Below are 72,089 nucleotides of genomic sequence, written 5' to 3'. Positions count from 1 at the left end.
CAAATAGAATTACCATATGACCCAGCAATCCCACTACTGGGCATATACCCTGAGAAAACCAAAATTCAAAAAGAGTCATGTACCAAAATGTTCATTGCAGCTCTATTTACAATAGCCCGGAGATGGAAAGAACCTAAGCGCCCATCATCGGACGAATGGATAAAGAAGATGTGGCACATATACACAATGGAATATTACTCAGCCTTAAAAAGAAATGAAATTGAGTTATTTGTAATGAGATGGATAGACCTAGAGTCTGTCATACAGAGTGAAGTAAGTCAGAAAGACAAAGACAAATACCGTATGCTAACACATATATATGGAATTTAAGGGGAAAAAATGTCATAAAGAACCTAGGGATAAGACAGGAATAGAGGCGCAGACCTACTGGAGAACGGACTTGAGGATATGGGGAGGGGGAAGGGTGAGTTTTGACAGGGCGAGAGAGAGTCATGGACATATACACACTAACAAACGTAGTAAGGTAGATAGCTGGGGGAAGCAGCCGCAGGCACAGGGATATTAGCTCGGGGCTTTGGGACAGCCTGGAGGGGTGGGGGGGGGGGGGAGAGTGGGAGGGAGGGAGATGCAAGAGGGAAGACACATGGGAGCACATGTATATGTATGGCTGATTCACTTTGTTATAAATCAGAAACTAACACACCATTGTAAAGCAATTATACCCCAATAAAGATGTTAAAAAAAAAAAAAAAACCCACAGGATGTGAAGAACATAGCTGAATTTTCTAATATCCCATTGGTCACAGAGTGTGAAAGGTCTGTGAAGAAGAAAGAGGAGAGGGGAGGGATAGGAGGAGAAGAGAAACAGAGGAAAAGGGAAAAAAGATGGAGGAGTTCTGAAAGAGGAAGTGGAGGAGAAGGAAGAAAGAAGGGCAGAAGCGTTGCTTTGTTATGACAGGTAGCATGACACTCTTCTTGAGCAATGGCTCATGGAAAACAGCCTGATTACTCAATTTGTTGGCTACTTCTCTGTCAACAGCCTACTTGATCCCCCCTTCCTGAATCTCTTTCCTCTGCCCCTATGACATCTCCAGTCCTGACTTGTCTCATGATTCTCAGTCTTCTTTGTGGAGTCCACAGCCCTTAGGCTTGTTCCTCAAGGTTCTCTTCTACATCAACCCTTGGCTTCAGCCACCTGTGGGATGAGGCTGACGATTTCAAAGCCTACATCTTCAGCCTCGATCTCTGCTCATGTATCCGTGATTCATGTATCCATTAGCATTTTGGACATCTTAACTCGTATGTCCCACAGGCACTTGGAAATCAGCAGACCTAGCACTGAACTCATCATTTACACCACCCTCAATCCTGTTCTTCTTGTGTAATTTATAACTGAGATTGGTATCACTAGCCACCCTGGATCAAATCAAATCCCCCCTTCCTCTCATACATACACACTTACCTAATCAACTCCTATTAATTTCACTCCGTAAATTTCTCTTGAATTCTTTCAACTATTGTGTCTATTTCCTCCCCTAAGCTCCTGCACCACCTCATACTTGATATTGATGTACCCAGTCTGGGCCCCTCCAATCCATCTCCACAAGGCAGCTGTGATCTTTCTAAAATAGAAATATCTGTTGTGTTCATGTCTTACTCAAAGCATGTCAGTGTTTCCCCATTATACATTGTATAATGTCTAATTTCTCTAATGCAGTCTAAAAGGACCCTATCATCTGGTCCTTGCTTATCTGCAACCCTTTATGCTTTCTATTCTCCAACAACTGCTTTCCGTTGCCCAAATGTACCATGCTTTTTTCATGTTCCAGCCCTTGCCATGCTTGTCCTGTGCCTGGAAAAGAGAGTTTCTGAAAAAAACTGTGTTGAATGAACAAACGCTTGAATATGAAAGACATCTATAGTTGTTGGTGATTGTGATTGAAAAAAAAAACCTCTGTAATTTAATATTTTTTCCTTTTTCCTAGGAATGTATAAATTAATATTATACAAAAAAGATAAACAGTGCCTTCATAAGTATGGCTTCTGTCATTTCAGCAGCAAGAGACTATCTTAATTCTTTTAGCAGAATTTAATTTTGCCTTTTTGAAAAACTGCATTTATTTATACAGAAGGGTTTTATGGTCCCTTAAATGTATGCTTGTTGTTCTCTGTGCAAATTGTATTTTCTAAATGCCTGTTCTTCCTGGAACTATTTTCCTATTAGAAGCCAGTTATTATTTTTCCAGGAAGAGCAGCATAGACCTCGATTATTTGTTTGTAGTAGAGTGGTCCTGAAGAATTTGAATTCATTTATGTTTCCCCAGATCCCTGTTCCATTATAACGCAGCATTCTGATTTTGACCAAACCTCAGGACTTTTGCCTGTGGCCCAATAAATGGGTGTGCACACACTGCTTAAATCAGTAAAATATGCTAGTAGTGTCTAACCCTGGCCTCCTGGCTAGCCGGTGAACACCAAAGTGCCTGAAGAAGCTCTCAGCTATTTTATCATAGGAGCTAGTTTTCTCTGCTTAAAATGTTGTTACTTTCCTTTCATACTTATATCAACTAACATGACCATAGCTTCTTTTTTTCTTATTTGTAGGTTTAGTTATGTAATTCATTGGGAAGGTAATCATATATGGCTGTATCAGGGCACTTCCAATGGAACTGGCTCCAGCTGATTTAAGCAGAACAACTTTTGTAAGGATACTGGGCAGCTTAAGAATTGTCAGGAAGGCTAGAGAACGAAGTAAACGTACACAATTTTCCCACAGGTGCAATATCCTTCTTGATTTACAATTTTTGCATGGAGGAGAAGTTCCAGAGGTTTCTACTGTAGTGGTTCTTACCATAGGTCAGGGAGCCGATGGGGGAATTCTGCCAGATGCTGACTACATCTATTCCAATTATACCCTAAGGAACTGGATGCTGCCCTGCCCCGCCCCTCTGGGCATACTAGGGGGTGGACCTGGCTGAAAATTCAATTTATTACATAACCAAATAAACTCCTACCCCTTGACTAGGAGGTCACAGGGGCATTTTAGGTCCCCAGGAATCATCAGTTAGCTCAGAGCCAGAATCTTGGGGATTCTGATACCCCACTGAAAGCAAGGAGCCATTTCAAATGCAGTGTCTTTCATTGGCATCACTAGCCTCTAGAAAGCAACCATCAAGGGGACTAAGAAGGAATAGTCAGAAAACCAGGAGATAATTCTAGGACACTAGTGTCTTTTCACTGCCTTCAGCCCCAACCAGGCCCCAATAGCTATCTTTTATCCCCCACTGCTTTTCAAAGGTGCTAGGACTGCCCTTAGCACTTAGGTAAAGGGAGTGTCTTGCAGGCTACCTCAGGGGCCATAGCTGATGGGGGATGGCAGAATAGGCTGCCATGATAAATCTTCTGCAACATTTCTATCTCCCTAGTGTTTGGGTTCCTTCACCTACATTAAATAATATAATTTCTGTCATCTCAAATACAATTAGTTTGGGTTATCCACCATACCTGGGCAGGTAGAAAGCCAAACTTATTCTCAGAAACACTGCTGCCCACAGACAGTTCTCATGCCAATGTCTGGTCCAGTCAGTGTTCACTGTTACAAGTAACAGAAAACTGACTCTCATGAACTAAAGAAGATTGAGAAGTTGTTAAGGGGTATTGAGCAGGTCACAGAATTTCCAAAGTAGCTAAAAGGTTGACTCAGGAGCTACACACCTCAGAGGACCCAGGCCATCAAATCAGGCCACAAAACTGATGCTGCTACCAATGTTCCACCCTAGGTGTTTGCCCAGGACACACCCATCAGTGCCCCTGCCCCAGTCATGGCCACTGTGAGGACTCCATTTTACAACAGCCAGTGCCACCATCAGACTGGACCCCTGCAGATACTTCCCTGAGGCACTGGCCTCCAATTTAAAGTATAGAGCAGTATGTCATATACCTGAGTCCCAGCTTCAAAGGAGACTGGGGAAAAAACTGTCATGTTTAGCTGCTATAGTGGAAAAGCAGCTCAATGTTCTATTAGATACCAGAGATAGGAAATTCCCCAAATGCAGGAATCAGATTTCAGATGCTGGGCAGGAAAAATAATGACAAATGCCTACCGCAAAGTGTTTCTGGATTAAAGCTTCATGAAAATATTTTGAGATAGGCATGCCACCAACACTTGTGAATTGGTCTCGCTAATTTCTTTTAACTGGCTCACTGCTAAGATGTAAGTTGATGCTATAGTGATACCATAATTCATCAGATCTAATATGCCATCAATCATGAGTCATCAACTGTGAATGCCATTATTTTATGTACCACTAAAGAAATGCTGCCAAATAGCCTATGACTTGTTAAAGGATAGTTTTCAAAAGTTTAAAGAACCATACTCACATGCAAATTTAAAATAAGTACATGTCAAAAATGTTATTTAACTCATTAGTTATTGAGGGAAACAGTAAGATGTTAAAACCACTCCAAAGAGAATTTGACAAGCTAGGTATACAGAGGCGATTTAATAGGTTTCTGGGTTAGATTTTTTTTTTTAGTTAATGTCAGACAAGGCTATAGCCATAATCATTGGGCTTATCTGTTCTTCTGTACAAAATTATTTGCATTCCTACTGGACATAAATCTACAAACTAACCTCTGCCCCTATAGAGTTATAAAATAGCCAAGTAAATAGGAAATCAAACCCAGCACTGTATTGAAAGAACATCTAGTAATCTCTTTTGTCTGTTTCCAAGTTTTGGATAATATTTTTGACAGTCTCAATGATTTCATATTAGAGCTCTTCCTGACTTATTTAGAATAGTGTTTTATACTATCAGTCTGGTACATACACAAAAAGGAATATGTTACTTAAATAGAGAACTCTATGCATTCACATCTGAAGTCAAAATTTTATCATTTGTTTTTCAAATGAAAGTCATCAAAGTTTGTATTTTTCCACTCATGATTGTTCCCCATGTTCCTCAAGAGCACTGGCGGTGCAGCATTTCTTTTGAGCCTTCCACTCTTTTTTCTGAAATTTCCTTCCAAGAAGTGACATACCAGTTTGCAATTTTTTTACTTTCTTTTTAAAAAAATTTTATTGTGGTAAGAACACTTAGCATGAGATCTATCTTATTAGCAGATTTTTAAGTATACAGTACAGTATTGCTATTCATACCATTCTGCAATCTTTGATGCTGAAGCATTCTTGATTTTTCCTGGTGTCAGTAGAAGACTATAATCAAAACCAATACTCGTATTCCTTCCACACATATTCATAGTGCAAATGATATGACTGATAAGGGGCTAATATCCAAAATATATAGACAGCTCATATAGCTCAACATCAAAAAAACAACACAATTTTAAAAATGGGGTGAACACCTGAATAGACATTTTTCCAAAGAGGAAAAGCAGATGGCCAACAGGAACATGAAAAAATGCTCAACATCACTAATCATCAGGGAAATGCAAATCAAAACCACAATGAGATATCATCTCACACCTGTCAGAATGGCTATCAAAAAGAACACAACAAATGTTGACGAGGGTGTGGAGAAAAGGGAAGCCTCCTACACTGTTGGTAGGAATGTAATTTGGTACAACCACTGTGGAAACAGTATGGAGGTTTCTCAAAAAACTAAAAACTGAACTACCATATGCCCCAGCAATTCCACTCCTGGGTATATATTCAAAAAAACCCCAAGAACACTAATTTTGGTTTTAAATTTGCATGTGAGTATGGTTTACATTTTAAATTTGCATGTGAGTATGGTTCTTTAAACTTTTGAAAACTATCCTTTAACAAGTCATAGGTTATTTGGCAGCATTTCTTTAGTGGTACATAAAATAATGGCATTCACAATTGATGGCTCATGATTGATGGCATATTAGATCTGATGAATTACGGTATCACTATAGATCGAAAAGATACATGCACCCCAATATTCATAGCAGCATTATTTATAATTGCCAAGATATGGAAGCAACCTAAGTGTCCATCAACAAATGAACGGATAAAGAAGATGTGGCATATGTATACAATGGAATACTACTAAGCCATAAGAAAAGAATGAAATTTTGCCATGTGCAACAACATGGATGGACTTGGAGGGTACTATGCTAAGTGAAATAAGTCAGATAAAGAAAGACAAATACTGTACGCTGTCACTTATATGTGGAATCTAAAAAATAAAACAAACTAGTGAATATAACACAAAGGAAGCAGACTCATAGATATTCAGAACAAACTAGAGGTTACCAATAGGAGAGGGAAGGGGGGAGGGGCAGTATAGAGGTAGGGGTTTGAGAAGTACAAACCATTATACATAAAATAAGCTATAAGGATATATTGTACAACACAAGGAATATAACCAACATTTTATAATAACTATAAATGGAGTATATAACCTTTTAAAATTGTGAATCACTGTGCTGTACATCTGTAACTTATATAATATTGTAATCAACCATATTTTAATTTAAAAAAAATTTTAAGGTTAAAAAAAGAAGCTAACTTAGATTTCTATGTCAAATTGGACCCTAAAATAAATTTCAAATGGAGTTCTAATACTACAAAAGTATTAAAAGAATGATAATTATTTTAAGTGATTTCCTGATAAAGAAAAGTTTCTGTATCCCCAAATAAAGCCAAGAGACAAAAGATTGAAATATTTGATGATTCAGAAATTCAAAGTTTCTTTATGGCAAAATGTAACACGTGCAAGTTAAAAAAGAGGCATCAGCGTATCTACCTATATCTATAGCGATATCTTAGATTAAAAAATTTTATACATAGCATGAAGAAGAGTTCTGACGAATCAGTAAGAAATAGACAAAGGTATTTGTGAAGGAAGAAATACAAATGGTCAAAAAAGACATGAAAAGACTCTCAATCTCACTAGTAATGAGGGGAATGCCAATTAAAATAATAATGACATATTTTTGCTCATCAAATGGACAAAGTTGAAAGGTTGATATTATGATGTTGTCTAGGTCAGAGCTTCTCACCCATGGTTGTGCTGGAATGGGTTACAGGTGCTAAGATAGTTCTCCCTTCATTCTTGGGGTGAGGCCTGAGGCACACATAGCTCCCAACCAATCGTATCCCACAGAGTTCCCAACCAGTTGCATCCCCGAAGATGCAGAAGCATCTTCTCTTTACACCAGGGTGTGGAACAAATACTATCACAACATATGACTATTACTTTGTGATAAAATCCAGGTGGGACTGGTCTAGGCTTTGGGGAGACAAAACCCACTTGGTGCAGCGCTCTTGAAGGACAATTTAGTAGTCTCTTAAATTTTAAAGTAGTCATGGCCTTTGTATCAGAAGTTTCACTCTGGAGAATGTACACTGCAAAAATGTTTACATGTGTTTGGAAAAAAATATATATGTACAAAAATGCATATTTATTATAGCATAGTTATTCATTGTGAAATATTAGAAACAACCTAAATGTCAACTAATAATGCAATGGTTAAATAAATTATGTTACATGAGTATCAAGGAATACTATGTAAGAAACAAAGGAAAGAGAGAGAAGGAAGAAAGGAAGATGTGCCGAATGAATGTATTTTTAAGATATATTATTATAATAAATTGTATAACTATATGTATAACAATTCCATTTACCTTAAGACAGATATATATGTGTATAGATATACACACACGCACAATACGCTCACGTGTGTGTGTGTGCATAAATATATGGACAAAGATCTAGAAAGACGGACTCCAAAATCTTAAAAATGGTTATGTTAAATTTCTGGCCAAAATAACTCTGTAAGCTACCAACTCTGCACCCGCCCCCCAAAAATTCACAAAGCATTAATAAATATTTTTAATGCACTAAAAAGACATAGCTGTGCTCATAAACAGAAGAAGCATTCCTGTGGTCCAGAAAAGAAACAGAAGTACACAGCGGTGAGAAGGCTCAGACTTACTGGGCTTCCCAACAGGAAATTGCAGAAGCTATCAGGAATTCAAGTCAGGCAGGGTAATGGGACCTTGGAAAGAGAAAGGAGCCAGGGTCACTGTGTGAAACAGGAGGTGAGAAGGACTCCCCTGGTGGTGAAAAGAGAGCAGAATAGAGCTGCAACCCCTGCTCTGAACTCCCCCAGCACCCAGCGGCTGTCCAGGTGGCAGGAGGAAGCATGGGCAGTCAGATGACCATGCACTGAGCTAGGATGCCCACTGGCTCACAATTAGAAGTTGCAGGAGATCCTGAAGTCACTAATGGGAGACCTTATTTACAACAGGGGACCCAGGTGGGTCACATAAAGGCTATCACATCACCCAACAGGGAGACATGAGATCTGGGAAACAGGACGGACACACACACACACACACACACACCTCCAACTCAAGAAGAGCTTGCACACTCAAATTTAGAATGCAATGTGGCCACAGATAGTAACTTTGAAAATGTGATCCAACAGTTTCACTTCAAGCCATACGCCCTAGAGAAAATTCTGCACACGCGCACGAGGAGACACAGATAAATATGCTCACTGTACCTTCGTTTATAAAAATAACAATTGCAAATGACCTAAATATCCATCAATAGGGAATGACTAAACAAAATATGGTATATTAATACAACAGATTACCACATAGAGGTTAACATGATTAAATATTTTTCTATATTAACAGAGATCTCAAAAGCATAGTAAGAAGTATATGAGTAAAAAGAAAAGTAGTTTTCATAACAATACATATAGCATATAATTTATGTACATTAATGATATATATTGTCTGCTGATTCATTAATGTATTGTTAAAAAAAACCATGAAAGATACACACCCATTTCATGACAAAAATTGCCATTGGGAAGAGGCGTTTGATGTGCTTGGAAGTGAACAAAGAGATTTCAACTGTATAATGTTCCATTACTTTTCTTTTAAAAATTGGGAGAAAATGTGAAAATATGCTACATTTGGCAATTTTGAGGAGCAGGTAGTTGGTACACAGGTGCTTTCTATATTTGTATTTTTTAGTTCTTTCAAAACTTTTCAGAAAAAATTAAGTGGAGGGGGTAACATTGGGAAGTGAGAAAGGAATTCCAGCTTTTCCTGTCATTTCTATAACAGGATGTTGAATGAATGTAACTGCTACTTTAGAATCCATAGTTTAGGCCTCAAGCTGAGCACTGAGAGGAGCTAACCACTTTCTAAAGCGAACACTCAACTTTGAAGAGCAAGAGAACTCCTGTAGGACACACAGGAGCGGCAGAACCAGCCCCCCCTCAATCTGCTGCTCATCTCCATCCAGCGGATGAGCAGAGAAGCTTGGGGAAGTAACGGAAAGCCTAGAAGAAGTGCTATGGCTGTCCCTTCTCTTTTCCTTCAAACTTCCTCACCCAGGCAAATGGATGGTGGCTTCAAAAGAATCACCTTAAGGACTGGGAGAATCTATACAAAGTGGCAACTAGCATCTAAATCCAGTCTTATCACTGAACGTGCAGATTGACACTGGGCCAATCTCAAGTGTGGCTCCCCAAGGCTCAGTCATACCTCCACGAAGTCTTCTTTACAGCAAAGTAGCGTCTGTCTACAATGCAGTGTTTGGCTATGTGCAAATCACTAGACTAGGTGACACGTTTTTGTGAACAAAAGTCAATTTGGTCACAACTCTTAAGTTCTTTTTGGTAAGTCACAGAAGCCATCAAAGAAGTCTGGGGTGGAGAGGGCTAACTAGTTACCACCTCACTACTAGGCTGTAATGAAACAAAGGCTCAGACCCAGTTATGCCAGATGGAGAGGGATTGGACAAACATCCAGGAGCATAGCAGGTACAAACTAATCACAGGATCTACTCTGTAACTCAGGGAAGTCTCAGCATCCTTTAGGTTCCCATCTCCATGTGATATTCCCTGAGGCACAGCACAGACCTTAAGCAGGATTTTATTTCCTCTCATCAGATTGATGCAGCACAGTGAATGTAGTCAATAATATTATAATAACTTTGTATGGTATGTAATCTATAAAAATATCAAATCACTGTGGTGTACACCTGAAACTAATATAATATTGTAAGTCAATTATACTTTGATCAAAAAAAAAAAAAAAAAAGAATCATGCCATCAGAAATCCTCCTAACCAAGTGGTTCTCATCTGGGGCGATTTTGCCCCCTAGGGGACATTGGCAGTGTCTGGAGGCAGTTTTCTTTGTTACAAGGAGGGGAGTGCACTACTGACACCTAGTACACAGAGGCCAGAGATGATGTTAAATATCCTACAATACACAGGACAGCCCACAAAACAAGGAATTATCCAGCCCAAAACATTAGTAATGCTGAGGTTGAGGAACCCTGTCCCAAGTCAATGGCTGGACACAGAAACAATTAGGGATGAAGTCTCTGGTACCATCTCAAAGGGAACAAGGTATGAACCTTGCCAGATTCTGAAACTCTATTCATGCAAGAATGGAGACAGTGTCTTTAAAGTATTTTAGCCAACCTACATATATAGAATACTTTGAATTTCACCAACAGCCTCCCTCTTCCAGCATTTATCATGCTAATTAACAAGTCATTAGTTTTACCAATTAATAAAATTTTGACATCCAGTATGCTAATTAGCTATGATTAAGCTATAGATAGCAGAAGGCACAGGATAGACTTAGGAAGTAGCAAATATTTCAATTCAGCCAAGATGGCAGGCCCTAGTAGGGAGTTCTCAGTATATAAGGCTGGCAAAGCAGGCTAGAACAAGAAAAGAGACCTTTAAATGTCCTCTGGGTCACTTTTATACAAATTCTCCACGGAGGTAATGAGTGTACAGTAAGCATTAAGCATGAAGCACTGCTAACTCGCCCTTTGCTGCTCATATGGATGGATTAGAAATGCCAGCAGTCAACAGGCACATTTTGCCCCACGCTGTCCTCCTGACTGGAAGCTGGAGATACCTCACCTACTTTTATAGAGCTGAGTGATTCATTTCCTAAGTACTTATGAGATATTCTGCTCTTCACTTACCAAATCCTGCCCAAAGGATTTCAGGGAACAGTACATTTTCTAAATCACTAAAAATTCTATACATTCTCTTACAGAGCTTCTCTACTACTGCTCAAAAGTGGGGGGAAAAAAACCTTACAAACTTCAGCAAACATTCAGTCTTACCTATCCCCCAAAGGAAAAAGAGACAAAATACATATTTATGCATTTAGACATGTGGGATTTGCATCATAGATATGTGTGTTAAATATAATACATTTCAGCTTCTTTTCCTGAGCTGATAAAAAGGGACCAAAGCTGGTTATGAAATAAGGTTATTTAATCAGAGTGGGAAACTCAAGATAGAAGCCATGGAAGTGTGGGATGGAGAAATTTACCTAAGTATACGGTTGTCGAAGTTGGAAAAGAAATACGCTCCATGTAAAAGTTGAAAAAATTGATTTATATTTAGTAATCATAAGAATTATCAGAACTTTCTAGCACATAAATCTGCTAATCACTGTGTAGACAAGGGTTATAAATCATATTTAATAACTTGGTAGATGAGATTTAAATCATTTTGTCTTCATTCAAACATACATCAGTGGGGGGAAAAAAAAACCTTGTACTATATTATTATTCTCTGTAAGAATGAGAAATGGTATCAGTTCTTTGTTTTTAAAAAATATATCAAAACCCAGAACACACAGAGGTCATAAAAGCCTTTTCGAAAGTCATTATTCATAAACAGTATGAAAAGTTTAGTCAGCTACCATCAAAATGATTAAGCAATTCAAAGAGTTTACTAATGAATAATACACCAAATGATCAAATACATATTATGTGCTTTATAAATATTAATCGATGAGGCTACTTTATAGTATCCACTAATGAAGAAATAAATTCTGATCATTCAATTATGATAATCTCAATGACCGAACAAAATGGATGGCATCTAAAAAAAGGGGGGAGTTTCTTCAGAGAGCACAATTTTGTTTTAAAGAATATTTATTTAACATATAGGTAGCACTGACATCCTGGCACCTTCACAAATACTGACTCATCCAGTCTTCATAATAATTTGATGACATAAATCACCATTATGATTCCCTTTTTACAGATGAAGAGACCAGGTTTAAATAATTTGCCTCAGGTCACAGCAAAAGGCTGTCACAAATCTCCAAGAAGCACTAAGTAGCTGAGATTTATAGAAAATGTTTAAGTCAACTGTGTTTACAGTAAGAACACAATAGGTCTTGAATCTATTGGAGAAGATGGTTTACAGATTACATAGAAAAACTATTACTTCATTCCAGTGTGGCTTTATCTTTGCCACCTGAAAAGGATAGAACTAACATCAGTCATCAGTAGGGAATCAAAGACCTACATGTAAAGTAAGCTGGAAAGGAAGCACCTAATGCTATATGAATTTAGGTCTCTGCACACAAAGTAACTACACTTCAGCAGACTAAAGTAGCATGCAGTTATGATTATGATAAACTTTGAGCAATCACGAAGAGCAAGACATGAAGAATAAAACTGGACGTAAGTAGATTTCCCGGTTTTCAAAAATGAAGAAAAAGTTCTATTGCATGTAACCCTGGCAAAATGTTAGCAGGGATTAGTAAACAGAAGTTCGTGAGCACTTGGAAAGGACACAGTGATTGCCAGAAGTCAGCATGAGTTTACTAAGGAAAAGACATGGCAAACTAACCTCATTCCTGTTAGGATCAGGGAAAAGAGGTAGCAGGTCTTCGGCATCCATGATTACTATTCATGTCTCTTTGACAGAGACAGGAATGGCTCAACAAAGAAGAGTGATTAATTTAAGGGCATGTCTTGAGCGAACAACAAGGAAACTTACCTGTGTTCCTGATTGGAAGACCAAGATTTCTAAACCGGGTCGGATTGCTTGAAAATTTCCTCCCCCACATGCAAGCCTCCAAACAGCCAAACCTGACATTGTAGCCAACAAAAGAAAAAAAGAAAAAAAATTCAAGATTAGGTGGGTGAGGAGAGGGACAAAAGATAATATATGGTATAGTCAGCACAAGGAAAGCTATAGGCTCCAAACACAGCTCAAGAATCTGTGGACCAACTGAGAGGGTGATATTCTGTAAAACGAAAGCTAGTAAAATCAACTTAGTAAGTGACAGCGGTCATCTACAAAAGAACTTCATCCAAATCTGTTTGCAAATGTGTTTCTCAAAACTCTAAAAAGATTCCCAAACCTAAGAGGCCAAAATGTCTCAAGCATAATCAAGATTACCTGCTGATATCACTAATGGAAAGAAAGAGGTAATCAAATTGAATTTATTGTCATCTGACTGAGGAAATTATGAGTTAATGGAAGGGTGTTAAGCCACCTGGCATCAAGCGAAAGCAGAGCCAAAGAACAAGAATTTGGCTGGGTTTATCCAACATGATCCAAAATACAGTGATGGCTCTGATGGCAATTTTTGGTTAATATTTTGATGAGCCTCCCTCTAGTCTTTTTGTAAAGCATACTGAAGGAATTACATACATTTATCTTTCAGCCTAGCATAATAACATTTCCCCATATTATTAAACACTGCTCAGAAACAGAATCTTAATGGCATCACAATATTCCTTAATATGGAGATAATATAATTTACTTAACTACTGCCTTATTTCTTAGTTTAAAATTTTTTTTCATGATTTTCAATATTTTGCAAAACTGAAAAATCTTCGTTCTGCTTTGAATTATTTTCTCAAGACAGATTCTGGAAATAGAATGACAGGGCCAAAGAATATTAACATTTAAAAGCTCTTGACACATATTCCTAAATTGCTTTCCTCTGCTCTCTCATCAATATTAGTCTTCAAAACAATTAAATCTTTAATAGTTTAGAAGGTGAAATTACACCTCATTTTAATTCACATTTCTTAATGAAGCTGAACGTTTTCCCATATGTTTATTTGCCATTTGATTTCCCTCTTTTGTGAATTGTGTGTTCATGCCTTCTGTCCCACTAGTTTTAGTAATTTTTCTTATGATTTTGAAAGAGCTCTATTTGGTAAAGAAATTAAGCTTTTCTTTGTCATATATTGCCAATTTTTTTTACCAGTTTTTAATTTCCTTTTAATATTATTTCTTAATGTTTTACATCTCTGAATAATCAAAATATTTTTCTTTCGCTCTGGTATTTCTTCTATCACTTTTTAATTTAAAAGCCTTCTTCACACTTAGATTTAAAATATTCTATTTGAATCGAGATTTCATTATGGTTTTATTAATAACGCTTAACACAGGATATAGTTTGAAGTATGACCTGAAATATGGATGGATAATTAAGAGGGAACTCGAAACCTGGAGCTTCTGGCTGAAGAGCAAAGGGTTCATACCCCACATGGGACACCCAACTATGAAGACCTGCACCTGGAGACTAGACCCCAAAACCTCTAGCTTTGAAGACCAACATGGCCCACACCCACGAGAACCCGCGAGGCTGGGACAAATGAGAAACAACTCTGAACAGGGCTGGCGCTTTAACTCACCCACTCACTCCAGGGCCTTCCGCTGACGCAGTCCCTTGAAAAGTGCCTAGACTTTCTGTGAAAGAAAGTCATTTGCTAATTTTAAAGCAGTGGTCTGAAGGGCAGCAGCCAGCTGGGCTGCTCTCCGGGGCCGGAGGCTGGTGGGCGCCATCTTCCCGCCCTCCAGTAGCGCTGCTCCAGAGCCTGCAGGCACCATCTTTTTTTTTTTTTCTTTTCTCAGAGGGTAACATCTTTGAGCTCTCCTCTTTTGCGCACAGTGTGCCAATATCTCCCGGAAGGGAGCTTCTACACATGTCTTCTGGGTGGCCCAGTTCGTACATCTCCTGACCCCGTCTTTGCAACCGCTGCCCAGGAGACGCCCCTTGAACTCCGGGCTCTGGTGGGCAGGAGTCCTGCACTCCTGGCTCCCACAGAACTGGAAGCACGGGAGACGGATCTTGGCAGCCGCCCCTCGCCCTCAGGGCACAGCCAGACAGCAACTGAAACACATCCCCATCTTTCAGAGAAAGAGGCCTATTTGTCCTGGGGCCTCGGCCGGAGAGGCCACTGAGCTCTGGCGTCGGTGCGGAGGCTTCCGAGGAGCGCGCTCTCAGGGTTCTAGGAGCCGCCATCTTTGCTCTCGCGCTGCGCGCCCAGAGCCCGCGATAACTCGCACGCGGGAGCCTTGATGCTCTTCTGAGGCCCGATTCTTACCCCTGTGCACAAGCGTCAGCTCCTGATGGCTTGGCTCTGAGGTCTTCTGCATGTTGTTGACTGAAAAAAAATGCACAACCTAAAAGTTGAGAATTTTGTTTCATTTGGCGGACTTTCTGAAGACTTAGCCTGGGAGGCAGCCTCGCAGGTTGCTCTCACCCACTGCTCTGAAGAGGTAAGGGAGGAGCTGGGATATATTGGGGTTTTTGCAACAAAGACCAGGTAGTCTGAACATCGAAAGATTACTGTTAATTAAAGAAAACCAGATATCTCAGATTAATGATTTTAGTGCTTTTTCTCTATGGGAAGATACAAGAATATGGGAAGATACAAGATGGGAAGATGAAAGAGTCTGGGTTCATTGAAATCATTCCTTTGATGTGCACCTTAACTATCTAGGGCAAGTACCCTGGTCTTTCCCATCCTGAGGCCCTCAGGGTGCACTACTGGAGGCGACTGCAGTGGCTGAGGGCTTGGTGGCAGGCAGCCTGTTGGTCTCCATCCTGAGTCCCCTCAGGGCTCACCATCCGGTGGCTGCAGTGGCTCAGGGCTTAGTGGCCGCAGCATCCTTTGTTTGCTGACTTGGCAAGTGGCATTCTTTGTCCACAGTGGGTCTCACAGCACTGTGCATATGTGCACTCTTTAAAAGCTCTTGCCTGAGGCTCAGGCTTTCTGTCAGCCCAAATCCAGGTGTGGACTGAAATCCTCCCCTTTGGGACACTGCCAGGTCTCGGCACAGCCTCAACGCCTGGGAGCCATTAAAAATAAAATTGGCAGCTGGGACAGTCACAAAGGTTTGAGAGACACCAAGAGCTACAAGGGCAGGATTGAATGGTAAGGTTCATCCACGTGACGAACCACCTCTCCTTTAAGACTGCGAGAGGTGGCTGTTTCATCTAATGCACAGAAACCGACACAAAGCGGCAGGCAAAATGAAACAGAAGACTATGTTCCAAATGAAAGAGCAAAATAAAAACCTGGGGTGGGGGGCGGGAAATGTTAATGAAACAGAGATAAGTAATTTACCTGATAAAAAGTTCTAAACTAATTTACATTCTCAGATGAGAAGACAGAGACTGTGTCAAATTCAAGTGAAGATTCACTGTCTTCCATAGCATTGATGGCTTTATTCAAAAGATCAAAGGTATGTTTTCAAAACTTTAAAAAAAATGGTTCTGAAGAACCTAGGGGCAGGACAGGAATAAAGACGCAGACGTAGAGAATGGACTTGAGGACACGGCTGGGGGTGGGGAGGGTAAGCTGGGATGAAGTGAGAGAGCAGCATGGACATATATACACTACCAAACATAAAATAGATAGCTAGTGGGAAGCAGCCGCATGGCACAGGGAGATCAGCTCAGTGCTTTGTGACCACCTAGAGGGGTGGGATAGGGAGGGTGGGAGGGAGGCTCAAGAGGGAGGGGATATGGGGATATATATACATACAGCTGATTCACTTTGTTATACAGCAGAAACTAACACAACATTGTAAAGCAATTATACTCCAATAAAGATGTTTTTTAAAAAAAGGATCTGAATTCGTTTTTTCCACTTTCTTGTATTGCTAATTAGGTGTGTGGAACTAAAATTTACTGAATAAATCTTCCCTACTGTTAAGTCATATGGACCCTGCTCAGGCCCTACCCTGGCAGAGGCTCTGTGCCTCGGTGGCGGAGTGTTCTTTTTTCATTCGGGTTCAAGCAGGCAAATAAAGAAACTGAAGCTGAGATTGACACAGCACAAGCTTTATTCAGTGGCCAAAGAATGGAGAAGCGGGAACTAACTTCACAGATCAACTTCTCGCCCACCTGGCGTGAGGGATTTAATTTTAAAGAGTGAGGACAAAGTGGGGAGGAATGAGGCTAATGCTGGGGAGGCATACGCATTAGTCTACCGGGGACGGGACAGGGCTTTTTTCGAGGGAGTGGCGGGCGCTCCTCTTTTTATTCTTTTTGATCCTTAACATCTGGTCATGGCTGCAGGTAGGTGTGTCCTTTAATACGCTAATGTAGTAAAATCAACGTATAATGAGACTCGAGGTCTGCTGGAGGTCAGATTACTCGCCATCTTGGTCCCAGATGATTCCATCTGGGTTTTTGTTTGTTTGTAGCTTCCTGTCTTAACTCTGGACCCCTTACCATAAAGATTTATGTTAACTCTTGCTAAAGGTGGAGGTTGGAGGGTTTTGAGCAAAGACCTGGAGCAGCTCTGACAACACTACCTTTCTTATTTATGATGCTTCCTTTATATTAAATTATTTTATGCAACAAAGTCTATTTGGGGCTAGCTACTCTTTTCCATCAAGCTATCAACCTATTTAATACCAGTATTACAGTTTTAATTATTATAGCATTTTAATAAAATATAAGTATGGCTATAATCTCTCCACTTTCAAAAATTTTGTCTATTTTCTTCAGTTTGTTCCTTTAATTAACCTTTGAAATAACTTCTTCAGGTTCAAAAAAATCCCAATGAAATTTTAACCGTAATCTGTTTCATAAAGGGTCATCACTGAAACACCAGTATTCCATGACTAATACATAGAAATATAGCAATAATACTCAGTGCTCTTCCTGAAACCATCAAATAACCGTGGTTTTGAGCTTTTGCTGGATAAAAACTTTTGATTATGAATGTTTCATAAATGCCTTGATGTTGTTAAAATGGTGCCCTAAAAAGTAGATATAAGTGTTCTTTCTAAAACCGTATCTTGCCTATTAAAATAAACACATAAACATTCTAGCATCAAAATATTGTCTTTTTAGGGGCTTCCCTGGTGGCGCAGTGGTTGGGAGTCCGCCTGCCAGTGCGGGGGACGCGGGTTCGTGCCCCGGTCCGGGAGGGTCCCGCATGTCGCAGAGCGGCTGGGCCTGTGGGCCATGGCCGCTGGGCCTGCGCGTCCGGAGCCTGTGCTCCGCAACGGGAGAGGCCGCAGCGGTGAGAGGCCCGCGTACCGCAAAAAAAAAAAAAAAAAAAAAAAATTGTCTTTTTACAAAGTAACAAAGGATTGCATATATTGTGTTTTTTAACTGAAAAGCTGAGAATCAGAACCTAGATCAGTGTTGATCCCACCAATATTCTGAATCCCCATAAGTATTGACTAAAGCGGTTACCTATACTGTGTCAGTTTCTTGAGTAGAAGAACCAAAAGATTGAAAGGAATATTGAATGTCAACTCATGGTTTACAACTATTGTTGAAGCCCCTTGACAATATCCCTACCAAGTAGTATTCAAATTATGCTTAAATATTTTCAATAATAGGGAGCTCACTACCGCCTGAGGTAGTCAGTTTCACCTTTAGAAAGCTCTGATTTTTCAGGAGTTATTACATAGAATGACATTAATCTCCCTGTAACATCCCAGGGGCAGAAGTCTTAATCTCTATGCTACCTGAAAATCCATATATTTAAAAACAGTTATCATATAACCCTTGAATCTTTTCTTCTCCAGGCTAAGCATATTCAGTACTCCCCCCAAATGTCTCATCAATAAAGATGCCTCTAATCTCCTTACCATCAATTTATCTGGCAATCCCAAATAGTTTCTCTAATTTGAATGTGGCAGGAGAATAGAGGGTGGGGGAGTCTTGATTTTCAGAATTGCCCTTAAAATGCAGTACCAGAACTGACCACAAGAAAGCAGTTAAATTAGAGAGGCCCTTCTACTTAACTCAAAGATTCACTAAAATAAAACAGTGCAAAAAATGTTAAATTGGACTGTTTGTTGTTATGGCTGTGGAGTTGGTGACTAGAACTCAGATTCAGAAACAAGAAGCTTCAAGTGTCCCACATTCTAGAGTTACCAAAAATAAGTGTCTGACACCAAGCCTGCCTCAACCTTTGGGGAATACAACCAAATGGGCTGCGAAAGAGTTAAAAGCTCAAGCAAGAGCTGGATCTCCCTCATGAAGAAATTGTGATTGCGGGGGCCATGGTCCTCTCTGAGGAAACAATACACGGTCCCCACCAAAAAAACAGCTTGTGGAATACCTTGCACTTATACCTGGCAAAACCAACAGGGAGGAGGTCCTATGACCAATGAAGAGGCATCCTTACTAGGCAGGAAAAAAGACATTTCCCCTTCTTTCTATTCTTCTCCCTTCACCTAATACCTGAGCTTTTGTAGCCTAGAAAAGGGATACAGAGGTCTCCCTCTGTCCCTAATACAGACCACGCTACCTGTCACCCTCCCATCTGGTGCTGGAGCGTGAGGAGGAATGAATGAGCAGACCACACCCCATTCCCACACCAGCCTTTGGAACCATAGGTGAAGCCTGCACTGGGGGAGGTTAAGAAGGGGAGATTTAGACAGAACTGAGGTTGAAGATTTTAATTGCAAAAGAAGACTGGAAAGTTATAGAATCTGCCTAGGATATCATCAAGTGATGGGGAAAGAGGTTTGGTGGAGCATAGATGAGGTCGATGATAGAACAAAACAAAACCAACCTGTATTTATACCCTAAAAGGGACAGGGCTGGGGGGGGGAACAATTTCTCAATAAGCCAGTTATAAAGCCACATCTTCCTATTTTGCTTTGATATTTTGAGGGCAATATAGGAAAATACTAAGAATGATTAGGACTATTTTCAAATGGTTACAAGAAATTCATTTTCCCCTATACAATCCTTGAAATTAACTAGATTTCTATTGTGTTCCAAGATACCATTTAACCAGGCCCCAACCAAACACCTGAAGTTTGAAATGGCATCTGTAAAGTTCCTTAAGCCAACTATGCAGAGTTGCTTTGCTGCCAAAAACACTCACTTTAATTAACAAGAAGCAGAGTAGAGCAAACTCTTTTTACATATCAAACAACTTTGGGTTCTCCCAGTAGCAGTTGTTAACATATTGATAAAGAGTTCTGATTGTTTAATCTGAATACTAAATATTCCATGATTCACCAGTGCTAACTTCCATATACCATGCCATTTTACACCTTCAGGCCTTTGCCCCAGCTGTTCCCTTTGCCTAAAAAGCCTTTGCCCTGGCCTTCCGTGAGGAGCTCTCCTAGTCTTCTTTTAAGACTACTTCAAGTGAGACCTCTCTGGTATCCCTGCCTCAATCTTTCATCCTGTTCGTTCCACAGGTCCTTTCCAATGACTATTTGCTAGCACTTAACCCACTGCTGGATATCTCTCTCTCTGTTTACACAGTGAGTTCCACAAGAACAGAAGCTGTACTTTATCTCTTCTTTGTAACTCTATCATCTGGCATGATCAAAGCACAATAATTAGTACTCAATAATTTTTTTTCTAAATAAATGAAGATATCTTCCTATTTATGCATAAAACACCTAACAAACATGCGAAGGGAGAACAACTGAATGAAGTAGCATGAGTAATTATACTATGTGATTCTGTGAATTGCTAGATCTGACCAGCTATACGGGTGTGTACTTTTTGGTTACAAATTATAGAAACTCAACTCAAACTAGCTTAAGCTAAAAAAAAAAAAATTATTCACTAATTAATTGATAAAAAGGAGGAATTATTGACTCACATACCTGGGAAGGACAGTGGTGAATCTGACTTCGGGAGAATCAGAATTCACAGACTCAAGCAATCATGTCAGGTCTCTCCATCTGCCTCTCAAATTGTTTTTCTCTGCTCGGCTTTGTTCTCTGCTCTGTAAACAGGTTTCAAGGGACATAGCAACCTGCAGATTGGAAATCCCATCCTTACAGTTTATGATCTGAGAAAAGGAGAATATTCTTCTCTCTCCCAGTGTCCTTTGTAAAATCCCAGGTCAGGACTCTGCTTGGCCTGTTTAAATCACAGGCCCATCTCTGGATCACTGGGATGGAAAGTGGTCATAGCAAACAGGAAGTTAGGCCCTATTCTTAGTCAGACCTGGGTCCAAATCAAGAAGAATCACAAAGGTATGGTTGTTTTTTCTGAAGAGTGAGGGATCTGAGCTCCACATCAGGCACAGAAACGCTTAGATACTGCACAGGAGAGACAAGCCCCCAAAACACCTGACTTTGAAAACCACAGGGAATATGCCCAAGAAAATCACAGAACTGCAGGAAATGGAAAACCTGCTCTTAAAGGACCCACACACAAACTCAATTTATCCAAAAACCAGCAGAGAAACACCAGATTGAAAAACACATGAACCATAGGTGAAGGAGAACCACTTACTAATCTTAAAGCATCTGCCAGAGAGGCAGGAAGCAGTTGGGATGTTCCACAAGGACTGAGTCACTGAGGGGAGCCATTTTTGCAATCTCAGGCTACCTTGCTAATACAACACTGGCAGGTGCCATTTTGGAAATCTCCATCTAACCTGTTAGCACCAGTGGGCACACCCCGCCAACAGCCTTGCCCACCCCTGCACCTCAGCTAGGCCTCACAGCTGGTGGAGCAATAATCCCACCCACCAGTGCCCAGCAGCTGCCAGGGCTGGGCCCTACACGCATTCCAGGGGCCAGCTGCACCCACCAGCATACCACATCAGCAACCATGCCCTGCCAAAACAGGAGGGTGCACACAGCTCACAGAGGGGACATCCCTTGAGTGCATGGATCTGGCGGCCAGATATGATTGCACCTCTGAGCTCCACAGGACATCTCTTACATAAGACCACTCCTTCAAGACTGGGAGAGGTAGCTTATTTACCTAATACATAGAAACAAACACTGAGAATTAGGCAAAATGAGGAGACAGAGGGATATGTTCCAATTGAAAGAAAAAGACAAAATCTCTGAAAAAGAACTAAACAAAATGGTGATAAGCAATCTACCTGATAGAGTTCAAAGTACTGGTCATAAAAATGATCATCAAACTCAGAAGAAAAGTGGACAAACGCAGTGAGAACTTCAATAAAGAGACAGAAAATATAAGAAAATACGAAACAGAAATTATAACTGAACTGAAAAATACACCAGAGGGCTTCAACAGCAGATTGGATGAGGTAGAAGAATGAATAAGTGACCTGGAAGAGAAAGCAGTGGAACTCACCCAGTCAGAGTTAAAAAATGGAAAATGAATTTTGAAAAGTGAAGATACTTTAAAGGACATTTGGGACAACCTGAAGCAGAATAACATTCACATTATAAGGGTGCCAGAAGAAGAAAGGGAGAAAGGGACAGAAAAATTATTTGAAAAACTGTGGCTGAAAACTTCTGTAATCTGGGGAAGGAAACAGACATCCAGTTCCAGGAAGCCCAGAGAATTCCAAATAAGATAAAGCCAAAGACACACACCAAGACACATTAGAATAAAAATGGTACAAGTTAAGGAAACAACAGCTGAGAAGCTAAACAGTTCCTAATTTCCTGAACTACAGAAACTGCGTGAAATGATAAATATTTATTGCTTTTTATGAACTGTTGGTGTGAGGGAATAACCCCCTCACACCAACAGTTCATCATCTTGGCTGGTAGGCCCTCAATAAATACACGTGGAATGAATGACCAAATGAATCCCACTGCTCTGTTATCTCACCACATATATCAAAAGGCTGTTGAGAATCCACTCAAAGAACCCCACAGGCTATACCATAACCCATAACTGATCCCTGTGATTTTGATGCCTTAATAAATTTCTCATCACATATATCTATATCTATCTTTCCTTTGCAAAGTGTTTCCTTATCTTCCTCTCTAGCACATCTCTTTTTTGTATTCATATTTTGCTCATTTCCATGACACTCTGAAATGCTTTTATCTCCCAAGAACTGGCAGCTACTCTTCTCAGTTTATAGATGCCCTAATATGTGTTCTTTCTGCCTCTAGGTTATGGCTGAAAGTAAATCTTCTTTAAACAATTCTGCTGCACTAAAGCCCTTGCTGATCGTGAAACCTACATCAGTAATTGTTTCTTTTGTATTGTGCCTACTGGTCAACTTTTACTTCATAGTCTTAAATGGCTTAAAGTGGAATGAATCTGGAGGTTAAACATTCTGGGAGCTGATATGTTGAGTGACTTAACTCATGTTTCAGCAAAACATTCCATCACAGAAGAAAACTTAGGACCACTTCTGTGTTTCCTGGTTTGCTTGTCACTCATTAAATACTGGCAAGTGTCATTTCTCAAATGTGGTGCCTCTCTTTCAAAGCAAGCAGGCAAGTTTTCTCTGTGAATTAACAAGGTTGTGGCTCGGGTTTGCCTGAAACAGTTCCTATTTGCACTTACTGTCCCAGTTTAATTATTCAGAGCACTCCCAAAGTGGGCAATATGGCCACTGAATGATATAGTCACCCTACTTATGACCTCAAGTTTTAGGTAGAATAAGAATACTACTCTTGCTCACTTTTTGCCCCTTTCTTCTCATTGCATCCTATCCCACCAAACTGTCCCATTTGAAACAACAGAAGAGCTAAGTAATTGCTACTTTCAAAGTAGCCCTATGCCTTGGCATCTTATCAGTGAAGCTGGGATATGGCACAAGGTAGAACAATTTGACTTACCAGTGGGAGGGGACAATGGCAACTCAAATCAGAGCCACATTCTTACAGATCTTCAGTCATCCCTTTCCTCAGTAGCCTCGTAAGGATCCATTCAAATGTACTCTTATAACTAATGCACTAACCACTACTTACTAATTACAACTCATTCATTCATTCATTCACAAATATTTATTGAGCACTACCACGTGCCAAGCTCTGTTCTCGCCACTGGAGGTGCAGAAGTTAACACAAAATTTCTGCTCTCACATAAATTACATTTCAGTGAAGGGAGAGAGACAATAAACGAGAGATGAAGATAGTGATAACTGTTATGAAGAAAATGAAATAGACAGCTATGGCAGAAAGTGTATTGTTTAGGGTACAGCTGGATTTCAGTACCAAAGAGATCAGAAATACAGATGCTCAAAGAAAATAAAAGTATGTATATATTTTATGCTCCCAGAGGTGACCTGTCCAGCTCCATCTACAAGGGCTTCCAAGAACTAAGTTTCCTTTGATCTCCCTGTCCAGGCCCTAGGGTAGGTATCCGCATGAACATGGTTGGAGCACCTCCCCAGCACCATGTTTGCATTTCAGCCTGTGGGAAAGAAACAGAACATCCAGGGCAAGCAGCTTGTCATTAAGAAAGTTACCCAGGGCTTCCCTTCCCTGATGGCGCAGTGGTTGAGAGTCCGCCTGCTGATGCAGGGGACACGGTTTCGTGCCCTGGTCCGGGAAGATCCCACATGCCGCGGAGTGGCTGGGCGCGTGAGCCATGGCCACTGAGCCTGTGCAACCGGAGCCTGTGCTCCATAACGGGAGAGGCCACAAAAGTGAGAGGCCCATGTACCACAAAAAAAAAAAAAAGAAAGTTACCCACATGTAATATATTTTCATTCCTCTCACTTCCCATTAACCCAAACTTAGTCACATGGCCACAGTTAATTACAAGGCCAGCCGGGAAATGCAGTATCTATTTACTGCCTATCTAAAACCCAGGGAGTTCCATTATTTTAATAATAAGGGAATAAAAGGCACAAGTTGTTGTCTCTTTCATAATTGTCCTTTTGTACAGTGGACTAGACAAGACTGGTGAGGGCTTTTTTACATGGGAGTGTTTTAGATAAAGTAGTCAGGGAATGATGAGCCCCAAAAGACAACAGGAAGGCAGTCATGTAATAAACAGGGAGTTAAAAAAATCAGCAACCATGAGCTAAGACGACAACAGACATATGCATGTTTTAAACTAAAGTTTTAATTCACTTTTTAAAAAATTGTTATACTTTGTGATTATTTAGGATGATGTCACTAATAAAGCACATCTCTCCCCCTCTTCTCAATCCTGTTTACATTCCATACCAGGTTGCTTTTAATACATCTGACACATAGTCACAGTGGAGAATTTATATAGATGATTGTATGGTAGAAACTAATTTCTGAAAGTTTGATATTTCCATCTGTTTTTCCAATCCTCTCCAATTTCCAAATAGCAATTACCATCTTCTCCACACCCTTTGCCATCCCTTCCATAACCTAAGCTGCTGGGCAGCTCCATGGAGAGGCTAAGAGATTATGGAATGGGGAAATCTTGCTCCAAGGTAAATTGAGAGGAACTTCTAAATTTTAGACTCACTCATTAATCAGACGGATTGAATACAAAGCAAGACGTGTTTTGACACTGATTAAGAGGAAAGAAAATGCTTGCTGGAAAGGCATCTCATCCTTGCCTGATTCTGGTCACTTGCCAAGCATTTGATAAATTCAGGTCTAATTAAAACTGTAAGCAACACCACCCAAGGCAGACCTATCATCCATCTGGCCGATTGTTCAGGCTCAGACAGAAGCATCCAAAGATTCTGGGTGAGGGGGTTCAACCTGATTCAGTCGCAAGGAGGTAGGAACATTGCCCTAACATCCCCAACTTCCCTCTACTGGAATGGGGGCTGTGCGTCAGGATGTGCCGTCATCTTCCAAGTCTCTTGCTCCCTGTCAGTGAAATTGTCAGCCTCCAAGTCTATGAGCCTTCATTAGTTAAAAAACAGACCTAACTCCTGACAGTGACTGCAGGAACGTGTACTTCAGGATAATGAGGCTAAGATATTGGGGATAATAATGACCATAAGTACCTTTTTCCCAGGTAACTTACATACTTGGCAAACACTAGGCTTATGAAGACACGACTTTTCTTCTCCTTTAGTGAAATTATATCTATTATTGTTTCTGAATAGTTAATGCTTGTTTCTGAAGAGTAAAGTTTTTTATTGGATTGCACCTGGGTCACATGCCTTTCCTTCTTCAAGTTCCCCAGATCATCGGTTTCATTAAATATTATCTTTTCTGTGAAGTTCCCCTCACAACAGCTCCCATGCCTTGATTGAACCAAAAATCGTTTAGCCTGCACGCTGATCACAAGCTTTTCAGAGAAAACTTTTATTTAAATGCATGGTAAACATAGCATGAGTAGATGGTATATGAAAGCTGAAAAATCCTCATTGCTACCCAGAACTTCATCTTCCGATGGTCCTTCACCTCAACCACAGGTGGAGGGGGGAATGTTCTGGTTGCCGCCTCCATGTGGACATTTTTACAAACCTCAGAGCTGCTTAACTTCCCCTGACATATTCTTAGCTATGAGTTCAACTCCTGAATTTTTTTGAAATCTGTAACTTACACATCCCTAGCCTTTCAAATCCTTGAATATAAAGTGCACAAAGGAGAAGGATGCTGACTGAAACCCTGGTGCTTGGAAGTTTCAAGCAGCACTTTGCACTCACTAACAAGAAAACAGAAAAGTACCCACAATACCCTAGCCCCAGCAAAAAAGGCATATGAGTGTCCTTTGATCTAATAGGACCTTCCCGGCTGGAAGATGCTTTTGGAAAATAACTGAATTGCATTTTAATTCCAACCCTTCTCCATTTGAAAAATGGGGACTCTGAGGCCCCGGGGGATTCAGGACTTGCCCCAGGTCACTAGATCAGTGAAAGAAAAAGTAGTCATAAGACCAAGTATACAGGGCCCTTTTCTCGCCACCACAGAGTTGTTCGTTGTAAATAGTATATTTCTGTCTTGGCATTCTTGAGTCTATAGATCCCCAGCGTAAGTTTTTGGCATAATGTAGTACGGTGTTGTGATCTTCCTCCCAACTGTAACCCTTTTCCAGTACTAAAAACCATATAAGGAATTTGAATCTCTATCATAGTCTGCAATTAGCTTTGACAAAAATTGATGTCTTGCCAACCAGTATACTACATCACACCCACTGACTCCAACAAGAAGATGATTCTATTAAATACCTAGACTTAATATCTCAGCTAAAAATCGCCATCTGTTCACACTTAATTACCATATTCCCCAAACATATTTATTTAACAATTTTAAAGAAAAACTCCGCTTGTAGAGAGGGCTGAGGATTTGAATTTTCAGGCTTTCTGCTGAAGAGCTGTCAATTAAATTTAATATTATCTCAAAGCTGGCTCAAGTCCTACTGGAAATAGAAGCACACTTTTTCTTTTTCAGACAGTTCCAAAAACACATTCTTGCATTTATTTCTGAAGGAAAATTTTAAGAACAAATGGTGAAAAATAAATAAATAAACAGGATGCATTTCTTGCTCTTTCTTTCTTTTGCATTTTTCTCTTTTTATCTTTCTTAAATATACCTTTCTTGAAAAAAGGAATGAGACAGAAAAAAATTGAGCTGCCAGGTGGACCTTTTCATTAATTGGCTTAACATGCCAGCCAAGAAGCCAGCTACCTACCTTCACCTCCCGTCATTATGCCTGTATGCCTCTCAGAAGGACTCTTCTGGGTTCAGTCCCTGTATATAAGCAGTCCTTTATTCTGTGTCACTCCTGTAGAGATCTGATTCAAGGTCATTCAAAATCTCTTCTGAATGGTATAAATAACCAGAGTCTCAATAGCTCTCAACTTGGCAGATGAGGCTCTAGCTTTAATTGTATTACGTACTAGGTACTTTTGCAAAGTTAAACAGACACTAAACTTAAAGAAATTTACGGCAGAAAAAGGAATGCCCTGCTCACTCAGAATAAACTTATAAAAACTGATAGTCACAACATTCATAACCAAGACTTTTTTGGTTTAACTGTTAGTCACCTCACAAGACAAAATATCCTATCCAAAAAAGCATTCTATTTTGGGAGTTATTTTCTGGAATGAAGAAGAATGAGTTGGACTGCCTCTGGCCATCTGTGTATATTTTATCACTTTTATAGCCTTTGCTGATTGGAATGTATTGTGCTATATTGGCCTCTCTTGGGGAAAAACAGGCAATTAAGAAGCTTTCCAGAGACCCACCGTTGTATAGGAATGACTTGCAAGCAGTATTTACTCACTTGTTTAAGAAATAAATACTACTGCTTACTACATACCAATTTCTATACTAATATCTGGGAATGCAACCATGGGCCAGGTAGACAACTTTGCGGTCGTCATGGAGCTTACAGTCGAGAGACAGAGACCAAAAACACTAATTTAACTGATTGCACAAATAGAAGAAAAATTGTCTGTCAAAGAAGTCTGGCCTTTTTTTAAACAATTCTCAAAAAAATGATGAATACACTGTTTCAATGTTTAAATATTGACCTATGAAAATAAAGAAATTAAAATTTATTTAATTGCTACTGTAAGTCAAGGACTTTACATATATTGTTCATGTAATTTTGACAAAGATCTTTATAAGCAGATACAAAGGAAACGAGCTTAAAAGGTGGAAGTGTCCAGAACAAAAGCCAATAATCAGATCCACATTCATCGGATTCAAAATCTGTGCATTTACCCCCACACCTTCTGGCTCCCTTAACGAAGTCTTCTTTGGCACCTTAGTGGGAAAGTTCACATTGCTTCAGACTTCTCTTTCATCAGTTAGAAGTAGACATACACGTTTCTCTAGCTGATATCTTTACCTCTGATAAGAATAATTGTGTAAGAGTCAAAAAACAAAGTCTAAACCTTATGTAAAATCTCCAAAGAAAAGAACCTCTCCCACTTCCAATGACAACACAATCTAAGGTTTCCTAATTCCACAAGCATATTAATACTCAATAAGCTTCCACTTGCTTAGCAAGTTCTCATTGCCAGATCAAGTTCCTGTGGTAATCTGGGATTGAGATCTTATAAGAATGAAGTCCAGAATTGAAAAGTTGAATAGTTTATATATTTCAACATCCATTATTCATAAAACAATGAACTAACAACAAAAAAATCTGGCTTCCTAAGCATGTTACAGTCTGATTGCATAAGGATTGTCCTGTTCACATCCTGCAAGATAAATACAGCAAAAATTCTACGTTACATTTTGTAAGGAGAGTTTATTCTTTACCAATATTTGAGGAGATTAGCTGGAAACCGTGGCCAATCAGCAGCCCACATTCACCTACAGAATCATTTGAAAATATTTTAATTTAGAAAAAGGACACATTTTGTTTCCACATGTTCCACATAGCATCATAAGCCTACTCCAGAGCGTGCCTCCCACTGAGTAAACTAAATACTCTTGAAAAAAATTTAAATAACTACCAGAAGACTGTGAAAATATATAAATTTTTAAATTCTTAACAAAATATTGGCACATTGAGTCCAAAAATACATAAACAAATGTCAAAATACATCATGACCGTGTATGGTTTATCACAGGAAAGCAATGTTAGTTTAACATTTGAAAACCAATCAAACATAATTCATCATATTAATAGAATAAAGAAGAAAATCTATATGATCAATTCAATAGATGGAGAAAAAGCATTTGACAAAATTCAACACTCATTCATGATTTAAAAAAGAAAAAGAAAAAGAAAAACTCTCAGCAAGCTAGGAATATCAGAGAATTTTCCCAAACTGATAATGGAAATCCACGCACATCCTACAGCTAACATTATACTTAATGGGGAAAGACTGCATTGTTATCACCTGAAATTAGTAACAAAGCAAGAATACCCATTTTCATTGCTTCTATTCAACATTATACTGGGGAGGGGGAGGTCCTAAGCGATTCCAGTAATTTTTAAAAAGGTAGGCAGAGAAGGTTAAAGGAAAAAGAAATAAAAGAAATAAAGATCAGTAAGGAAGAAGTAAAATTATATTGCAGATGACAGAATTGTTCATGTAGAAACTCTCAGAGAATCTACAAAATAACTATTAGAACTAATAAATAAATTTGGCAAGATACATAACTTATTTTTAAATCATTGTATTCCAATACACAAGAAGCAAACAACTCAAAAATGAAATTTTTAAAATTTCCATTTACTGTAGTACCAAAAAGAAAATCTAGTCAAAGATGTCCACACTGAAAACTACAGAACATTGCTGAGAGAAAGTAAATAAAATCTAAATAAATGGGAAGACATACCATATTCATAGATTGAAAGACTTGATATCATTGAAATAATAATTGTCCCCAAATTGATCTGAGGTAGTTTTAGTTCAATAGCAATCAAAAGTCCAGGGGAATTCCCTGGTGGTTCAGCAGTTACGTTTCACCACTTTCACTGCCATAGGCCCAGGTTCAGTCCCTGGTCAGAGAACTAAGATCCCGCAAGCCACATGGCACGACCAAAAAAAAATAAAAATAAACTAAAAACAAAATGCAAAAGGAAACAGATGAAATTAAAAAAAATTTCTAGCAGACTTTTGTAGAAATTGACAAACTGACTTTAAAATGTATATAGAAAAGCAAAGGACCTAGACTAACCAAAACCAAAGAACTTTTTTAAAAGAAAAACAAGGTTGGAAGACTTACCCTACCTGATTTCAAAAATTTCTATAAAGCTACAGTAATCAAAGTAGTTTGGTACTGGTGAAAAGATACACATATATGGACAAGAACAGAGAACCCAGAAGTAAACCCACACATAAGGTCAAGTGATTTTTTACAAAGATACCAAGGCAATTCTTTGAAGAAAGACAAGTCTGTTTTAACAAATGATGCTGTATACACTATACAGAAAAAGAAAAAAAAACACATGGACCATTACCTCATATCCTACATAAAAATTAACTCAAAATGAATCATAGACCCAAATTTGAAACACAAAACTCTAAAAATTTTCTACTAGAAGCATAGGAGAATTGCAGTCTTGGAGTAGGCAAACGTGAGCCTGAATAGCTAGTTGATGGGGCTAGGAACCAGTCATCAATCATACCTTGTTCAAAATCCTTGATTTCTGGGTGAGTTTTCATGAGGATTTTATAGTAAAAGAGTATAACCAAGGTTCCACATTCTCTCTCTTTCTGCCCACCTCCCCTTCTTGTTTTTATAGTTGTTTCAAAGTCCTTTTATGACATTTCTGGTCTAAAATACTGGATGTAGATGTTTGCCCAGGAAATCTGTTAACTCTTTCTTTTTATAGATGGATTAAACTTTTCTATACCTTGTCCTACAACAATGTTAGTGATCTCTTCCAATTTGGAATTCCCTCCATCTGGTATATAGTTGGAACTCCATAAATGTTAATATCTTTATCTTCCTAGTTCAGGATTTAGTCTATCAATATAGTGCTAAAGTACACACAACACAGAAATCACATGGGACTATCGGGTTCAGAGATAGATTCTATAGTAGACTCATCAGGCTTGCACGGAAATACAAGTGTAGCAGATGCATCATTTTAATACTACAGCTGCTTCTGAGCCTAACTTGCTAGTAGCACTCTATTTTTATCATTCCAAAGTAGACTAGATGTTCACTTCATTGACTGTAAAGAGACAGGGGCCTAAATAAATGGCTGCCTACTTTTTTTTGTTTTTCAGTACGCAGGCCTCTCCCTGTTGTGGCCTCTCCCATTGCAGAGCACAGGCTCCGGACGCGCAGGCTCAGCGGCCATGGCTCACAGGCCCAGGCTCTCCGCAGCGTGTGGGATCTTCCCGGACCTGGGCACGAACCTGTGTCCCCTGCATCGGCAGGCGGACTCTCAACCACTGCGCCACCAGGGAAGCCTGCTGCCTACTTTTATATGCCAGTCACTGTATTAGAAGCTTCCTTTATCATTTCTATAAATCCTCATAATAAACCACTTCTGTTTTATATATAAGATAACTGAGGCTTGACTTGTTTAAGGTTGTAGATGGAGTGTGGAATAATGAAGCCAGGAATCCAATCCACACAAGATTTTGGCTAGGCAACCTATGTTGTGTACATTATATCACTTCTCAATGTTTGTGGGCTTAGAAGGGTCACTTTATAATCTATCTTTCAAATGGAGATACTTCTAAGAATGAATGTGGCAGAGGGAATTTTAATATTATTCCAGGATGAAAGGCATAAACTAGAACTCTGCTAGGCAAACTGAAGTGAGTGGTTACGCTAATCTGAATTATCAACTGTTCAAGCAATATTTCAAAGCAAAGAGATATCAAGCAAGGAGGTGAAAAGGAAGTCTGTTGTATGCTGAATGCTAGCCAAATAGACTCTCTGCAAAGGAAGATGTGACCCTGATTTTAGGGAAAAGATGTGGGGACATGACCTAGTTCCTTGCTACTCACTGTGTGATCTGCAGACTAGCAGCACCTCAGCCCTATTGAATCAGAATCTGGCTTTTAACAAGATGTCCTGCTGCTTCACATACACATTAAAGTTTGAGAACTTGCTTACCGTCTGAGTAACTTGGTAAGCTTAAAAACAAAAATTCAAGAGCCCATCACCCCAAGATCCTGATTCAGTGGAATTTGGGGTGGACCCAGGAATCTACATTTTAAAAGAGTTCTCCATGAAAGCTTTGAGAACAGGCGGGTTTGGGGCTCACAAATCTAGAGCATCCAGTGTAAAGTGCACCCAAGTTTTCATCAGAAATCATACAAAGTTAAAACAAAAGCAGCTTGAGATACTCTGAGATTCACTAGATTTAGTTTTTTATCAAGAAATTAATCTATTTTCAGCCAAAAAAATCCTTTGAGAGCTAGATTCCATAATAGGAAAGCATGTTAGCTGAGGAATTTTCAGTGAAATGAAGCAAAGCCTAATATTCCCAAAGAAGGCCTTCCAGCTCCTGGAGCAAACCCACATAGCTGTAAGTGTACCCAGACACAGACACAAACATAAAATGAGACTAAGAAGATAACCAAATGTTGCTTCCCAATACATTCACAGCACTGTGGCCATAATTACTTGGTCTTTGTGAGAACATCTGTCCCCCCAGTCTCATCCCCAGGCCCAGAGTTGTGTGCACAGTCTGTTACTGTGTCATTTCTCAGGGTACTGTCCCATAACAGAAGTGAAGCCTGAATGATTACAGACACTTTGCTGTGTTATACCTACACTTCCACCTACATTTCTTCTTGGCAATAAATTTATTAAGTGTCTAATGAGTCTTTAGTGAAGCAAAATTCAGGCATTAAGGTTCAGTGACTAGATTGAATCTAAAAACCCAGATCTTATTCTGTGATGAAAAGATATAGCATCAAATTCACAAATGATGTAGTCCAGAGTCAAGACAAAAAGTCAAGGTCATGAACAAGGTCATTTCACATTCAAACTCTGAAATAAGAACAGTCCAGAGAGGGACTTCCCTGGTGGTCCAGTGGTTAAGACTATGTGCTTCCACTGCAGAGGGCACAGGTTCGATCCCTGGCTGGGGAACTAAGATCTCGCATGCCCCAAGGCGTGTCCCTCCCCACTACAAAATAGAACAGTAGAACAGTCCAGAGAAGTAAAATCAGACAGAAGGCAAGAAGAGAGCGCTCATGACTTGGCCTTCTGAACCAGGTCCAGCAATATGTTCCTACAGATCCTTTTTTTTTTTTTTAAACATCTTTATTGGAGTATAATTGCTTTCCAATGGTGTGTTAGTTTCTGCTTTATAACAAAGTGAGTCAGCTATACATATACATATATCCCCATGTCTCCTCCCTCTTGCGTCTCCCTCCACCCACCCTATCCCACCCCTCTAGGTGGTCACAAATCACCAAGCTGATCTCCCTCCTACAGCTCCTTTTGAAGAAAAACTGGAAATTGTAAATGTCTCCAGTGTAGAGATTCCATTCTTTATATTCTCTGCCCTTTGACATAACATATCATTACTTCTACTGCTTACTTTTTCAACACTTTTTAGTGAAAGAAAAGGACAATAAACATCTGAGTAATCATGGTCTAGATTCCACAATTATTAACTTTTTACCCTATTTGTCCTATTATTTAAATTTCTGTTAAAATTTCCAAGTGAGTTGCAGACATCACGACACTTCACTACTAAATATGTTAGCTCATTTCTCTTGAGAATTAGCTCTCATACATAACCACAATATTACTAAAACACTGAAGAAAACTGGCAAAAATAATTCCCTAATATCACGTCCTTATTGAATTTTGCCCAATTGTCCCCAAAATGTCTCTGCTCCAACATTTTATTTTGACATTTGTCAAAGAGCAAAGTTGAAAGAATTTTACAATGTACCCATATACCCACCACACAGATGGTGCCATTAATTTTTTACTATACTTGTTTTGCTACATCTTTACATTTATCCATCAATCCATGTTATTTTTTGACATATTTCAAGGTAAAGTGCATCAGCAGTTTACCCCTAAATATTCTGTATGCAAATTATTAGGTGGAGCCTAATACTTGTTTATAATTTTTTCTTTTGATGGAAAATTTACATACAATGAAATGCACAAATATTAAATTATATTTGCTGAGTTTCAACAAATACATACATCTACGTAACCCACATCCATACCAAGAAATAGAACATTACCAGGAGTTTCTTTCATGATCCTTCCTAGTCACTCCCCTCCCCCACACTCCACTCTCGAAGGCAAGCACTGTTCTGATGTTTTTCACCATAGATTCTTTTTACCCATTCTAGAACTTCATATAAATAGAATTATACAGTTTGTACTCTTTGGTGTTAGCTTCTGCCACTCAGAATGATGCTTTTGAGAATCATCCATGTTGTTGCATGAATCAGTCATTCATTTCTTTTATTGCTGAGAAATATTCCACCTGGATTGTTTCTAGGCTTTGGCTATTACAGATATAACTTCTATGAAAATTCTTGTACAAATGCTTTTCGTGAACGTGTGTTTTCATTTCTCTTGTATAAATACCTAGAAGAGGAATTGCTGGGCCTACAGTAGGTATATGTTTAGTTTTATAAGAAACTTCCAGACTTTTTTTCCAGAGTGAATATACCATTTTACACTCCCACCAACAGCGTATAAGATTTCCAGTTGCTGTGTTTTCCTTTTTTCATTTCTGCTGTTATCTTTTTAAATTCCATCCTTCTACTTATTCTGGATTTACTTCATTCTTCTTTTTCTGTACCTTTTAAAGTAGAGTCTTAATTACTGATTTTGACCTTTCTATTCTAATATAACAATTTCAAACTATGAATTTCCTCATAAGCATTGCTTTAGCTGCTTTCTTCACATTTTGATAGGTTGTACTTCTGTTTGTTTTTAGTTTAAAATATTTTCTAATTTCTTTTGTGATTTATTTCACTCATAAATTATCTGGAAGTGTTTTAATTTACAAAATGTTGGGGACCTCCTAGATATCTTATTATTATTGATTTATAATTTAATGACATTATGATCAGAGAACATAGTCTGCATAATTTCAGTCTTTTTTGAATTATTGAGGTTTATTTTATGGCTCAAAATATGGTCAGTGTATCTTGATGAGCGTACCATGTACACTTGAATGTTTTTTCTTCAGTATTGGAGTATGATGTCTTATAAAAATCAATTAGGTCAAGATGGTTGATAGTCCTGTTTAGATTCCCTATATTTGCTGGTATTTTTTGGCCTTATTTTCCTATTAATTGCTGAGAGATGAGTCTTTAGTCTCCAACTATGACTTTAGAATCATGTTTCCCCTTTCTTCTGTCAATTTTTATCTCATATATTTTGAAGCTCCAAAATGCATTTTACAACTTTTCTTTTCCAAAATGGATATAATCAAGTATCCTTACCAAAGTGTTTAACCAGGGCTTCCCTGGTGGCGCAGTGGTTGGGAGTCCGCCTGCCAATGCAGGGGACACGGGTTCGTGCCCCGGTCCCAGAGGATCCTACATGCCGCAGAGCGGCTGGGCCCGTGAGCCATGGCCACTGAGCCTGCGCATCCGGAGCCTGTGCTCCGCAACGGGAGAGGCCACAGCAGTGAGAGGCCCACGTACCGCAAAAAAAAAAAAAAAAAAAAAAAAAGTTTAACCAGAATCTTATCAAGTCTTTAGGCCCATTTAATTTCCTGAAGAGGAAAAAGTTAAATAATATTATGAGGAAATAATCAGGCACATCCAGAATAAGGGACAGTCTACACAAGATAACTGGCAAGTTCTCTTCAAAATGTTAACGCTAATGTCATAAAAAGGGAGAGATTAGGAGTACTGTCCTAATAAGACTTAGGAGATATATCAAGTACATGCAATGCTTTCTTTTAAACAGCTGATCATTTTTGCATAAACAACCAAGACCTGAGAGACATAGTGTTACAAACGTTCCAGTTTGAATATCAGAGAGGAAATATAGCCAGGTTACATAGTAGTGAGTGCACAAAGATGACAAGGCTGATAGAAGGCAAGAAGATCAACCCAATCCCAGGAAGAATCCTTCAGCAGTTTTCCTGCTAAATCTACAGCATCAGGGTGTAGTGGAACTTTGTGTGATGGTGATAGAGGTAAAGAAAAGGAATTCTCACTGTACCCATTCATGCCATAATTCTGTTTCTGTCGGAAACCACCAACCACCACATAGGAAAGCAAAGTTGTTCACATAAGGTGCTCCCAACTTGGTCTTTGTCGTATATACCATGCTGTGCCGCTCAGATCCCCACTTCAAGAATGAAGGATTGGGTTCCCCACTGCTGAGAAGATTGTCAGATGACAGCTCTCTGCAAAGAGCCCTCCCTGGGAATTGCCTCAACAGAAAAGAGTCATGTCACCCAAAGTCACTGCCCCTTCATAGGTCAGGCTGTATTCAGTGCCTGGTCAGCCTAGACAAAGTGTCTGCTCCCTCACTCCAACTTGGTACAACTCTAAAGAACCACGCCAGCCTCAGAGCTTCCCATGGGGTTAGTTGAGCCCTATTAGTTGGAACCACAGCCAATCCCTCCCTAGTACCCCTCCTGTGTGTTGATCTCCTTCTCAGAGTCGGTTTCCTGGAGAATCCAACCTGCAGTAAGGTTACACGGCCAGTTACCGTTAAAGAGCTCACAACACTTTCATTGATATTTCTATAGAAACAGAATTTACTCAGAATTTTCAGAAGGAGAAGTCAAGGCACAAAATTTCCGTGATTTTCTTGAGATTATCAGAGGTGCCAATACTGTGTGAAGCCAGTGTGCCACGGCATGCTCAAAAGCCACATAAGAATGCTGCCAAGTTTTCTTCTCTGTATAAAATTTATTTTTGCTACAATAGAGTAAAACTCACCGTTCTAGCTATGTGTGCCAGATGGAATGTTAAGATTCGTGGGTTTGCAGAGTGGGGTACAGAGCAGGGAGTAACACGTTTAGAACAAGTGTTAAGAAGCAGAGTATTCAAAGAAAGATCGTGTGTTTATTGGAAATGTGATATACTCTCCTCATGAGTATACACAAGAATATAGGCAGGACAGTAAATCTACTGAAACAGCAACATCACGCGGAAGGGTGACAGTGACTATTGCAATAACTGTGGGATGACTTTAGAGATGCTAGGAAAAATGGTTATACAGTAGGAGTAGTTACAGGGATGTTTCTGCTGTCCAGTTTAATATTTGGAGATTTGCCATCAAAATCTCCAGCTTTCAAACATCAGCACTGAATCCAAAAATGTTGAGACCCCTGAGCTGGGGATTAGAACCCAGGAAATAAGCATGCCTCTCCCCCGCACCCGCACTGGCCCCACGAGTTCTGTCTGCACCCAGAAGTTAAAATAGAAAAATAGATATAGTTTTTATTATCCCAAATTGAGAAGCTTGTGCTGTTTCCTAATAAAATTAAGCATACTGGCATTCAAAGCCTGTTACATAAGGACTGCTAATCAGAAGAGAATGTAAAGGATAGAGGAGGTATTTACTTAAGAAGCAAAACCAGCATTTTGATGTCCCTGGATCTGTTCAGCATAAAGATGTGGCCCCATAGAGTGAATACAAACATGGCACTTCATTTTGACAATGTCTAAACTGCCTTTCTATTTTCTTTTCTCTTAAAGTTCGTTGGCACATTTCCTCCAGCAGAGCCTATCAGCTCAGCACACAAAGTCTTCTTTGTACTCCTGAAACAGAGGTATTGATAAGCCCAAAGAAATCAGATGAGACAGGTTTCTGGTTCTTTCTGGCATCAGCGAGGTCCAGTTTTCAAAAGGTCTGTGGCTAAGGCTCCAGAGTCACATGTGAACTACTGTATTCTATGACTTATTGGCAAATCTGCAACTGTTTCACACAAACTAAAGCCAAAAGTCTGCTCTCCACCATCAAGACTGGTTGCGGTAATGACCGTAAATTCATCACGTAGCCACACAACTCTTTATTTCATACAAGCTAGTGAAAAGTCACAGAATTCACTTATGGGTCTTGCTATTTAAAACAAAAGAAATATTTTAACTATGAAGCCAAAAGTTGAGGAGAGTTTTAAATCTCGGCAACTTCTTATCTGCAATACCTCCTGATTATTCTTCTCCCAACAGGCTGGTCATTTTCGTTAATGTAGCTGGCAGCTCCGACTTCGCCTGCAGGGGAATGTAACCCAGAGCTGCCAACCAGAACTTGAAATTCTCTGGTTTTTGTCACTTGCAGTTAGCATCGCAGCCTTTTCTAAATTTAGGATAGTGAATCATACGAAACAGTGACCTGACTGCAAAGCTTCATCAAGTTTGTGCAGGGGTGCTATTGACAACACGTTGTATTGTAAAGGTCAACAAGGTGAACATTACAGAGCCTCCTACTGGTTCAACACTAACAAAAGAAAATGACATTGTGAACTAGGCTTGCTTCACTGGACAGAATACAGATGTGCTCCCTTGCATTTTTTAGCTTCCTTTTCTAATGTTTCCAGTATAGTTTATGGATTTGTAGCATATGCATATGTCAGCTTGTGGCTCTAAAGGATTAATTTCACTTTATCCAATATGTTGCTAAACCTTTCAGGGAATTCGTGGTCTAGTGTGATGGGCTGACATAGCTCAAATTTAACTCAGATTCTGTTTTTCATACTGTCACAATTTATGTGCAGCATTGTTTGTGGGAATTCAGATAAGGTTATTTAATGAAAGAAAAATGACAAGTAAGACATTCTTTAGCCATCCCTGATTTTAGCCAATTCCTCACCCTTTACATCCAACAGATTATCAAGATCTAAAGACCCTAGTTCAGTCCAGAAGCCGGCATCTCCCCTCTCCCCGTTGCTGGTACCTGAGTTCAGATCTCTCTAGTTTTCCTCAGGGCCCTCACAGTGACCTCTTACCTGGTCTCCCTTTTGCCAGTCTCTGCTCTGAAACCAGGATTCATTCTGATCTGATCATGTCACTCCCTTCCTAGAATAGAAAAAAAAAAATGTGGCTTTATGGGAGTGCAAAGAAGTTCTGGCTTCATAACCTCATTTGAATGAATGAATTCATCAAAGTCTGCAATCTTATCCTCATATCCATAAGCTCAGAAACTCGTGCAGTATCTCAGCAATGGACCCACATTAACTAATCCTGCAAGATTCATGTAAGAACCAAAATTGTCAGCATATTAATTTTCATTGAAATGTAGCTGCTAGGCAAGCCCTAATCTTCATCTTGGCCTGAGCTGCATGGGCCTCCCCCAGAAGCAGAGTTACATGAAAAGCCATATTATAATAAGGTTATTATAATACGGAGTCCCTGGAGGCCCCTCGGGAGAGTGAGTTGTTTGGCCATTTGGGACCTTAAGAGCATGACGGTTCTGGCTGTGACCACGTCACCGCAAGTACGTGCACCGCACACAGGGAGCTCTCTCCCATGACTCCACTTTCCTGGGCTTCTATCTTCCACAATCCAGGCTAAGCAGCCATTTCCTGTCAGCACAAACAGAGGATTAAGTTTCCACATTTTGCATAGAATTCATGCACTTCCCGGAGATTGCTTCTGCCTTGGAATTCTAGGAGAGATTCTGGAAATCTTCAATAATAAACTCACGGATGGGCCCAACTGATTAGTGCTTCACTCTCTCAATAACCAAACACATTCCATCTATGTCTTCTCAGCTTTATTTCCAGCTTCTTTGGGGTCTCTTCCTGTCTCCCTTTAAAATCTGGCCCCAAACTGCCTCATCTCCAGCTACTCCCACATATCTGTTCTCTCCAGACACACCAAACTCTTCACTCTTCTTTCATGCTGGAGCAGTAGGTTCCTTAGACTGCAAGCCCCAGAAACTGTTTCTGGTTAAATTAAGGGGCAAAGGGATTTACTAGGGTATATGGGGTAGCTTAGAGCATCAAGAAAAACCAGTTTGCAGAAAGGATAGAGACTGGGGTAGAGCTGAGGACCTAGATGGCGAGAACAGCTCTCTTCAGGGAGACCCCATGAGAAAGAATCAGCTCCAGCCACTTCCTATCCTGCCCAAGTCTCAGAGGCCCACATCCCACACTTCAGCTTGGGGAGGGCAGGGCACCTTTACTGGCAGACCTCCAAGACAGTTTAGAAAGAGATGAATAATTCTCAAAGGAAAGGCGGGTCCCAGAACTAAATACCACAGTGAGCGATGTGGGGAGCAAGGTTAATTGAGAGTGGATAAACTGGGAGACCGAAGTGTGGAGCTGGACCAGGGAGCATTAATGCAGAGGCAATTTGAAAGTTAAAGGAGGAAATGTCCAGGGAGGCAACACACTGTATAGAAAGAAAAAGGGAGAAATGGGGAGAGAGGGAAAGGAAGGAGCATTTTAGTCTATGTAAATGGTTCATGGACATCTTACATGTGATAAGAAAAGTGTAAGAATGCATAATGTGTATATACTTAATAATTAAAAACTTGGAGATTGAGTGAATTTAAAAGAATAGACGTTTACACGAATTCAAGGAATTAATTTTTGCAGCTGTATTTAAAGTCCCAGCTCTTCAAAAAGACCTTCACAATACAAAATTCTGGCCTGGATAGTTCTCCCACTCTAGCTCTCCGTGCTTCGATACTGCTCATTTTTTATTCCTTCAAACGCCAGCTCCCTCCTATCTCAGAGCCTATGCGTATGCGGTTCCCTCTTCTAAGGTCTTCTTCTTCTGCTGTGTTAGCCAGTGTTCTCCAGAGAACAGAATCAATAGGAGATATACCTCTATCTGTTTATCTACCTACCTATCTATCTACCTACCTATCTATCTATCTATCTGGACAGATTTATTTTAAGGAATTGGCTTACTTGATTATGGGGGCTGGGAAGCCCAAAATTCTAGGGCAGCCAGCAGGCTGGAAACTCCAGCAAGAGCTGGTGTTGCAGTCTTTGTCCAAAGGCTGGAAACTCGGGCAGAATTTCTATGTTGCAGTCTGAAGGCAGAATTTCAATCCGTTTCTCTTTGGGAGACCTCAGTCTTTGTTTTTAAGACCTTCAATTGATTGGATGAGGCCCATCCATGTTATGGAAGGTAATCTGCTTGAATCCAAGTCTACTAATTTAAAAGTTAACCACATCTAGGGCTTCCCTGGTGGCGCAGTGGTTGAGTGTCCGCCTGCCGATGCAGGGGACACGGGTTTGTGCCCCGGTCCGGGGAGATCCCACATGCCGCGGAGCGGCTGGGCCCGTGAGCCGTGGCCGCTGAGCCTGAGAGTCCGGAGCCTGTGCTCGGCAACGGGAGAGCTCACAACAGTAAGAGGCCCGCGTACCGCAAAAAAAAAAAAAAAAAAAGTTAACCACATCTAAAAATAACCTTCATGGTATCATCTAGACTGGCGTTTGACCAAATACCTGGGCACCATTAGCCTAGCCAAGCTGACACATAAATGTTAACTATCACATTTCCTCTTCCTGTCCCCCTATGCACCCACACCTCCACCAGCCTTGATTAACACCACCTCCTTCACATCTCAGCTCAAGGCTCAGTTCCCCGAGGAAGAATTCCTCAACCCTGTCTTACATGGACACTCTTAGAGCACTCTGGACCTTTCCTTCTTAGCACCTCCCACAGCCAGGGGTTAATATGTGTGTGCTTGGTGGGGGTGGGGGGGTAGGTATAAAACTGTGTAACTGTTTACTACTATCTGTCTGTCCACTGAAATGTAAGCCCCATGAGGTTAGACTGTTTTTCTTATCACCCTTCCCCTAGCACCAGGCCCAGTGACTCCACATCATAGTCACTCCATACATTTTTATTGAATGAATTAATGAAGGTATTCAGAAAAATGGTACTGTTTGTGATCACAGCACATTTGTTGACTTTCAAAGGTTAAAACAGCCATAGACATCAGCAGAAACCTTTGCTTGCTCCCTAACTTTATTCCAACTTCCTACAAGGAGCATCACATAAAATGTTTTTCTAGACGTTTAATACAAGGTGCCTCACGGGACTGTACCCAGCCTGACAAGTAAATCCGGTCTAGTTTTCTCTTTCTTTTTATTCCTAATCCCAAGAACAGTGGAGATAAGAAGGGCCATTTGGGGTACAGAGAGCCTTCTTCCTGTAGTGAGCAGACCTCACTGGGGTCAGCAGGCAGAGACGCTGTGATGAATTGAAGTGCTCAAGAAAGCATCTTCAAACATACGGAATGAAGACTGATATTACCCTGGGAATCATCTAAATACGTACAGTTTTTCACGCATGATGGATTTGTTAAGCATAGTTGGAATATTCTCCATTCTTAAATAGCTATGAATAACTGCAGTATTTGTCAATTACTATACATTAGCACGCTATGCAGGCACACTACAGTCAAATTAATTCATTAACCCTTTTCAGAACGCTGATCTTATAGGTTGAGACCCAGGAAAACTGAATTAATATATCCATAAATGTAAATCAAAAAACTTAATAAGATGCCTTCCTAAACAAAATACCACCAGTTTTCTTTTTGTCACGATGATTTAGTTTGATGAGACAAAAGACACGATGAAAAAGAAATGAACAAGCAAATATGTACATATCATATAGTTGGAAAACATTTTATCCCTTTTGGTATCTTCCACATACCCTGAAGCCCATCTTTAACTTTCTCAAAACAAGCTTTTACCGCCTTTCCATTTTCCCATCTTGTTCTTTCCCAACTTTTCCTCCAGATTTTTAGATAATGAGAAGGCAAAATAATAACCCTAGACACTATATTGTTTTTATACTCTATTTGAAAGAGTACCTCTGAAAACTTATTTTGGACAATGCCTTCAATAATAAAATTCTGAATATGCCCTATAGCTGTCATTTGAAAACAAAGATATTGTAAAGCAATTATACTCCAATAAAGATGCTAAAAAAAAAAAAAGATACACCAGACACAGATGAGGCAATGAACAAAACATATGTACAGATATGGATGGTGGAGTCCTTTTTCAACATGACATGAGATGCCTAAGAAATAAAAGTCTATCTTTGTCCTTACAATCCAACTGGGATGGGCTAGAGCAGGGGTGGGGGACACCATTGATCACACTGGGTGTGTTAGAAATCCAAAGCAATGTATGAGAATACTCTTCACATGCCCACAGATTGATTTCTAAACTCAAGAATGTCTAGGTCAAAAAAAAAAAAAAAAAAAAAAAAAAAAAAGAATGTCTAGGTCAGTGGAACTGGACATGACAAACTTCTCAGGGAGTTGAGGGGAGGGGTGATGCACTAAGTCTAAGAGAATTTTTGGAGCTAGAGATGAGAGTGCAGAGTTGGAAGGAAGGAAGGAGAACATCAGACTAAGCATGAGATCACGAGTAAGGACAACGGGCATAAGACTGGTCCTTACACACCTGGTTGCAGAGGAAAAGAAATGGTACTTAGGAAGGTCAGAGAGGTATGGATCAAAAATTCAGATGTGGAGGGTCTTGACTGCCAAGGGCTAAGAGGAGGTCTAATGAGCAAGAGCAAATCAGCCCAGGAAATAATATAAACTGCTGCTGGGGAAGTCAACAGTGGAATCAACAAAAGATTCTTTACTGCGTCTCTTATTAGTTTTTTTTGTTTTTTTTTTTTTTTTTTTGCGGTACGCGGGCCTCTCACTGCCGTGGCCTCTCCCGCTGCAGAGCACAGGCTCCGGACGCGCAGGCCCAGCGGCCACGGCTCACGGGCCCAGCCGCTCCGCGGCACGTGGGATCCTCCCGGACCGGGGCACGAACCCGCGTCCCCTGCATCGGCAGGCGGACTCTCAACCACTGCGCCACCAGGGAAGCCCTCTTATTAGTTTTTGACTCAGAAAAAAAAAAAAAAAAACAAAAAGCAACTTTAGAAGTAGCCCCTGATTCAGGACCACAGTAAACCAGTAAAAATATGTGGGTTTTACCAGCACTGGTGGAGTTCAGACCACAGCCTGGGGAAGTGGGATGTGTTCTGGTTAAACAGATATTTACCAGTAAATTATTTGTGTTTATTTTCAGGGGCAATTACATAGTTTATGCATGCTTTCAAGGGATTTAGATCATCCTCATTTGATACATGATGGTGATGAACTGTATCTAAAGATTTACCCAAGTGATTTCTAAATGCAGACATGTCAAGTGAACAGCCATTTGAAAGAAACTCACCCTGGAGTTTGCATGGCACCATGGGTTTGAACACTCCTTCAAGAGCCTTCAGAACAATAAACCATGATGGTCTAATGCTAACCAGAAATTCACAAGCTCAGGCTTTCTGCAGTTTACTGACACTCCAGTCTCAGCTGGAAAACTAGCACTTCAAAAGCCAGGGTGGATAGCTCTAGCTGAAAAAGACTCAGTTCTGAACAGCAGAAGAAAAGGGGATGGGGGCAGCAAAATGACCTTGCAAAGACAATTAAAGGAATTGGACAAGGCAGCATGAATAAAGAACAATTGATATTTAAGTTCCTCTTGCCCAGATGTGAACATCAGATTTCTGTCATTAAATTTTGGATTAGAAAGATGAGTGATCAGCAAAGCACAGCCAGAGCTAAAATGTGATTTTACTTTTCTAGGTTTCACTCCGAAAGAGGTTGAAATATCTGAACAGACAGGCATTACTTTTTTTCATAGAATCATCGACCTAGACAGATCACTTGATTTGTCAGGAGAAAAATCAAATTTTACTTCCCAAAAGGATGGCTGATACTGTTTCAATCATTAGTATGCTGGTAAAAACTATACTTCAGGTACTTTGAGTGTGTTTCCATGCAGAATATATGCATATTTAACTACAATGGCTGGCACTGAATGTTCACTACGTGAGATGCACATGCTTTCCCCATATATTCTAATCCTCCCAACTACCCAGTGAGGCTGGTACTCCTCTTATCTGTATTTCACAAAAGACACACTGAAGCAACTTTGTCAAGGGTAACCTCTGAATAGAACAAGCTGGGATTTGAACCCAGACAGTCTAATTCTCTTCTTAACCACTGTCATAGGTGTGTTTGAGAATGTTTCAAAATAGCTTCTCTACAATGCTAATGAAAGTATTATTTCAGGAACAGGAAGGAATTACCTACACCAACTGGCAAGTAGTGTGTCAAAAAAATATCTAACTACTTGTGCACCATGAATTCAGGGTAGTTACTCTAAAGAGTTCAAGTAAGTAGAAAGTGTCAAGAAGACTCAATATGACCAAGGATTAAAATTTTTTGTCTGATGAAATCATTGCCCGTATAGCCCAAAGTTTAGTTTTTAAATTATCCAATGATGCTTTAGGGCTGGCCTCATGTAGACCACTTAAGGAAAGGTGAGCACAACTTGGTCACAGCGATGGTTGATTAACCTCTCCACCTTCACTCCGATCTCCTCTGAAGTCCTTTGGTTTAATCAGACAAAAAGCTTTTAACAGAAGGTAAGGCCAGTGGTTACTCTTTTTTTAATGACAAATATTCATCAATGTCAAAACCTGGGAAAAACAATTAGATATTTATTAGTTAGGATCCTGTTTATATTTTTTTTTACCAATTATTTAAAGGGGCTCTATCTTTTAAATGCACTAACATATATGAATTTTTAAGCTTGCTAGTAGATTCCTTCTCATAGTAGGTACCTAAACTCAGGTAACACCTTCAAGTATCAGCTCAAATAATCAAGTTACTGATTTTTCCTAAATCAGGAAATAGGAAATTTTTTCCTATTTTCACAACAAAACAATTAACAGTTCTAATGTGAAATTATCTGAGTTTACTAATTGCCCCTCTGCTTTTTGAAAATAGTTTCTGTTACAATGCAAAATGAAAGCCTGGGAGTAATCAACATTTTAAAAAGGAGAGAGGGTCCATATTAACTTGAATGTATCAGCTAATATTTCAGTAGTGCAATAGACAGGCATTCTGGCCAACCAACAGAAATCTCTCTTGCCTACAAAACTGCATCCAGTAAGAGAGAATTAGGCCCAGAATGGGAAAAAATTTCTTCCTTAGGAAATAAATTCTTAGTATTCTCCATGTGGGGAAAGAAGCCCATTTCTATGTTTAGAACTCAGTGAAAAAGCTGACGAGTGCAAAGCTTGTCAAATATATCAAAATGCCAAAATCCATCATTTTAGACACACAAAACTACACACATCTCTTTGAGCTTCTTGGCTTTCACACTGCCCAGCAGGATCCAATTGATCTTGGTCCAGAAAATTAACAATGATGTAAATGTAAATAATCCTATAAATCAGAAGTAAATGGAATTATGTTTTCTCCCTACAGCCAGGACTCATCCATTTTTCCAAGGTTCTATGACAACCTTAGAACAGAACTGTGATTCATATTTAGATTTCCCCTCTCTAGCTAAATTTAAAATAATTATGTGTACCCTGCCTTAAGCAAAGCTAATGTATTGACAATTATTTACAAGAATAATTTACTTTCAGAATGACAGTTTATGGTACAAGATAAGTGTCTCTAGCATACTTTCATAAACTTGTACATAGTTTATAACAAGTTTGCTTGATCTGAGCACGTATCTCCTCCTACTCTTAGAAAATTAGAAATTCTAAAATGTAACCAAGACTGTTTTGAAATTACTCAACAGCAGAGTGGTAAGAATGCAAGCTGAGGGTCTCATTGGCCCAGGGGATATCCTGAATGGGATGGAGTTTCACTGTCCACACAGAAACATAAGGCATTTTTTTTTTGATCCCATCATAGGCCAGAGGTTAGAACAGAGTCTCCTGCAAAACAAGGACTCCAGAAGGGCAGGCTCTAAACTTGCACTACCTACGCAATAAAGAAATAGCAAACTGAGAAATTAATTTTTTAAAACAAGTCCTGGACCATTAACACATTGGGACTCCCAGTAGAAACAAATATAAAATACCTTGTAGAGAAATGTCCACAACATGGACACAGGAAGTCCACGTAAAAACACCCCACTGAAGACAAGCTCACAATGAAAAACACAACCAAACACTTGGAAATTATTTGCACTGGGGGAAAAATCAACAGACGTGACCAACAGGTCAATTAGGAATCCTAGAACTAGACAACAGAAGAGAGAACAATCTGAAAGAGACATAAAACAACAGCATTAAAAAAATTATAAGTGGAAATAAAATCAGAAAGAAGCAACTAAAAGGCAAAAATATGCATTTGGAAATTTAAAAACATGCATCTGAATCATTCATAATCAATAAAGATACCATGCTGGATATTTTTAATACTTGGAACTGATAACAATGAAACATAACATAAAATCTGTGAGAAGTAGCTAAAGTATTCTTTAAAAGGAAGTGTATATACTTTTAAATGCATATGTCAGGAAAGAGAAAAAGACAGAATAGTTATAAACCCAGCAACTCAAGAAGCGAAAGAACAGAGTAAGCCTGAAGGAAATAGCAAACATAAAAGCCAAACTTAGGGACTTCCCTGGTGGCGCAGTGGTTAAGAATCCGCCTGCCAGTGCAGGGGGCACGGGTTCGAGCCCTGGTCCGGGAGGATCCCACATGCCGCGGAGCAGCTGAGCCCGTGCGCCACAACTGCTGAGCCTGCGCTCTAGAGCCCGCGAGCCACAAGTAGAGAAAGCCTGCACACAGCAACAAAGACCCAACACAGCCAAATATAAATAAAATAAATAAATTTTTAAAAAGCCGAACTTAATAGAAGAGAAAACAAAGAAATATTAGTATTGATAAGTAAAACAAAAAGTGATTTGGGGGGAAGAATACACACACACAAAGGAAATATAAATCTCCAGAAGACTGATCAAGGAAAAAAGGAAAAGATATTAGCAATAAATATTAGGGGGGCTTCCCTGGTGGCACAGTGGTTGAGCGTCCGCCTGCCGATGCAGGGGACACGAGTACGTGCCCCGGTCCGGGAAGATCCCACATGCTGCGGAGTCGCTGGGCCCGTGAGCCATGGCCGCTGAGCCTGTGCGTCCGGAGCCTGTGCTCCGCAACGGGAGAGGCCACAACAGTGAGAGACCTGCGTACCGCAATAAATAAATAAATAAATATTAGGAACAAAGAAGTGATATAACTATAGATAGAATGGAGATGTTTTAAAGTGTAAAACTTTATGCCAATAAATGTAAACTTGAATGAAAATTCTAGAAAAATATAAATTACCAATATTGACTAATGAAAAGATGGAAAACCAGCATAACCCTATATAAAATTTAAAAGTGATCAGTAAATATCCAACTACAAAAAAAAATGCCTCCAAAGTTTTACAAGCAACCTTTACCAAATCTTCAAATAGCATAATTCATATTTCATACAAATGATTCAGAGTTTAGAAAAACAGATAAAAGTTCACTATTCATTTTATGAAACTGGTATAACCTTAATACTAAAGCTAGCTAAGAACAGTATGGGAAAAAAATCACTGCCTAATCTCACTAATTATATAGATATAAAAATCCTAAATAAAATACTAGCAAAATAAATCCAGTTGTGCTATGGTTACCAAGGGGGAAGGTTGCAGGGGAGGGATAGTTAGGGAGTTTGGGTTGACATGTACACACTGCTATATTTAAAATAGATAACCAACAAGGACCTACTGTATAGCCCGGGAAACACTGCTCAGTATTCTGTAATAACCTAAATGGGAAGAGAATTTGAAAAAGAATAGATACATGTATAACTGAATCACTTTGCTGTACACCTGAAACTAACACAACATTGTTAATCAACTATGTTCCAATATAAAAGAAAAAAAATTGTTTTTAAAAAGGGAAAACAGGGCTTCCCTGGTGGCGCAGTGGTTGAGAGTCCGCCTGCCGATGCAGGGGACACGGGTTCGTGCCCCGGTACGGGAAGATCCCACATGCGGCGGAGTGACTGGGCCTGTGAGCCATGGCCGCTGAGCCTGCGCATCCGGAGCCTGTGCTCCGCAATGGGAGAGGCCACGACAGTGAGAGGCGTACTGCAAAAAAATAAATAAATAAATAAAATAAAATAAAAAGGGAAAACATTATGCCCTTCCCCCCAAAAAAAATGTTTCTCAAGGGAAAAAGAAACACGATAATAAATGTAAACAAAATTTTCTTTTTCTAATCAATGTTAACATACGTTTACATTTTTTAATCTGTTAATAAATAAATAAATGAAGTTGACCAAAGCAAGTGGAAATTTCTATAAATAAATAAATCCAATTGTGTGTGTGTGCACACATGTGTGTCAACTTATGACCAAGTGGGGTTTATCCCAGATATGCAAGGATGATTCATTTATTGGTAATCTATTAATATAACTTACCCCTTAAAGACAAAAAACTATAAAATCATTCCAATATATGCCTCCCCCGAAAGACATCCAATAAACTTTAACATTGGTTCATGGTTAAAAAGAAAAACATACTCTTAGAAAACTAGGAGTAGAAGGTAAAAACTTTAATCTAATGCATGTTGCTGCATTACAGTGAATATCATACTTAACTGTGAAGTATTAGAAGCAATTTATTTAAGATTGGGAACAAGCTGAGGATGTCTATTATTATACTTTCTGCTCACTATAACACTGGTGGTTCTAACCAGTGCAATAAGATAAAAAAAAAAAAAGAAATTAATGATTAGAAAGAAAACATGTAATTCTCATTATATGCCAACAATTTAATTACACAGAGAAATATAAGAAAATACACAAATAACTAGAACTTAAGCAAGTTTAGCAAAGTTGCCTGATAAAAACTTACCACACAAATATTAATATTACTTACAGGACAACAACTGAAGAGAAAATTTTAATTTTTAAAAAAGGATCCATTTACAGAAGCAACAAAAAACATTAAGTAGCAGAGAATACATGTAACATAAGATGTTCAACATTTCTGAAGAAAAATTTAACATATTATCGTATGACCAAAAAAACTAAATAAATGGAGAAATATATAATGGTAAACAGTGGGAGACTCAATATCATTAAAATATTATTTCTTCCCATACTGATCTATAAATTTTAATGCGATTCCTATCAAATTGCCACAGGGTATTTTGCAGAATTTTACAAGTTGAAAGTCATATGGAGAAGAAAAGACTATTTGATGACTAAGGAGATGTGCAAGTATGAAAACAAATGAAGTTATATTAACTTTAAGAAAACATGGTATCCGTCCAAAGGAAAAGAAAAAGACCAATGACTTAGAAGAGAAAGCTCGGGGTGGGGGAAAACACATGTATACAAGGTGTCATTACAAATCAATGGAAAAGTATGATTAGTAAAATGCATGTCACTGCAACTAAGGTTGTCCATATGCAAAAATAAAGGAACAACTTATTCCAACCCCACTTCATGGACAGATTAAAAACCCAAATGTCAGCATTAGAAATTGGAAAGAAAAAAATAGGGAGAGAATATTTTTGTGAACATAGGGAAATAAATTGTTTCTTAAGAGAAATGTCATGGGAGCAAATCATAAAGGAAAAGGTTGATTTCCTTTTTTGATTATACTGAATTTGATTTTATTGAAAATTAAAATTTCCTTGATATAAGATACAATAAACTAAGTTAAAATACAAACCACATACTTGGGAGAAGCTATTTGTCACACATAAATTTAAAAATAAGTATAATTCTTACAAATCAGTAAGAAAAATACAAATAATACAATAATAAAATAGGCAGTGGATATGAACAGGAAATTCACAGAAAAGAAAACTGAAACACCTAAAATTTCTCAGCCTCAGTAGTGATTAAGGAAATTCAAGTTGTTGTGAGATACCACTTCAGGAAAAAGAAGATGTCTAATAGTTGAGGAGGATAAATTAGTACTAATTGTTGAGGAGGAAATGGAGAAACTAGAACTTTCCTAAGTGGCAGGTACAAATACTTTGATGGGTTATTTGGCAATATCTAGCAAAGCCGAAGAGGCACATTCCTATGGCTCAGAATTTCACTTCTAGATGCAAAACCCAGAACCATCCCACGTGCCCGAGAAAGTCCATTGAAACTTTGTTTGAACAGCAAAAAATCAGAAGCAAGCTCAGTTAGTCACTGAGGGAAGAATAATTACATACAATGGGACACTGGACAGTAACTTAAAACTTGAAAAACAATACTATGTATTATTTAGGGATATGTACATATATAATAAACACAAAAAATACAGATGGGGAAGATATACACCAATTTCAAGATAGTGGTTAACTCTGGGAAGGAAGGTAAAGGATAGAATAAGGAGCAATCAACTGCATTGCTAATATTTTGTTTCTGAAAAAAGAGGAAAATAAGGCAAATTTTACTAGTTTTAAAATCTAGTGGTTGGTACATGGGTATCTGTTATTCTCCGTATTTTTCATTTTTATAATTTAAAAAAGTTAATAATTAAAATCAACAAATCACTTATATATCCATGATTTCATTTTGATAGACCCTCCTAAATAAGGTTGTTTGGTGTCCATTTTATAGATGAGATGTAGGTTCCTTAAGGTTAAATCCATTACCAACCACCACAGAGCCAGAAAGGGGAAGATCTGGGATTCCAATCTAAGTCACCTAACAAATACATTCCTCCAAAAATTCCTTATCTTGCAAAATGATTATCCATAGAATCCTGTAAAGATCAAGTTCTATTATTGCTTTGAATATTTATTTCAATTTACCAAAATTTGACTGGCAATCAACCTTCCAGGATAACACTGATTTCTTTTTCCCATAAATTAGTGCATACCTGAATTCATGGAGGTTTACTCCGTACTGCTGACAAAAAAGAGTCTATAATAACGTCATTGTCTGGTTCCAGCTGGCATTTACATTGGAGGGTCTGGGATCCTGAGCACTGTGGCTCTAAAAGCACCCCTTTCCCCTGTCCAATATCCTTCCAAAGGGATAGAAAAGAGCCACCAAGAAACTCTTATCTGCATGGCCTGGAGCTGTCTTGAGATTGTTGAAGAAAATCTGTGACTTGGCATTCATAATGACTTACAAGCTCAGTTTAAAAATATATGTTCAACAGTCAAGTAGCTGTTATTTCTCCTTCCTTTGCCAACTGATTATGTACAGCAAGTTTTGTCATTTTTCCATTATTCACGACTCTTAGGTTATCAAGTCTTCTGAACAAACGATAACAGGCTTTAGTGGAAGATAGACTGTTTGAAGATGGAGTTGGAAAATAAGTGATTCAGGGCAACTCAGAAGGAGTTTTGTGCATCAGATGGTTGTAATTAAAGGAATGATATCAAATCTGCTTCTACTTACAGAAGCGAGACACCTCCCAGGGTCTGAGATTGAAGTCTTTGTTAGTCTTTTCCACCAAAACTCTACCTGGGTCTTCTGAAGTTTTGTTTTCCTGTTAAATGCCAGAGAATCTTTGGTATATAACCATGGAAGGGAATGGGGAAAATGCTAGTGCCAGTGGCTTTCCCCAAAAAAGAAAGAGAGGGAGGGAGAGTAAGAAACTGTTATGCTGTCATTTTTTCCTGTTTGTTTCTGATTTGTTTGTTATGTTTATGCAAAATCCTTATCTTCTAGAGTTTCGTTGGCATAGAATATGGGCGTAAAGACCGTAATCTTCCTCCAGCAATGATGGTCTCTTATTCCAACAGAGAGTACATTTCTCAATTTCTCCTGCTTCTACTATCAGGCAATTGCTCTGAGCACCCTGCAGTTTATGATCAAGACCATCTCAATGTTCGAGAAGGCTGTTTTAGAACTCCATGTCATTGTTATAAAGATTATGGGTCTCCCACATTCACAGTTTTTATCTAAGGCCCTTGACTTCACCTGTTATGCAGTTCCACGTGAATTTGTGATGCGTGCTCTACCTCCCCTGTCAAATTGCAGGCTTTTACTAAGTTCGTTTAAAATAATATTTGAAAAACATATTTCAAGATAAAATAATTCTTGTTGTTTTGTTTTGTTTTGTTTTCCAGTACGCGGGCCTGTCACTCCTGTGGCCTCTCCCGTTGCGGAGCACAGGCTCCGGACGCGCAGGCTCAGCGGCCATGGCTCACTGGCCCAGCCGCTCCGCGGCATGTGGGATCTTCCCGGACCGGGGCACGAACCCATGTCCCCTGCATCGGCAGGAGGACTCTCAACCGCTGCGCCACCAGGGAAGCCCAAGATAAAATAATTCTTAATCAATCATCTTCCTGCTACCCAAAACTGCTTTGACCCAGAACTGTAGTGACAATAAAAGGTTTCTTTTAAAATTCAAATTGTGATACACCCTGGCCTGACCTATACAAAAAATACAATTCATCCATATCTCTATTATCCCAGAGACAGAGAAAAGAACTCATAAGGATACATTTACATCAAAAAGTAATCCCAAAACTTTATTTTCCTAAGTCTAGCCACCAACACAGTTGGGTGATAGTCTAATAGTAAAACTGATTTATTAAAAGTTTGTCTCTTTCTCATCTCTGATCCCCTCTAGCTCCACTAGGCAGATAGAAAAATTTCATGAAACCTAATTTCTGAAAAGTTTTCCAAAAGCACTTGACACAGTTCCTTTGATTTTCAAAAGGAAAAAATGGAAAAACTTGCCCCACAGCTTCCTAAGTAGTTCTGTCTAGGTAAACCAGCCTTGACCTCTGAGGCATATTCTGAATAAGCAGGGCCAGATCACCACATGGACTCGGAATGGAGAGAGGACAATCTTATGTTTTTCTTGTTTCCCCAGTAATGATCACACAGCCCAACATATAGCAGATTCTCAATAATGAGTATGGAATAAACAAGCACACCTCCTCCCCGTAACCCACTTATCAACTCAGGTACACTGTCCTCTGAGATTCATCCATTTACTCATTCATTCAACAAATATTTATTGAATACAGCACAAGCATGGGGGATGCAGCAGAAACAACAATCCTGCTTCAGGGAGCTTACACTTTAGTGGATGGAGTCAGGCAATCAATAAAATAAATAAGTAAAATGCACAGTATTTAGGTACTAATAAGTGCCGTGGGGAAAAATTAGTCAAGGAGGGAAGATAGACGGTTTTGTGGAATGGGCTACTTCAATTATAAACATAGTAGTCAGGGAGAGGATTTCAGACAAAGGGACAATAAATACAAGGACTCTGGGGAAGGGCACGGAGGACACATGGCTAGAGCTGATTGAGGAAAGTGGAGAGTGACAGCCATGAGATCAGGGAGGAAATGAGGGGCTAGAAAATACAGGATAACGGGTCATCTCTCAGGTGAAATAGGACAATCAAAGTAAAGGAGACTGTGGAAGTCAGGAGGCCTCATGCCTCATCTAAAGGGAGGAGAACCGTTTAACCCCTGTCGAGAGTTTCCACGCAGGAATGTGGTCCAGTAAGTTATCTGAGTTCTCAATAATGGAAATTCCTTTAAAAAAAAAAAAAAAAAAAAAACCACGTACAGAAGACAAAGGCTGTCTGAGGGTCATTCCTGCCCATGGCTGCCATGGAAGCTCAGGCCTGGACACTCCCTCCAGGCACTGCTTTCTGGTCTCATGGTCTTTGCACCACCAGGAGGTACAGTGCAACCCCTCAGAGGGTTTCCAGCCCCCTCCCCAGTCCAAGGGAATCATTTCCTAAAATTGGAAACAAGTCTCACTCTCTCCTTTGCTGTTTCTAAGCCTGGGAATTCTCTCTTTTCCTGGGGCTAAAGTCTTAGAAACAAAAGCCAGAAAGACTTGCTCTCTGTTTCTGCCTGTGCACTGCCATCCCTGTCGTCGCCCCATGTACCTCCTCTGAGGGAATGTGAATTACAGCACCTGCCTGGTATGGGATGGGGGAGCAGGAACAGGAACGCAGAGTATTGAGATAGGACAGGAAAAACATACTAGGTGGCAAAAAAATGGTTAATCACTCAAAATATTATCCAGACACACATAAATCAGGACAGTGTGAAAATCACTTTTGGAAAAACAAAACAGTCCAAGGAAGAGTATTTGCCCTCTAGAAACTTATAATTGAGATGACAAAACACATACACACACATACATACAACTGTACGTATAAAACATGACATTTAAGACATCATGTTAATTCTAGCTGGAGTTATTAGGGAAAAGAGTTATGGAAAGTTGAATTTAAGCTTGGTCTTGAAGAGTAAATACATTTGTATTTTTAAGTGAAAATTGTCACTTTTGGCAGGAGTGTAAATTTCATTTCTAGAAGACAATTTGCAACATTTACGAAAGACTTAAAAATGTGGATTCTGAATGCCCCAATGATTCTACTTAGAGTAATGTATGTTAAATGATATATTCAATGATATATGGACAAAGATGTTCATAACAGGACTGTCTATAATAGCAAAAAAAAAAAAAAGAAAAAATGGAAACAACCTAAATGTCCATAAGCAGGCAGACAGGTTAAAGAAATCATGGTATATCTATAAAGTGGAATATTACATAGGCAATCAAACACACAAAAAAATACATATTGACATAGAAAGATATCCATCAAAAAAAATGTAGACAAGTAATTTCACAGTATGAGTCATCTCATTTTTTAAAAGTAAATGTGTGTGTAGGTACACATGCCCTTGTACACTGAAAACTCTGAAAAAATGTATACAGCAAAATGTTGCTGGTGGTTATGGCAGATAACACACCCCTCCTGCCTTGGGTGAGGTATACATACCTCCTCGCAACAGTAATGTTGGGCTTGGCCACATGACATGTGTTGAGCAGTGGAATGTGAGCCGATGTGCCACCTGTCGAAGATAATGCTTTAAAAGTGAGGGTGTGGTTTGCTTCAGCCTCTCGCTCTTCCCCTCTGCGGTGAGGATGGGGACGTCGCAGGGGCCAGAACTATGCTTCTGCTTAACATTTGGTCACCCCAAAAGCTACCTAGGAATTTTTCCAATTACTCACAGAATAACCTGTTTTGTTGTTGTTTTAATGACATGGGGGGCAGCAGTAATCTATATACCCTGAAATCCCACCAAATTACTGCTATATCAGAAAATCACACCAGGAAGTAACCCAGTCCTACACAGTTCACAAAATTATCCAAAGTAGGCTCATCCTCAAGATGAATCTGGAAGAATCTGAGATCAGCTTGCTTTTTATTTTATTTTTTTATTATTATTACTTTTTTTGCGGTACGCGGGCCTCTCACTGTTGTGGCCTCTCCCGTTGCTGAGCACAGGCTCCGGACGCGCAGGCTCAGCGGCCATGGCTCACAGGCCCAGCCGCTCCGCAGCATGTGGGATCTTCCCGGACCGGGGCACGAACGCACGAACCCACGTCTCCTGCATCGGCAGGCGGACCCTCAACCACTACGCCACCAGGGAAGCCCTTTTTCCTTGTATTTTATTTTATTTTTTTTATTATCAGCTTGCTTTTTTAATGTATAATTATCATTCGTAGTTTTGGAAATTCTGGTTTTGAAGGAACACAACAAAATAAATTGATCCTTGAAAAAAAGAGAGAAATTGGAAGAATTTTACTGTATTTTGTCATTAAAACCTATACTACATGAAATTCTGATTTCATTCATATACAATTATTGCAAAATATGAGAGAGAAGACAGATGAAGAAACAATAATGACAGCTCAGGAGGACATCGCTGGGTTTCATTGCTGAAATGTATGGCTTGAGCATGAGGACAAAGCCAACAGCATTTTTCTTGAAATGTACACTGAGTTCACAGATGTTATATAATCACGTTTAAATTAGTGGAATTATCTTTTCAAAATGCTTGTCTGTAAAAGTTTTTAGAACTGCAGTATGTCAGCCAAACATATACCAACAGAAACTTCATTTTTAAGGATAAATATAAGTCCTTCTTGAGGTGTTCCATGACTGGGATATTGCAGACGCTTTCATTTGAAGCTCCAGAGGATATGGAATTGGCATGAATAAGCGATTTTCAAATTACCTAATAAAAATGTCAGAACACTGACAGCCAGAATACCCTTCATACCCATGTAAAAATAATAGCAGAAAAACGGCAAACTAAAAGCAATGAATTCAAATCAAAACTAATCAAAATAGACCTTAGCTATGAAATGTTTCAGCCCCCTTCCTAGAAGTCATAACCTTCACAGAAAGAATCACAGAGATAATTCAAAGAAAGCATTTTTTGTGTCCTTCTTACCTCAAAAATTTATTCTAAAGTTTAAAAACCGCCTCAGATTTCTTTTAAATCATTCCTTTCTCAGTGGAAAAATTGTCCCACGGTTTAAAAATATCTTGCATCACATTAGCTGCCTATACATTTCATATATTACCTCAAAAGCATGAATACAATGAGTAACAGGGTCTAAGCTAAAATCATAGAAATCAGTAAATATTTCTATAGCCAGTTCAAAGTGTAAATATTTGGTTCTCAAAGAATCTCTATTATTGCCTGAAGACTAATCTTGTCTAATAAACTTCTTCAGATAAAGCAAAACTATGCTGGGAGAAAACTTCACTTAGTCCCACCCCCTTCCAAAAAAAAGGGAGCATTCTCTCTCCCCAACTGCCCCCCTAACTAGGCACAGGGATGTATGGTTCAAAAGTTTAACATGGTATTTTTATTCCCACCACACCAAAAAATAACAACCTTTAGTGCTGTTTCAGAAATTTCGGAGCACCATTCAAACACATCAGGTTATTTGTTGAAGAACATGTGCTAAAACCCTGGAACTCAACCTCAAAGTCCATCCTAAAAAACAGACCAAATATTGGGACCTTTCCAAGCAAAATCAATTTATGATTAAAATCTCACCAAGACCAAGTCTTATATTTTGACAAGGAAAAAAACATTCTAGGTATTTTCATATGGCCAAGAGTTTCCAGAAATAGCAGCTTTGGGTGGATATCATCTGGTAGATTGGCAACAGCCTGATCCCAAACCTCCTCCAAGGAAAATCATGCAAAAAATGGAAAAGGAATCCTAAAAGTAGGTTAAGGGTCAACAGTGTAATTTCTAACAAGTATCTGCTTCCTGGCAACATGTGCAGTGGAGAAATCAAGAGTGCAGGTTTGAATCCAGTGACCCTAGATTGAAACTCTACCTCAGAATCTTCTTTCTCCCTAAATTGAAGGTGTTCTTTGACAGGAGTAAAAAACAATCTACCCTTCCCAAAAGAAAACTCATAGTGAGACAAATAGGGTTAGAGACCTCTCATCAGTAAGTCCCTCTCCATGACTAACAACAGCAAGGGCCACAACGAAACCCCCAAGCCAGTACTTCTGCCTCTCAAAACAGGCATTGTTCTGTTTCCTCCTTATCCCTAAGATTGTTTGTTTCTTTCATTTTTACATCCCCTTCTATTTTAAAACTTAGTCAAATTCAGCACCTCTCAAAATGAGTTTGAGAAAACCCTACTAGAGGTACATAGACGCTCACAGGTGTTCCTCCCCAAAAAACTGTTCCATGATCCAATACTTTCAGGAAACTCTGGGTAAAATGTTTTACTAAATGTTTCCTTTCTTGCAGGACTTCTCAGAGCCTTTAATATGCTAATGTGTTTTGAAGATTGCTCATTTCCTAATTTCTTTGACCATGGGTGCTCTTGTTGTGCCACACTTATTAATATCTCACTAAAGAGTTTCACTAGTGAATGAAATATTTTTTGAGTTTAGCAAGAATCTATTTAACTATTTATCTGTTTGACACAAGACCAACCCTAGAATGTTAAACAATGACACACTTGTTCTCCTTTCTCCAGGTCACCTTCTCATGGTGCTAAACTTGAGGGATGTCTATTGTCCTTCCCCACAATCCCCATTTCCCTACAATAGTGTTTAACTCAAAATCAGTGGCAGAGAAATTTCAAAAGGCTTTCAGTTTGTCCTTGAGGTCCTTTGCACAGCTCCTTTGCCCATAAGACTTAGGGGGCCTTCCTACAAGCAGTGTCCTGAGTGTATAAAAAGTATCCCACATCTCCTGAGAGACAAATGTGTAAGACATAAATAGCTGAAGTTGATGTATTAAAGGAGAAAATGGATATGATAGCATTAGTTGTCATAAAATGAAAGAGATCATTTTCACATCATTGTCAGCCCTTTTTCTATATCACCATGCACAATTAGGCACTTAATAAATACTTTTCAGTATTGTAATGATTGAGTAAGCCAAATCCATACAATTTCAGTTTTGCAATTAAGTTTCTGAACCACAGAGATATGGAATGACATATAGTCAAAGTGGGGAGAGGTGGGAGCAAAGAGAAGCGTTGAAGCTAGTAATTAAGTAAATGAGTCTGCAACCCAGACCAACTCGTTTCACAAGTTGAGAGTTGCCCCCACAGGGGCCAGAGATGACATCATGGGAATACATATCAAGACCAGCTATGAGGTTTCATGGCTGAGAACCCCTAACCCATCTAAAAAGCCCAAGTACAAGTGTTCATTAGTGACCCAGTGCTGCCAGGTATATGAAGACAAGAGAACATTCTGGATTAGCCAGAAATGTGAGCAATGACAGGGAAAGGGGGTCAAATATGAGAAGAAAGAATAGGAAGGAGGAGTTTAAAAGGCAGAGGTTCTCCCAATTCAGTACCATCAGAATTTCTGCTCTCTGAAAAGACTAGGACATTTTCATCTGACTTTAGAGTGACAGCTTCTGTGGGTCCCATGGCTTCCTGGAAAGAGTATCCCAGGCTCTACTGGTTCAAGAAGGGGCAACAAAGCATCAGCAACCCCAAAGCATCAGTTGATGTTGCCAACTCCCAGTCTATCTAGAGACCCCACTGAAAGGAAGCAAGAATGAGGGTCACTTCAGAAGCAGCTCTCAGGCTATCCCGGGGAAGAGGAGAGACTGGAGAGGGAGTCACTTAATTCTCATTTCTACCCCTGGTCAACGTTAATTCAAGGTAGAAATTAGGATTAACATTTCCCAGATATGATAACCTTTTGAATGATGCAGTTTTTTAGGGGAAGTAATTCATATGAAAAAGCTTCTGCTAACTGGCTCTGGGAACTTGCAACATTTTTTTCTCAGTCCTTCAATGACCATATCTGTAAGAAGGGAGGAGCAAGAGAGATAATGAAGGTGAAGGTGCTTTGGAACTGGCACTATGGCACATGAAAGGCCTGTTCTAGACTAGCCATGTACAACCTTTATAATACGTCTTACTTTTGATAGGCTTCAGCCATCCTCATACAGCCTAATGGACCCAGTTCCCTCTTTCATCCCATGTAAATGCCAAAATCATCCTGGGTTTAATCAAGAGACCCATGTTTATTCAACATACTTAGCTCAAGAAGGATAATCCATGAGACGCAATGCCTTCTTTTCTCTGTGTAGCCACTTGCATTTTCTTAGTTATGTTTTTACTTTCTGTATGTGTCCAATTTTATTTTCAATGATTGACCTGGATTTTAGGTTCTAATAGCATAAATATCAAATTTTGTTAGTTCAGCTGTATAGTTAAAATGCTCTTATTCTTTTGCTCTTAATTAATGGATACCATTCAACAATGAAGGATTCCATTTAATCTTTTTTTTAAATGAGTTTTAAATTATTCTTTGTTTGCACATGGACCAAGAGAGGCTTTCCTGGGGGGTAGGTAGAAGAAGTGATATAAGTCCATTTCCCTTAATAGAAAAAGATTCCCTGTGACTGAAAAATAGAGAGTTTCCCCACCTGGTAGTTATTTAGGAAACTGATTTTTTACCCTAATCACAGGATTTTCACACTTATATTAAATTCCACCTTTGTTAGTTTTGACCCAGCAATTCAGCCTGGATATCCGTTTCTAAATGAAGCTTTTACTGTGTTTTTTAAATACTTTTTAAGAATTCGGAGTAATGATAGTAAAGATGATACAAAATCTTGGAAATAGAATGGATAAAATAAAAGAAACATTTAACAAGACCTAGAAGAACTAAAGAGCAAACAAGCAATGATGAACAACATAATAAATGAAATTAAAAATTCTCTAGAAGGAATCAATAGCAGAATAACTGAGGCAGAAGAACAGATAAGTGACCTGGAAGATAAAAGAGTGGAAATAACTACCGCAGAGCAGAATAAACAAAAGAGAAGGAAAAGAATTGAGGACAGTCTCAGAGACCTCTGGGACAACATTAAATGCACCAACATTCGAATTATAGTGGTCCCAGAAGAAGACAAGAAAAAGAAAGGGACTGAGAAAATATTTGAACAGATTATAGTTGAAAACTTCCCTAATATGGGAAAGGAAATAGTCAATCAAGGACAGGAAGTGCAGAGAGTCCCATACAGGATAAATCCAAGGAGAAACATGCCAAGACACATAATAATCAAACTATCAAAAATTAAATACAAAGATAAAATATTAAAAGCAGCAAGGGAAAAACAACAAGTAACATACAAGGGAATCCCCATAAGGTTAACAGCTGATCTTTCAGGACAAACTCTGCAAGTCAAAAGGGAGTGGCAGGACATATTTAAAGTGATGAAAGGGAAAAACCTACAACCAAGGTTTTTCCACGCAGCAAGGATCTCATTCAGATTCGACAGAGAAATTAAAAACTTTACAGACAAGCAAAAGCTAAGAGAATTCAGCATCATCAAACGAGCTTTACAGCAAATGCTAAAAGAACTTCTCTAGGCAGGAAACACAAGAAAAGGAAAAGGCCTACAATAACAAACCCAAAACAATTAAGAAAATAGTAATAGGAACATACATATTGATAATCACCTTAAATGTAAATGGATTAAATGCTCCAACCAAAAGACATAGACTGGCTGAATGGATACAAAAACAAGACCCATATATATTTTGTCTACAAGATACCCACTTCAGGCCTAGCGACACATACAGACTGAAAGTGAGGGGATGGAAAAAGATATTCCATGCAAATGGAAATCAAAAGAAAGCTGGAGTAGCAATTCTCATATCAGACAAAATAGACTTTAAAATAAAGACTATTTCAAGAGAAAAAGAAGGACACTACATAATGATCAAGGGATCAATCCAAGAAGAAGATATAACAATTGTAAATATTTATGCACCCAACATACGAGCACCTCAATATATAAGGCAAATGCTAACAGCTATAAAAGGGGAAATTGACAGTAACACAATCATACTACGGGACTTTAACACCTCACTTTCACCAACGGACAGATCATCCAAATGAAAATAAATAAGGAAAACAAGCCTTAAATGACACATTAAAAAAGATGGACTTAATTGATATTTATAGGACATTTCATCCAAAAACAACAGAATACACATTTTTCTCAAGTGCTCATGGAATATTCTCCAGGATAGATCATATCCTATGTCACAAATCAAGCCTTGGTAAATTTAAGAAAATTGAAATCGTATCAAGAATATTTTCCGACCACAATGCTATGAGACTAGATATCAATTACAGGAAAAAAATCTGTAAAAAAAAAAAAACACATGGTGGCTAAACAATACACTACTGAATAATCAATACATCACTGAAGAAATAAAAGAAGAAATCAAAATATACCTAGAAACAAATGAAAATGAAAACAAGACAACCCAAAACCTATGGGATGCAGCAAAAGCAGTTCTAAGAGGGAAGTTTATAGCAATACAATCCTACCTTAAGAAAGAAACATCTCAAATAAACAACCTAACCTTACACCTAAAGCAATTACAGAAAGAAGAACAAAAAAACCCCAAAGGTAGCAGAAGGAAAGAAATCATAAAGATCAGATCAGAAATAAATGAAAAAGAAATGAAGGAAACAACAGCAAAGATCAATAAAACTAAAAGCTGGTCCTTTGAGAAGATAAACAAAATTGATAAACCATTAATCAGACTCATCAAGAAGAAAAGGGAGAAGACTCAAATCAATAGAATTAGAGATGAAAAAGGACTGCAGAAATAAAAAAGATCATGAGAGATTACTACAAGCAACTATATGCCAATAAAATGGACAACCTGAAAGAAATGGACAAATTCTTAGAAATGCACAACCTGCCAAGACTGAATCAGGAAGAAATAGAAAATATGAACAGACCAATCACAAGCACTGAAATTGAGACTGTGACTAAAAATCTTCCAACAAACAAAAGCCCAGGACCAGATGGCTTCACAGGCGAATTCTATCAAACATTTACAGAAGAGCTAACACCTATCTTTCTCAAACTCTTCTAAAATATAGCAGAGGGAGGAACATTCCCACACTCCCAAACTCATTCTACCATCACCCTGATACCAAAACCAGACAAAGATATCACAAAGAAAGAAAACTACAGGCCAATATCACTGCTGAATATAGATGCAAAAATCCTCAACAAAATACTAGCAAACAGAATCAAACAGCACATTAAAAGGATCATACACCATGACCAATTGGGGTTTATCCCAGGAATGCAAGGATTCTTTGATATATGCAAATCGATCAATGTGATACACCATATTAACAAATTGAAGGATAAAAACCATATGATCATCTCAATAGATGCAGGAAAAGCTTTCGACAAAATTCAACACCGATTTATGATAAAAACCCTCAAGAAAGTAGGCATAGAGGGAACTTACCTCAACATAATAAAGGCCATATATGACAAACCCATAGCCAACATCATTCTCAATGGTGAATAACTGAAAGCATTTCCACTAATATCAGGAACAAGACAAGGTAGCCCACTCTCACCACTATTATTCAGTATAGTTTTGGAAGTTTTAGCCACAGCAATCACAGAAGGAAAAGAAATAAAAGGAATACAAATTGGAAAAGAAGAAGTAAAGCTGTCACTATGTGCAGATGGCATGATATTATATAGAGAGAATCCTAAAGATGCTACCAGAAAACTACCAGAGCTAATCAACGAATTAGGTAAAGTAGCAGGATACAAAATTAATGCACAGAAATCTCTTGCATTCCTATACACTAATGATGAAAAATCTGAAAGAGAAATTAAGGAAACACTCCCATTTACCATTGCAACAAAAAGAATAAAACACCTACGAAAAAACCTACCTAAGGAGACAAAAGCCCTGTATGCAGAAAACTATAAGACACTGATGAAAGAAATTAAAGATGACTAGAAGAATCAACATTGTCAAAATGTCTATACTACCCAAAGCAATCTATAGATTCAATGCAATCCCTATCAAACTACCATTGGCATTTTTCACAGAACTAGAACAAAAAATTTCACAATTTGTATGGAAACACAAAAGACCCCAAATAGCCAAAGCAATCTTGAGAAAGAAAAACAGAGCTGGAGGAGTCAGGCTCCTGGACTTCAGACTATACTACAAAGCTACAGTAATCAAGACAGTATGGTACTGGCACACAAACAGAAATATAGATCAATGGAACAGGATAGAAGGCCCAGAGATAAATCCATGCACATATGGTCACCTTGTCTTTGATAAAGGAGGCAAGAATATACAATGGAGGAAAGACAGCCTCTTCAATATGTGGTGCTGGGAAAACTGGACAGCTACATGTAAAAGAATGAAATTAGAACACTCCCTAACACCATACATAAAAATAAACTCAAAATGGATTAAAGATCTAAATGTAAGGCCAGACACTATAAAACTCTTAGAGGAAAACATAGGCAGAACATTCCATAACATAAATCACAGCAATATCATTTTTGACTCAGCTCCTAGAGTAATGGAAATAAAAATAAGCAAATGGAACCTATGGAAACTTAAAAGCTTTTGCACAGAAAAGGAAACCATAAACAAGATGAAAAGACAACACTCAGAATGGGAGAAAATATTTGCAACGAAGCAACTGACAAAGGATTAATCTTCAAAATATACAAGCAGCTCATGCAGCTCAATATCAAAAAACAAACAACCCAATCCAAAAATGGGCAGAAGATCTAAACAGACATTTCTCCAAAGAAGATATACAGATTGCCAACAAATGCATGAAAGGATGCTCAACATCACTAATCATTAGAGAAATGCAAATCAAAACTACAATGAGGTATCACCTCACACCGGTCAGAATGGCCATTATCAAAAAATCTACAAGCAATAAATGCTGGAGAGGGTGTGAGAAAAGGGAAAAGGGAACCCTTTTGCACTGTTTTAGGGAATGTAAATTGATACCGCCACTATGGAGAACAGTGTGGAGGTTTCTTAAAAAACTAAAACTAGAACTACCATTTAATGCAGCAATCCCACTACTGGACATATACCCTGAGAAAACCATAATTCAAAAAGAGTCATGTACCACATTGTTCATTGCAGCTCTATTTACAAGAGCCAGGACATGGAATCAACTTAAGTGTCCACTGACAGATGAATGGATAAAGAAAATGTGGCACATATACACAATGGAATATTACTCAGCCATAAAAAGAAACAAAATTGAGTTATTTGTAGTGAGGTGGATGGACCTAGAGTCTGTCATACAGAGTGAAGTAAGTCAGAAAGAGAAAAACAAATACCATATGCTAACACATATATATGGATCTAAAAAAAAAAAAAAAAGGTTCTGAAGAACCAAGGGGCAGGACAGGAATAAAGATGAAGACATGGAGAATGGACTTGAGGACACGGGGAGGGGGAAGGGTAAGCTGGGACGAAGTGAGAGAGTGGCACGGACATATATACACTACCAAATGTAAAATAGATAGCTAGTGGGAAGCAGCCGCATAGCACAGGGAGATCAGCTTGGCGGTTTGTGACCACCTAGAGGAGTGGGATAGGGAGGTTGGGAGGGAGATGCAAGAGGGAGGAGATATGGGGATATATGTATATGTATAGCTGATTCACTTTGTTATACAGCAGAAACTAATACACCATTGTAAAGCAATTATACTCCAATAAAGATGTTTAAAAAAAAAAAAAAGTAAAGACGTAAAAAGTCAAAAGAGCGTCTAGTCTTCTCTTTCTCCAGACCCCACTGTGCCACAGTCAGAAAACAGAATTTTTGTCTATCTATTCCAAACTCAATTTGGGTAGATGCATGGGAGGAATACCCTCAGAAGCTGTTTCTCAGCATTATGTATCCAGATATTATATTATTCCGAAAGTACCCCAAATGCCAGATGTTGTTTTGACCATCTACATGTTTCGGAGTTGATGGGGACATATAGCGCCCAACCCCTAAACACACACCTTGGCCTGTAGACTCTAAACATTTATTAGGTGAGCCCACTTTAGGGTATTGCTAAATTCTTTAGCTGGCAGCAATCTCGGTTTCCATCAGAGACAAGCTGCCTTAAAAAAATCCCTTGAAAGGATTTACTCCAGACCCTCAGAGAGTGGAGCTGCCAACTAATTTCAGGGGAGAATTCAGTTGCTCTGGAAACAGGTTTTGACAATGGCTCTGTGTGCCAAAGGGTTGAGCATGCAGAGGGCACTGGGTTCCTGCCCCTTGAATGACACTTGAGGCTCTGATCTCCAAACAGATGACTTCATTCTGACAACAATGCTTTTTTTTTCGAGAAGCTGCCAGTTCATACACATTATAAAATAAATTCTCTCGTTGACACTGGAGTGGCAGGAACTACAAACATTGCTTTTTAAAAAGCCTGTGAGTTGGAAAAGATAAGCTGGAAAAGGAACAGAATTTCTCCCCAAAAGAATTTGCGGTAACCATGGAAATGAATCACACAATCAGCAATCACTTTGTCAGCCCCAGTGTTAAGAAGGTATGTGGAGTTATGCACAACGACTTTATCTTAGGAACCTTTACCTCAGCCTGAATAAGGTGTTTTAAAGCATGGGTCTCAGAAATGTCTAAGCCTTCTCTTCCCTTAGCCCTTCAGGAAGCCACAATACTAAAAGAAGAAAAGACCCAACACATAACCAGTCCCTATCCAACAGCTCACCAGTTTTTAACATCCCCTGTCCACCGTCTTCCAAGGGGTACCAGAGAACAAGAGTACAGGCAAGGAGGAGTCTTTTACATCATTATTCTCCCATCGATGCAAACATTGAGGAGTTTAAGAGAAATCAAATTCTTCCCAGTTATGTTTAACCTGAGCCCACATACGCCATGGCTGTAAACACACCTGGATGACACAGAGAAAATGAGGGTTTGGACATGATAAAACTATTTCATTACCTACCACCTTAAACCTTTGATTCCTTTCTCTATATCAGAGGTCCTCAACTTTTTCTATAAACGTCCAGATGGCTTATATTTTCAGCTTTGCAGGCTGCATGTAATCCTCCTCCTTTTCCTCTTCTCCTCCTTCTTTTTGTAACACTTCACAGGGTAAAAACCATTCTTAGATCGCAGATTTGACCCATGGACCATAATTTGTTGACCCTGTTCTACATTATGTTACAGAAGTTCTGACATCTCAGAATGTAGGTCACTATTTAACCCTAGTTTCAGGCAACCAATCAAGCACACTGCCAGAACCACCTCAAGCTAGTTAAGCTAACTCACTAAATCCAGTAGCTCTGGTAAATGCACCAATATCAATAAATTCAGCTTAACGTCACATTATATTCTATTCTCCTTGGTTTAATACACTTAGAATTTATTCCCACACATAGTCCATACTCCCCAGGTTTGAGCTGATATAAATTAACTAAATCATGCAATTCTCTTGGAATATATACTATCTCTTCACAGGTCAGATTTACATTTGTACTCCTGTACATGGTGGGATCTGACTCTACCTATATGTCTAGAGGCAATAAAAAGTGGGTCTTGATGGCCTTGGCAGAATAAAATACTCTCACAAGACAACAGGGTCAGTTGAGATTAAATAGAGTTTTCAAGGAAGGGAGAGACTGTCTCCCACTAATAATATTTGTTCCACAACTATAAGAAATATAATGGTCTTTTATAAGACAACCATAGAAATTCTCTGTCTCTCTGAGGCTTAGGCAGAGAATTTAAAACACTGAGCTTGTCATTTTCTTTTTGTTATTCCTCTAGTGAAGACTGAAAAAAGCCATCATCCGACAGCCCTTGTCCTCATTATTACTACACAACAATCAAGTGCAGCTGTCACGTTGCCCGCCAAGGAACTTACTTTAACAGGAACTTTATTCCAAGTAACCAGAGTTGATAATGTAGTGATCGTGCCACTGCATGCCATAGACTAAGAGTATAGTTGACCCTTGAACAACGCAGGGGCACCGACCCTCCCCAGCAGTCAGAAATCCGCATATAAATTATATTCGGCCCTCTTTTCGGCCCTCTACATCCAAGGTTCCTCCATATTGGCAGCACCATAGCCACAGATTCAACCAACCAGGGATCGTGTGGTACTGTAGTACTTACTATTGAAAAAAATCCACATATAAGTGAAGCTACGCATTTCAAACCCATGTTGTTAAAGGGCCAACTACATTTTGTTTTTCTTTGGAAAGGAGCTTAGCGCTACATTCAAGGCCAACATGATAACGGAACGAATCCAAGAATCCCATTGTTTGTAATATGTTTAATAAGACTATTCCTATTAGAAACATTCTGTTCATGGAAGGAAGGAAGGAAGGAAGAGAGGGAGGGAGGAAGGAAGGAAGGAAAAAAGAAAGGGGGAAGGAGGGAAGAAGAAAGAGAAATTACACCAAATATTTAAACATGATAACTGAAGGAAGAATCTACAACCCTTAGGATTAGGTGGAAAAAAGGGAAGTGGTTGGGATTATCAAAACCTAGAGGCTCAGAAGAGGGATGCTCATTAAGCTGACTGGAGCTTAGCCCTCTGAGGAGACAATACTTCCAGCTGCTGAAAAAATCTGAAAATCTCAGAGAAGGATGTCCATGGAACTGGGAAAGGGGCAACATCTGGCTACTAGCAATATCCCTGAGCACGTAAAATATAGCTGGTTCTGACAAAGCTAAAAGAAGCCAAAGACAAGAGTAAACCTCCAAAGTCAAGGCAACACTGACAAGACTAAATAAAAATAAGAAGGAAACCTTTATTCCTCCGCTCCTACCTTTTCCAATCTAGTGATAGAAATTAACAGGACCCAACAGGAAGTCAGCTGGCAAAAGAGTATAGAATGGTGTGTTTGGGGCTCAGAGTCAATAAGTAAATGATCGCCACAGATAGTGGTAAGTTTCTCAGTTCCTTCTGTTTAAAATGTTCCTTCTGTGATGCCTTTTAACTTTGTATACCTTTTCCATTCAGCATTTTACAATCCCATTCTTGTCTGTCACACCTGTGCCCAGGTCTCAGGCAGAACAACTATGTCGACAAGTCTTTTCCACGCAACATTTATGAATGACCACGATTTAACTTGAATTTTCTTACCTCAGTTTTCTTCTTGGTTTTGGCTGGTAGATATTAATACTCAGGTAGATCTGTTACCTCAACCGTCAAAATGTGTATCCTAAAGTATATGCTAAATAGAGTATGCAGATAAATATCACAAAAAAGCTAAAACAAGGCCAGAGGGGGGGCCAAGCTCATAGCATACCCTATAGAATGAGTCTTGGGATAATCAAAAAGCAAGATTATTGCATCTATAATGTATAATAACAGTAGTAAAAAACATATTGAGCTAAGGCACTATGTACTAGGCACTAAGTTATTTGCATGTATTAATTCATCACATCCTTCTACCCTTTACAGTGGGAATTAATATTACCCCTATATTACAGATGAGGGAATTGAGAAACTAACCTCCACTAGTTTCTATACATTAAACTGTAGTTATAATATATACATCTAAAGCACATCTGTGTTTAGATAAATAGGTAGGTAGATAGTGTATGTATGTATATTTAACTTTCTAGGTCCACCCAGATAAAGAACCCAACAGCTTGACAAACAATGGTGCATTGTGTGATGGATGTCAGACACAGAAAGAGCCTTTGGCAGTTTCTTTGGTCCATTTCCAGTGAAAATAAGAGAGCAATGAACTTGCTGTAGACTCTGATTCCACAACTTTTAGAGGCTGGAGATAGTGGTGATCTGTCTGTGAGGCCTCTGTGTTTATCATTTCTCAGAAGCCAGCTAGCAGACCAGGCCACCTGCCAGTATATGGTTAGCACATTTATGTCAACTGGTTTGTCAGCCAGGTACCACGGCACTTCCTAAGTTATGGCTTAAAACATAAAACCACAACGCAAAGCCAAGATAAGAGACCTCTCTATGTATCCCACACTAGTAGCTCTGTGAAAAGGGACGTATTTTGTGCACTGTAACTGGCATCCAGAGCAGCACTGTCCCTTCTGATCTAATGTGTCTCTCCTCCATCTGTTTTGAATTCATTTTCTGTAGACAAGAACAGAGAAGGTGAGAAAATGAAGGATATTTTGATATTTGTTAAGAGAGAATGAAGCCAAGTTTCCTCCAAAATCATTTTGGAGTCCTGTCTGGTGGGCAAAGGACACATGAAATCAATTCACCTTTAAGAGTCTAGTTTCCTTATTGGTAATTCTTAATTTCTAAAAATTGAGCTAAGAGGATTTTTTTCAGTTAACCAGTCACCAAGTAAAACTATATATGCCTACAAAGACTAATGGAAAAGGATTATACCATTACCTTAAAATTCAATTTTATACTTCAAGTACGATACAGTAACTGATACTTGCCTTCCCAATATAAACCACTTTTTAAAAAATAAATTTACTTATTTATTTATTTTTGGCTGTGTTGGGTCTTTGTTGCTGTGCACAGGCTTTCTCTACTTGCAGTGAGTGGGGGGCTACTCTTCGTTGCGGTGCATGGGTTTCTCATTGCAGTGGCTGCTCTCGTTGCAGAGCATGGGATCTAGGCGCGTGGGCTTCAGTAGTTGTGGCACATGGGCTTAGTTGCTCCATGGTATATGGAATCTTCCCAGACCAGGGATCGAACCCATGTCCCCTGAATTGTGAGGCAGATTCTTAACCACTGCGCCACCAGGAAGTCCTAAACCACTATTTTTAAGGGCAAAATATATGAAACAATTCTTTTCTAACATGGGCTGCAGACTGCACAGGGCTTGACTCGAGAAAGAAAGGAAACAAATGAGATAAGTCCTAAAAATACCCCAGTTTTCTACTGAAGACTGGAGTGTATAAAAGCAAAACTCAAGTAGATCACAGGATCTCACTGAATTGAAGAGATAATATTAGAATTTGGAGACTCTAGGGCAAAGTGTCAGAGAGGAGAGAGATATACAGAGAAAGAACTCCAGAAATCTGCATAGGTGGCCCCTTGAGTCTTTGACAAAATATCCATTTCTGTATATGTGTGGTAAGACACCACTAAAACCAGGCAAAGAATAACTATGAGTGAAAGAACAACGAACAAGGAGTCATAAGCTGAACAATTCCCAGAATTCATACAGGGCTGGGAGTCATCCAAGTTCTAACCAGTTGTGGTGGAAAAATCTCATTGAACAAGCAGGGCATTTAGAAGAGACTCAGAGGTATTAGGTCTAAACTATACTAGAGCAAGGCCACTGCAGACCTTCACGAAAAAACCTCAAAAGGGGTTTCCCTTGTGGCACAGTGGTTGAGAGTCTGCCTACTAATGCAGGGGACATGGATTCGAGCCCTGGTCTGGGAAGATCCCACATGCCGCAGAGCAACTAGGCCCGTGAGCCACAACTGCTGAGCCTGTGCGTCTGGAGCCTGTGCTCCACAACAAGAGAGGCCACGATAGTGAGAGGCCCACGCACCGCGATGAAGAGTGGCCCCTGCTTGCCACAACTAGAGAAAGCCCTTGCACGGAAATGAAGACCCAACACAGACAAAAATAAATAAATTAATTAATAAAATTAAATTAAATTAAATTTAAAACCTCAAAAGGATCAAGATCATCTGCAAGTAACTTAATTCTCTGCCCCAAAATAATCCAGTAATTTTTAAAAGAAGATACCAAAATCCATTTAACAATATGACAATTACAATGTCCAGTGTCCTATCAAAAATTACTAGTCCTGCACAACATTGTAAATCAACTATACTTCAAGAAAAAATTTTTTAAAAATTACTAGCCCTGCTAAGAAGCAAGAAAATGGGACCTCTAGCTGGGGGGGAATGGGGGGTAAGGGGGGGACAGGGACAGTGGGGGGAGTTAGACAATAGAAACACACACAGAAATTACAGAGATCACAGTATTCACGATTTTTAAAGCAATATTATACATATGTTCAAAGATTTCAAAGAAAATATAAACCAAAAAAATAGAGAAATTGAAGAAATAAAAGAGAACACAAATGGAATTTTTGGAGCTGAAAAATATATTATCTGAAATGAAAATTTACCAAATGAGATTAATGGCAGATTACACTAGAAAAGATCAGTGAACTTGGAGACATAAAAATAGAAACTATAGGAAATAATGGCCAAAATTTTTCAAAATTTAATGAAAAATATAAGCTTACAGGTCCAAGAATAGCGATACAGCTTACACAGTGTAAACACAAAGAAAAACACATTAAGGCACATCATATTTAAATTTCTGAAAACTAGAAAC

At 39.1% G+C, this 72,089-nt stretch overlaps 1 long non-coding RNA gene across 2 annotated transcripts; it reads right to left on the bottom strand.

The window, feature by feature from the left end:
- Positions 1 to 12,742: 12,742 nt before the first annotated feature.
- LOC116763897 lies at positions 12,743 to 41,076 on the bottom strand. Of its 2 annotated transcripts, XR_004352670.1 has the most exons (4): positions 39,326 to 41,076; positions 38,880 to 38,949; positions 14,398 to 15,150; positions 12,743 to 12,834 (listed from the first exon to the last, which is right to left on the bottom strand). It is a non-coding gene; the product is annotated as an uncharacterized LOC116763897 (long non-coding RNA). The 2 variants fall into 2 exon arrangements; XR_004352669.1 differs by having other exon boundaries at positions 38,880 to 41,076.
- Positions 41,077 to 72,089: the final 31,013 nt, after the last annotated feature.

Source organism: Phocoena sinus, chromosome 13 (genome assembly GCF_008692025.1).
Source record: "Phocoena sinus isolate mPhoSin1 chromosome 13, mPhoSin1.pri, whole genome shotgun sequence".
In the NCBI taxonomy this organism is placed as follows: domain Eukaryota; kingdom Metazoa; phylum Chordata; class Mammalia; order Artiodactyla; family Phocoenidae; genus Phocoena; species Phocoena sinus.
The sequence above is the reverse complement of the archived record's forward strand: the minus strand, read 5'-3'. Positions and strand labels throughout refer to the sequence as shown.